General features: G+C 41.6%; 5 protein-coding genes across 6 annotated transcripts; 3 read left to right on the top strand and 2 right to left on the bottom strand.

Moving 5' to 3' along the window:
- The first annotated feature begins 2,549 nt into the window (after positions 1-2,549).
- efcab14 (EF-hand calcium binding domain 14) lies at positions 2,550-10,222 on the top strand. Its single transcript, XM_079529821.1, has 9 exons — positions 2,550-3,326; positions 3,768-3,916; positions 4,049-4,194; positions 4,589-4,687; positions 4,942-5,052; positions 7,791-7,955; positions 8,057-8,159; positions 8,244-8,378; positions 8,506-10,222. Exons 1-9 carry the CDS (start codon positions 3,151-3,153, stop codon positions 8,523-8,525), a joined length of 1,104 nt encoding a protein of 367 aa, XP_079385947.1. The 5' UTR covers positions 2,550-3,150; the 3' UTR covers positions 8,526-10,222.
- znf830 (zinc finger protein 830) lies at positions 9,742-11,727 on the bottom strand. Its single transcript, XM_079529822.1, has one exon. It carries the CDS (start codon positions 11,613-11,615, stop codon positions 10,554-10,556), a length of 1,062 nt encoding a protein of 353 aa, XP_079385948.1. The 5' UTR covers positions 11,616-11,727; the 3' UTR covers positions 9,742-10,553.
- Positions 11,728-13,175: 1,448 nt separating this feature from the next.
- Positions 13,176-32,091, top strand: LOC306943656 (ankyrin repeat domain-containing protein 13C-like). Its single transcript, XM_079530154.1, has 13 exons — positions 13,176-13,969; positions 14,172-14,213; positions 15,908-16,012; positions 21,776-21,861; positions 22,308-22,353; positions 22,566-22,632; positions 23,281-23,425; positions 24,209-24,340; positions 24,838-24,999; positions 27,425-27,504; positions 27,617-27,715; positions 29,731-29,831; positions 29,943-32,091. The coding sequence occupies exons 1-13, from the start codon at positions 13,588-13,590 to the stop codon at positions 30,071-30,073; spliced, it is 1,578 nt and encodes a 525-aa protein (XP_079386280.1). The 5' UTR covers positions 13,176-13,587; the 3' UTR covers positions 30,074-32,091.
- Positions 32,092-32,162: 71 nt separating this feature from the next.
- On the bottom strand, positions 32,163-45,299 carry LOC306943657 (uncharacterized protein). Of its 2 annotated transcripts, XM_079530155.1 has the most exons (12): positions 44,985-45,299; positions 42,657-42,790; positions 40,300-40,412; positions 37,319-37,411; positions 37,188-37,225; positions 36,314-36,444; positions 36,140-36,224; positions 35,645-35,764; positions 34,759-34,821; positions 34,529-34,615; positions 33,202-33,373; positions 32,163-32,833 (listed from the first exon to the last, which is right to left on the bottom strand). In XM_079530155.1, exons 1-12 carry the CDS (start codon positions 45,104-45,106, stop codon positions 32,642-32,644), a joined length of 1,350 nt encoding a protein of 449 aa, XP_079386281.1. In that variant the 5' UTR covers positions 45,107-45,299; the 3' UTR covers positions 32,163-32,641. The 2 variants fall into 2 exon arrangements, with proteins under 2 accessions (XP_079386281.1, XP_079386282.1); XM_079530156.1 differs by lacking the exons at positions 42,657-42,790; positions 44,985-45,299 and adding an exon at positions 40,681-41,969.
- Positions 45,300-50,381: 5,082 nt separating this feature from the next.
- rpe65a (retinoid isomerohydrolase RPE65 a) lies at positions 50,382-56,417 on the top strand (the record flags this gene model as incomplete). The annotated part of the gene is made up of 14 exons (XM_079530306.1): positions 50,382-50,417; positions 50,565-50,667; positions 50,907-51,057; positions 51,196-51,303; positions 51,627-51,768; positions 52,436-52,583; positions 53,203-53,284; positions 53,418-53,550; positions 53,649-53,788; positions 54,204-54,333; positions 54,513-54,627; positions 54,788-54,882; positions 54,976-55,087; positions 55,922-56,417. The coding sequence occupies 14 exons, from the start codon at positions 50,382-50,384 to the stop codon at positions 56,065-56,067; spliced, it is 1,641 nt and encodes a 546-aa protein (XP_079386432.1). The 3' UTR covers positions 56,068-56,417.
- Between the last annotated feature and the right edge of the window lie 15,436 nt (positions 56,418-71,853).

Here is a 71,853-nt window from a genome sequence, read left to right as displayed (position 1 = left end):
CAAAGGTCAAGTGTGTGGTGGTGGTTGCCTAATGAATGCATTGCTTCATTGCTTGTGTGTGTGTGTGTGTGTGTGTGTGTGTGTGTGTGTGTGTGTGTGTGTGTGTGTGTGTGTGTGTGTGTGTGTGTGTGTGCGTGGTAGTGAAAAAAGCACACAAAAAGTACAGCAGCAGGTGTGCTCACAGTCAAGTGTCAACAGAGAATAGTCACTACAAATCTATCAATAATAGTTTACACTGATTTGTAGATCAGCAAATTTGTAGATCAGCAAATACATAACCCTAATTAGGCTACACGTACAGCATGAATAATGAATAAAGATAACTCTGTCTGCATGGTAGCCTACTTAAAGAACAACTTTAGGTTTTTTTTCCAACCAAGGTTCATGTGTTATGTAAAAGGTGATTGTTAATTATTTTATTTTATTTTGTCATTTGCTGCTTTCTTTCTTTTTAGCGTTTTTAGCTATTTTAGACAATGGGGGCGGGGGCATTCGAACAAGTAGCTAAATATGTAATTTTCTTTAGAAACATTTAGGCGATTTCTTTATTATTATTTTACTGTAGTCCTACTAGACCCCAGGAAATGACACCTGGCTATAGCAGTTTTTTTCTGTGCCTGAACGAACACCTGGAACCTATGGGGCTGCCATACTGTGTGTCGTAGGCTCAATCGTCAGTTTGTCACCTCCTCCTTTTATTTTATTATTATTATTATTTTTATACATTTTTTATCCCACGATTTTGCAACCCATTTTTTCACCCAGTGTCAATTATCTAATGTAATCCTGGGCGCTACATTTCCTCTGCCAACCTGGGGAGGCAGCGGACTGACCTCATGCTTCCTACTATGCATGAGGAGTCCAAGCTGCCTGACAGGGGAGAGTTTCCCCGGCAGAACGTAGCGTGTGGAAGGAACACGTTATTCCAACCAGTTCCTTTCCCCTCCATCAGGCGCCCCGGCTGGCCAGGCGGAGGTAGTTTAGAGACCAGACTTACTGCATGTTTTTTGTGAGGTATGCCCTACGCACCCTAGGGGACACGGGGAGAACATGCAAACTCCACACAGAAAGGCCCTTTTATATAGGCACTGCCTGATGACGCAGAGGAGAGAACACGCCCACAGCGCCCACAGCGTCCCCAAGTCCTTATATTATTGTACTTTGATCTGTTTTAGTTACACCGAGGAAAGAAATGTGCTCATTAACTGCGAGACCTGCATCTGAACTCTGTTGGCAGAGTTGTGCAGAGCTGTCAGGAGATCAAAGCGAGAGAGCTCAGTGTATGACTTATTATTAACACCTACTTAATGAAGTAGTCTATACCTAACCTGGCAGTCTTTTTTTCTGTTTATTAGTAGTAACACCATCTACATCTCTCTATGCCAATAACAAATCTGTATAAGAAGTAAATACATAAATAGGTATAATCAATTCATGAATATATATTAAAAAATCACACCCGTGTGCACTGTGAACTGAGTGGTGTAAGGTATTATATAGCCTGATCAGCTGTGGTCTGACGTAATGAAATCACACCCGTGTGAATTGGGTGACCATAGCAACCGTGCTCATTTTTTGAGCACAGACAGACAGACAGACAGACTAACAAAGCCAGTTGTAGGAGTGGTTTACACCACTCAAAAACACACATTCAACAATGGATAACCATAGAAGTTAGAACATGGCTTAGAGTTGACGACAGAGTACAGCATCTTGCAATGGGTTTGGTCCACAAGATTCACAACACCACCAAGATACCCATGATGTATGTATCTGTCTAAATACTTCACTAATGTCAATGAAGTCCACACCCACAACACCAGAGGGAGCTCAACAAAACATGTGCAACCCAGATTCGGCACAAACAAGGGACTAAATTAATTTCGCTCCTATGCCACAAAAATGTGGAACGCCCTACCAACAGTCATTATAAGACATGTGAATCCCTTGACTCCTTCAAAACCGCTCTCAAAGGGCACCTACGGACGGCTGCAATTCGAAACTGGCCCCGTAAAATCTGAATCCCCCACCACTGTATATGCTTTTCCCCCCTTTTTACCTCCTTTATGATTTCCTGTTTTTGGCTATATAGAAGTCAAGTGTCTATTTGTACGTCTCTAAATGTTATGATGAATTGAAAACGGTGGACCCTTGTAAACAAGTGTAATGCTTTATGGTGTCGTCCACTCACAGTCATTCTGCAAACTGTTAATAAATACTTCAATCAATCAATCAATCAATCAATCAATCAATCAATCAATCAATCAATACTGAGCAGTGTGGGCACCATCTTTTAAAATGTTAAAATCATGTATATATATATATTTACATTATTTCCGACCATCTTCCAAAGCAACGCCTCTCGATGACCCCGGGGGTAGGTAGGGTAGGGTAGGGGTACCCCATCCCGGCCCGACCCCACAAGCACTGCCAGAAGGGTTGGCTTCTTCTCGCCATCGTGTTCCTTTTGGCCAAGAAAAGATTTATTGGCTTAAAGCGCAGTCAGTCAAAATGTTGTCTGTCGCCGCGTCCAATCGGCGATGGCGTCTCAGGTCCCACCAGGGAAACGTAGGCTCGTAAATCCACCATTCACATGTAAGGTTACTTGGACTTGCTGTCAAAACAACGAGGAAGGCAACACCATAGCTTAAATCTTTACCGCAAGAGACGATATACATTTATGTTAGATCATAGATGCGGCCGTTTAGATATTTATTTTTAAGTTATTTGCCAATCGTCGTCACCGATCTTCGGCATGCTGACTTTCCATTGAGTACATGGACGGAGTGGCAGACTGGCAGTTATATAACTGCATTGTGTAGCGCTTAGTTAGCTGCTTTAGCACGGCGGCGCTGGGCCCTGGTGTCAGTCAGATGAGGTAGCTAATGCTAACGTAACCAGTTGGCGTTTATTATATCACCTCGGCTCGAATGTTACACAATCCTACGGTTCGGGCAGGTTTAGGTTATATAGGTCTGATCGAAGAGCATTGATAGAAGAAGCGATAGACACGCGGCAGATGAGTCGTTTAGCACGACGAGGTTAATAGACACTATCCATACACTATCAGTATCAACCAAACTGGACAAAACGTTGGATCTGGTCGGGTTTAAGACGGGTTCAGCGGGATCGCTGACCCCTCAGAAGAAGATGAAGAAGAGGAAGGAGCTGAATGCCCTGATCGGACTTGGGGACAGTAAAAGGAAGAAGACCAAGAAAGGGTCCGGTCACCGGCTCCTCAGAACCGAGCCTCCGGACTCCGAATCCGACTCCAGCTCCGACGACGATGAGTTCAGCAACATGGGCACCGTTGCAGCCTTTGGAAAGTAAGTCATTTATACGGTAAACCACAGAGATTAATCAATGAGTCAAGTGTTTCCTATGGCAGTGGTTCTCAATCTTTTGCTGACCCCTAATTAAAACGTTTTGTGCCAGGGACCCCCACGCCTACCCCCATACAACTTTTGTGATTGTTATTTTTTTGAAAATCGCAGATCTACAAGCTTCAAACATTGTAGCTATTGTAATAATAGCCTCAGCTTGAATTTAATATAAGTAAGTAGTAAGTACTTACTTAATTTATATAGCGTCTGTCATGATCTGCTATTCTATAGGGTTAAAGTGGATATACTGTACTGATTTTGATGATGTACTTTTGATACACGCTGTAACTGGGGGAGGGACTCAGTTCGAGACCTATGGCACCATCAATGTTGCATGAGTATGTGAAATATTAATGTCATCTCTGTGCTTGGCATTCTTTTCAGGAGAAGTTACACAAAGTGTTGCACTGTGTGCTACCCCTTGTTGCTGTTCATCATACTAGCTGCCTGTGTCATGGCATGTGCTGGTCTCATATGGATGCAGATTGCATTGAAAGAAGACCTGGACTCCATGAAGGAAAAGATGCGCACGAGTAAGGCAAAGCTCACACAGATTGCCTATCTGAAATGACATAAACAACAGACTGAGCTTTGGAATGTATAATGTATGGCTCAGTTATCCGCTTTCCTGTTGTTAACAACGTCTCTATGTTGTGTCCTGACAGTGGAATCGAGCCAAAAAGCATCGGCACACGAAATACCAAAACTAAGCGAGGAGCTGAAAACAAAGCAAAGAAAGCTTGAGGAAATTGAAAGTGGGGACAAGGGTTTGAGCAAACTATGGTCTAACCTGACGGAGATGAACAGGAAGGTAAGTTGTCATTGCAGCCTTATTGTTAACCCATTTTGACCTGAGATCAGATTCTAAAAATGTCTTCTACATCCTGACAGTTTTCTGAAAAAGCTATGTTTCTATGTCAGTCGTTCTTCGATTTTTCAAAAATAGCAGACCTACAAGCTCGTAGCGCGCCACTCTGTGGCGAGCTATGAGCTTGTAGATCTGCTATTTTGCAATAGCTAAAGCATAACATAATGCTAACACCAAAAGGGGTTCATAAATGGAGAATATGGCCGGTTTAACTATTTCTGCATAGCATCAAATAACATACATTTACACATACAAGAGCATTTCTATAATTGTAGACCAGTGGTTTCAAGGTCATTGTGCTGCAGTGAAATATAATTAGTTTGTTTTACTCCTATAGATCAGTTTACTGGACTCAGCAGTCAACCATCTAAAGGCCAACATCAAATCTGCCTCAGACTTGATCAACCTTCCAAATACAGTTGAAGAACTTCAAAAGGTAAAGCCAAAGTAAAAAGTAACGGAAAAATCTAATTTTGAAACACTTTTTGATTGATTACATATTTCCTACCAATGACATAGAAGAGACTTTAAAAAACTGCATCATTTTAATATAGTTTTTGCTAAGAACCACATTTGAGAATGGATAATACTAATAATACATACAAATGTGGCTTATACTGGTTCATATTCTGTTTCTTAATCTGACATGACCTACAGTACAGTATGACTATTTATAATTCTCTCTTCCAGAGTGTGGCTACAATTGGCAGCACACTAACAAGCGTGCAGCATGACGTAAAGACTATGCAGTCTGCTCTTGAAAATCAGAAGACAGATACTGATGGTTTGAAAAAGACTATGGTAAATAAATCGGCCTCCTACTTTGCTCAATGTTTATTTTGAAACTGTTTGTACATGGATGGACACACAGTTTTATAATATGTGACATGCTCTTCCTAAATCATTGGGATGCTGCAGCTAAAATTAGTTATTTTGAACAAAAGTGCTTCATAAGATCAACGCTTGCATAACTAACGTCGCAGTCACACCAGGATGCTTTACTGGGATTAAAACGAATCCTGCTGCGTATCGTCGGAAAGTGTGCTTCGTTTGGCAGGCGTGAACTGAAGGCTCATTCAAAGTCTGATGCGGATCAAACAATTGCATTCTAGCTTCAAAGCACACGTGACTTCGATTCACTGCAGGTGTGAATGCAATCCGCATCAAATAAAGGGAATCAAACGTGAGGAGTAAACACTATTGGGGAGAGGGCATATTTCACGCAGAGCAAAGATGTTGCGTTACCGTGGATATACGTGGTTAAATGAGGATAAACGTCAGATAATTCATTTTGCTCTCCCGTCTCCGCTGTGCCTCCGCAATGTGCCCAAAAGAACAGTGCGTGCGTGTGTGCGCGCACACACACGTCCTGTCCCCGTCTCCCCGACGATACACTGCATCAATTTACAATTTAGGCATTTAGCAGACGCTCTTAATCCAGATTTATATTAAGCAAGAACAAAAAAGCATGGCAATACATCCCATTCATAAAAAGTAGTTATCATGAAACATGTGTAAGCTAAGAACGTAACAGTGGAATATCTATATAATGAAACTATACATGTATATTATAAAGGGCTATGTCTACATAAAATTATATCTAAGTCTACATAAAGTACTATCTAAGTTACATAGGTTGAGGCATCCACGTACGTTACCCTCACTTTACGTCCTAACTGTTACTCGAAGTATAATTTGAACACGATAGATTTCACTGTAGTCTTATGAATTGAACACATTGCTAAAGTTCCCTGCTGCGGTTCCTTGCTGCGGTTATACATTACATTACATTACAGTCATTTAGCAGACGCTTTTATCCAAAGCGACTTACAATAAGTGTATTCAACATAGGTAGGGAACAAAAACTACTAATCACCAGAAGTCTTTAGTGCATTTTCTGCAAAAACAAGCAACCAAGAGTATACCTAGCGCTAAGGTAAAAGTGCAATATATCAGCTACCTATTTCCTTAAACAGATGAGACAGAATAGCTAAATCAAATGAGCATGAGCTAAAACAATTAAGTGTATCGACTAAACAAGATCCAATAAACAATACAACAATAGAAAACAAGCGCAGTGTGAGCGCAAACGCAGAAAATTAAAAATGCAAGAATGATGCAACGTCTCCACCCATCCGCATTGAGTCTGCCAAAGTAGAGGTGAGAAGAGATTAGCTGAAATCTTAACATTTAAAATAATGTCTCTTTATGACTTTCACTCTTGCTTCCTTGACACAAGGTCACCTCAATGCAATAGTTGCTGTTCTGATTCACAGAAAAATATTTAATATATTTTAACATGCAACTTTCATGAGTTGGTATTTCCAGTGATTTGTGGAAAAACAAAATCTGCTTTGTCCCAAATACATAATACGATTTTATAGTCCCCAGGACGACAGGACTTCAACTCCAGTTAAACTTTATTATCACAAGTTTACAGGTGTGAAGGAGGGGTTGAAAGAAGAAAAAAAGGTTGGTGTTAGGCTCAAGCCTTGATCCAAAGCCTTTTATTTAGTATAGTGTACATTACACACTATTACACATTACACACCGATGTCGAGGCAACCATGCCTGCTTATCGGAAGCAGTTAGTTCAATGTCTTGCTCAAGGACACTTCGACACAAAGCCAGGAGGAGCTGGGAATCAAACCTTCCTGTTCCCAGGTCGCTGCTCCTGAGCCACTGTCGCCTTGTGGTTTTGGATTTTCATTCATAATACATGAAACAAGTACCAATCTCTATTTTGGGAGCTCAGACATTTTACTCTGCTCAGCAAAACTGGGTCAGATCGGATATCCATGACAACTTGAGACATTTCTCTCTACTTTATTCTTTGTATGTAACATGGGATGTCAGATGGGAATAAAGATTCAGTAGCTATTTCTGAGATAAAGTCTCATCCATTATTAAACGAGCACCTGTTCTATATCATCCTTTTCTACGTCTTTTTTATCTTTACATGGAAGTTACTGTTATTTTCAATCGCTTTGATGATTTTCCTGAAACTAAGTTCATCCTCAACTCTTGTGCAATCCTCAAAAATTGTAAAATATATAACACTATACCATGATAGAAGAACTGATTGGAACCGTTTTCTATGTTACTATTCCATAGTGTGATGGGAAAATTACTCCAGTAACCCGTCATGCTGGCTTTATCTTTAGTACAAACACAATGGTCATTGTACACCGTATTTTGCATGCAGTGATTTATCCAATGAATAACTGTCAATGCAAATAGGAAATGTACATATTACCAAATGAGGGGGGGAAAGTGGAATGGAAATTGCATCTACGTATACTATGACAACTGCATCTTAGTGTTTTGCATTCTGCTTGAACACAATGAGAAGTGAAATAGTGTGTGGTGTTTCTGAGACACTATTAAGAGAGTGAGCTTAGTTTCAATAAATCCGTCCTAGCATCAATGTAGTCAATCTTGTTTTGCTTGTTGAGCAAACTAAGTGCAACCTACAGTATGTGACTCCATGACTTTCTACCAATCTGACAGCACACTTTGGTTTTCCCTTGCTCTTCTAGGCCATAACTGACCTGAAAGAAGCTGTAAGCGAGGCTAACAAGACCCAGGAACTGTATGAGTCCGAAGTTGGTCACCAGATCCACTCTCTCATCTCTACAGTCTCCAACCTTTCTCAGAGGCTATACTCTTTAGAGCATGGGCCTGAACAAGAAACAAATACAAATGTGAGTTAAGATATTCAGTTCCACACAAAAAATACAAGCAGTTTACTTTTTAGGCCACATGATCAGTGAGCACCTTCTTTTCTATTGCATCATAACTAAAGGACTCGATGGGTGAGACTGCACATGAGCCCAGCATTGGCAGCCAAGCAGCTGAAGTTGTTAATGATGCTACTACAGCAGAAGCATCACCTAGTACTGCAAATGGTACTGTATAGAATTTATTATTACATTGGTGTACTCTTTGTTTACCTCAAACCTAGTCTGAATGTTTTATTGTATTCTTTGCAGAGCAATTCACACCAGTATCGGATTCTAAGCAAAAGAGACGACGGAGATTCTTGACTCCAAAACACTCCAAGAGGAATGTTGTGCCACGAAGCCTAAAGCCGGTGTCCTCGCCCAGTAGCGTCAGTCCTCAGAAAGGTCAACACACTGCTACTGTTTAATAGTACAAAGCAATTCAGATCTACAGCTTCCGAAGCAGAGCTTTGATGTAATTAGCATATTTTCCCCCCCATTTATTAAACATTTTGAAAATGTGTTTATACAGATCCGGAGGACCTCTTCTAGCAGACGCATTTTGGGCTTATTCTGTCAGAATGTCCTGCCAAGCCCTGAGGAACCTATTGGGAGCTTCGATATCCTGACATACTTATCATGGAGGACTATGAAAAAAGATGGGGACCAAATTGGTACTTACAGACTGAACTGAAAGCTGCAGCAGGTTTGTGAGCACAGCATTGATGGCAATGAACAGTATTGAGAACACAGAAGGGTCCCTATGGGGTGCGTGCCGTGCACACCCTTCCTGTGACTGCTGCACTTTTCTGAACTGAATATTTATCGTGCCGATTGTTGAACAATGGCACTGGCACGCGGCACGCCCCCCCTACTTCCGCACCTGGTTCGCCACTGCAACGGTGTCCACGCCGGACCGAACTTTTTTGATTTTAGACATGATTGTGCACACACTTTCTTAGTGTTCTATACAAACCTTGTAATAAAGTGTCATGAACCATTTGGTTTATTTTACAGGTGAAATATTGTAGACTTGCTCTTGCAGGTGTCGTTTGTTTACCTCACATCTTCATGGAATCTTTCTAATGTGCAATTAGCTGTGCAAAAACTGGAAAACTGTTTGAAGGCAGATGTCCCTCACGTCACTCACTACCTAATAACGGGGACTCACTGCGCATTAGTCTGACATCCCGTTAGTCCGACTACGTGGCCGGTTAAGACTCACCCCCCCATGGCTTCCGTGTACGGTTATGGATAGGGTGAGTAATGGTCGGACTAATGAGCGGTCGGAACAATGACATGTCACTCCTAATAACTCACCTGGTTTCACATACTTTACAACCCAAGTTAAAATCTCAAGAATGTTTACAAATGCCTACTAGAAGCAGAATGTTGTTTTTAGCCAAACTTTAATCAAATATTATTGGACCTAAACATATTTTATGCAGTTCAAAGCTCATTTTACATGACTAGACTTGTTTTTCACAATTTGATTGTGGCTTCCTTGTCCCAACAAATGTATTTAATTCCTGCATTTTAATTTGGGTTATGAGTTTGTTAATTGTCTGTAGTGAGGTTATTTGGTTCTCTTTATTTTTACAGTTTTAAAGTGTACATTATTTGAAGGGCTATAACCTCTTATTGAATATTTCAACAATACTTTTGAAGTGGGTAATCTCAAGGTGAAATGTAGCAATAACTCATGGAAGAAATGACTTGCAGTTGCAGATATTATATAGTGCTTGCGTTGAATTTGTTTTAAACGGTAAAACCAGTCATTTTACAGTAGGTAGGAGGCTGCACGTGCACCCCGCTCACATTGTGCAACAGGTAGTATGAGAGCACTGACCTCACTCCATTTTTATTTCATTTGTGTAGGCCTTGGAGCCATTTACTAAATACATTTTGTCAGTTTACTCAATATTGTTGCATTTGGTAATAAAAATAAATTGTAATGTGGCATCCACGAAAATATATCTTGTATAGGTAGGGAGTGGTTTGTCAGGTTTGCTTTGAGGTCTTAATTTGTGTTCTTAAATTCTATTAATTTGTGCTTTGCATGTTGCTCATAATGTAACATGGGCAAATATTTAATTTATCTTTTTAACTGTTTGCACAGGACAATGAATAGGCCTAATTAAGCTATATACAATTGACAGCTTCTGATATTACGTGATATTTCCATGCTAAGTTGTTTTTTTTGTGTGTGTGGGAACAGAACTTATGAATAAATATAGTATTCAAATCAACCTGTGTTGTGGCATTTGTTAAGATTGTCAGACTTCTTTGAATTCACAATTACCTGTGGTAACTCATTTACAACAAATCCAATGTTTTACTGGGGTAATACAAGCTCTTAACACAAATCCATCACCTGGACAACAATGGTACAAACCTGGATATCAATTTTACAAAGACAAGGTTTATTAGCCTGGCTAAGCACTGCCTCTTGGGGAATGGTCAACCAGGCTACAGGTTTATATATAGCATACAAAAGGCTTATTTTCTCTCTTGTTTCTTAACAATTAAGCAAACATTTCATTGACCAATGTTTGTAAATCACAATTGTAGGGATCTATTTTAGGCAAGCGCCCCTTTAGCTCTCCAGTCGCGGGACAACAGGTGAAGTAGTTCCTCTTCATCCTCCTCATCAATGCCTTGGTCGGACAGTTCCTGAGTAGTCACTTGCACAGACTTGCTCTTTACCACATCCCTCTTGTCCCTCAGTACTTCAACCCTCCTGTAGCATTCAATCTGCTCATCGATTTCATCAATCTGACGTTCAAGACGACCCTCCTCGTCGTCCTCGGCCACAATAGCCTCTGACTTTGTGTTCACCTGGCGCATTTCCTTCTGAAACTCGTCCCATTCCTTGTCCATCAGGTCTTTGGGTGCCTCCACATTTCGCACTTTGGCGTCTCTAACTGGATCATCAAAGAATCCCTCTGGAAGCGCTTCGGCGGTGTTTTCTTTCTTCGACGTGCTTTTCTCTTGCTGCTCATCCGCTTTATGAATTGATCCAGAATGAGAGACGGAGGGGACGGTTGGTATTGAACTGTCAAAGAAATCAGCAGGGAGTCCCTCTGGGGCACTTTCACCCGACACACTTATGGTTCCTTTCCCTTTGTGGTTAGTGTCTGTGTCATCTTCCTCCTCGTCACTTTCTTCGTCCTTGTCATATGTTCCAGCCAAAAGGCTGAGCCCAGCAGATGTCGTACTCGTAGTAGACTTTGGTGCCCTTTCGCATGGCTTCTTGAACTCAAAGAAATCCCCGGGTAGCCCTGATGTTGACTGGCCTGCGCTTTTCTCCCTCTTCCCATCGGTGCCTTCGGAATCCGGTGCTTTCCTCTTCGCTGGTTGTTGCTGCTGGGGTGTCTGACTGGCACCGGAACCGCTCGGTTTCGAACCTTTGAGCTCAGAAAGCTTCTCCTTGTGCTGTTTGCCCAGAACGTGAGCTTGCCACAGTATATCTGTCTTCACCTGCACGTTGCACAGGACGCAGCTCAAGTGGCCCAGGCTGTTGTACTTGGCGAAGGGAGACTCCACGCGCTTCTTCTCTGTCGTCTGCCTCTGTTTCTCTCGCATTAAACGCCTCAGCTCATCCTGGTTTATGACCTTCTTCCCCTTTTTCAGGGCAGCCATTCTCACAAAAACAACGTCGCTTGTTTTTACTTTTTTTGTTAGCGACTCGGCCTGCTGCGACTCAGCCAATATAGAATCTCTTTGACTCAGCTTCGCAAGGAAGAGAGGAAAACACAGCACTGGTCTCATAAAGATGACGTACATCCTCTATTGCGCTTCATCGCACGACGGTGTCGCGCGCCGAAGACTGCAGATCTACAAGTTCACAACACGGTGCGGGTGCGACGCGTTGTGAGCTTGTAGATCTGCCGTCTTCGGCAAGACACTGCAAGTGTTGCTACAAAGTATCTTTCGGACATGTATTCTAAAATAAATGCAATCATTATAATATTATAGGATATAAACGTCTCCAAAGCACAGTAAAATCAGCTCAGAGTAAAATGTTTATTTCTAGACTGTTGGTGATTGAAATGAAATGAAATGAAATGAGGGCATATTTACCCAGGGTATCTGGGCTAAGCTCAAGAACTTGTTTCCAGCCAGGCCCTGCTCATAGAACACATTTCATCGTAGTGGTTGATGCCTTGTTCAAGGGCATTTCAGCGGTGGTAATTTTTAACGTGTCGGACGGCTGGTTCGAACTGGGAGCCTTCCGGTATCTAGACCGCGCCGCTATCCGTTCGGCCACCGCTGCCACTGATGGTTATCATCATGGTTTGATTGATTGATTGATTGAAGAATGTATTAACAGTTTGCAGAATTACAGTACATTTCAACTCAATACAAAGGCTGTTAACTGTGAGTGGACGACCCAATTAAGCATTACACTTGTTTCCAATAGGGTCCACCATGTTCAAATCATCAAAACATTTAGAGACGTACAAATAGACACTTCTATAGACAGAACAGGAATTCATCATAAAGGAGGTAAAAAGGGTAAAAAGGGAAAAGAAACATATACAGTGAGGGGAAAAAAAGGGGTGGGCGGTGGTTGTTGCGAAGGCTCTCAAATGGATCTTCACATATGGGGATAAAGGCCGTCACTTGGATCTCCACATATGAGGATAATTTATAGCCCACATGTGGAGATAATGGAAATATCCAATGCTGACATCAGATTAATATGGAAACCCCATATAGGGATATACACGTGTGTCATCGTCATATGCGATTGGATAGCATTGTCATTATGACACGCATATAACTAAAAGTATAAAAGGATTACAATCAGAGACTTAAGGTGGCAGAATATCTTCTAATATCTTTGGCCTGAGTCGGTTGGATAGGACGGAATATCTGGCCAAGCAAATTATAGAGTTTTGCATTGGGGGTTTCCATATCCCGGTTAAGTTCGTATCGAACACCACTGTAGTGGGTCCTAACTAATAACCAGCACTGGTCGAGCTATTTTACAATGGTTGTTTGATTTCAAATTGGTAAGCACTTTAACATTGTTTAAAAAGGTGCTATATAAATAAAGTTTATTATTATTATTATTTATATTATTTATATTATTATCATTATTAATATAATTATTGTTATTATTATTATTATTACTAGGAACGGAAGTGAGATTTCTCGGATTTTGTCATACTGAAATCTCGCGAGACGAGCATAGCAACAAAACTAGCATTTTAGCTAGCCTTCACCGTCCTGCTGTGTTTCCCCGCAAAGAAAAGCAAATGGGAATCTTTTTAAAAACCTACACTTGAGGATTGGGTGCCGCCAACAATGTAGTCGTGGGCTGTTTGTCTCCATTTTTAGTTGAATGTTAATTTAATTCGTGATTTGGTTGTTGTTTAGTGTGTGTTTTTTTTGTCTCTGTTGTCAACACCGCGCCCACCACCACATTCATTTTGTATTCATGGTTGCTAGCAGCTAACAGCAGGTGCATTACCAGATTATTACATTATCACACACGAGAACATCTGCAAATAGATCTGCTGCGTGTTCGCTTGATCTCGTTTTTTTTGTATGTTGCATTGGTTTGCCTGCTTATCGTAGTTAGGTTACCCGAATTTGCTTATTAGACATGACAGGGGAAAAGATTCGCACCCTGCGCAAGGACCACCACAAGACAAACAAAAATGATGAGGCTGATGATGATGGTGATGAGATGATGGACACTTATGATGAATCTTCAAGCATCCCGAACGGTACCAATCACACTTTCAGGTCGAACAAGGCTTTTCACAAAGCAACGAATCCTTCGGCACTGCAGCAACAACAGCTGTCAAACATAAACGCAAATAACATTAATGCCAATAATGTCGTCGACGATAACAACAAGAACCCAATCATTCTGACCAATGAGGACCTGGAATTCCCTGTTCACGAATGTGTGTTCAAGGGAGATGTGCGTCGGCTGTCCTCTCTCATCAGGACCCATAGCATCTCTCACAAGGATGTGCACGGTGAGTTATCACGGATTTTCTTTATGGAATAACATAAATAATAGTAATTGCATGACGGATTAGTGCAATTATTATATATAAATGTATAATTACAAATATAGCAGCAATTTCAAAAGAGGGCATGATATATGCCCTCTCTTTGAAATTAATGCTATATTGTTATATCCATGTTCTTAATTTCCTGTCTTGTCTCCCCTTTCAGGAAATACTCCACTCCACATAGCTGTGATGATGGGCCACAAAGGTAAAATCAATCAATATGTGTATTGGAAATGTTTGAACATGTGCTCTTCTCTTGCCACATTTTAAAATTAAACCAATAGATAACTTTGATAATGGGAAAACGCACAAGTGTTCATTTATTGGTTTGTGCCAATAAATGTATACTAGATACTAGATTGCTACTATAATGAGAAAACCCAGTGTTGACGCGCAGCCTCTATTTCTTAGGTAGAGAACTTGGTGTCACAGAATGCAAGACTAACGAATGGTTGCTCTTTGGCAGAATGTGCACTCGGATAAAAAAAAAGAAAGAAAAGAAGCTAATCTCTGTCATAATAAAAAAAAGAATCCTGCCATCTGTCACAATCTCACTCTATCCCAAATTTTGGCATCCACATGCTGCATGTTTTTACCGTTTCATTATATTTAGTCTATTTACTTTTGTGTGTACTCAGCCCTGCGCTGAACTCCGTTAATCTCATCTGTCCTCTGTCGTTGTTTTTAATATTTTTTTTATACTATGATGTCAGCAGTTTGGCAGGGCTGATGGGGAAAGTCCACCTAATCTGACCAGAATGGACAGACAATTAGGCAGGGGTGGAAAATAGTTTAACTATACATTTACTCAAGTACTGTACTTAAGTAAAACTTTGAGGTATTTGTACTTGAGTATTTCCAATTTCCAATACTTTTTTTTTTGTTACTGATTATGTTGCTGACGCTGAGCTCAATGAATAGCTCAGCCTATGTAAAATACAAACGTATACAATAAATCACTTCACATTAAACTTCACTCCACAGCACTCTCTTTGCATCTGTACTCGCTGCCCATTTAGATTACATTTCAGATGTATGTTTACACTTTGTAAAAGAATGATAGCATTTTCTCATTGCATATATTGTCAATTGTAATTGAACTAGTCAGTGAACATAATAAAGCATGGCAAAAATAGCCTATATATATATATATATATATATATATATATATATATATATATATATATATATATATACTAATAATACATACAGAAATACAAAGTAATATTAAAGCCAAAATGTTCATTAATACACAAAGTAAGCACTCGACCGCGGTCGAAAAAATGATGATGATGAATACACAAAAAGACTAGAATGTCTTGGCAAACTCTTCAGGGTCATATTACGGATTGTTAGTACATACTGTACATCCAGGGTGCCCACACTTTTTTGACTTGCGAGCTACTTTCAAAATGACGAGCTCAACAAGATCTACCCAGTACCCACCAAAGAACAGTATTATCCCATGGATGAAAATTGTTTAAAATTGTACCTAGTGGCGCACTTGGAGGAATAGAGGGGAGGAAATTGAACTGGTATGGTTTTAAAAAAATATATATAACTGTACAATGCTACTGATGACTGTGTGCAACTGCAACACTCTTGAAAACAAAGTCTAACAGGCACTTTTTTAATGTCAATCAAGTCACCTTAATTCAAGTGGCAGGTGGCAAAAAAAAATACATATTTATATTTAAAATAAATTATATATATATTTTAGGGGCATGTCATGTGATCTACATGCACAGCCTTTGTGATCTACAGGTAGATCACAATCTACCTTTTGGGCACCCCTGCCAGTGTACATGATGACATGATTCGTCTTTCATGAGTTAACCCCATATGCCTCTTTTATGAGAAACCTTTCTTAAATGTGTATTTGTATTTGTTTATTTCCAGAGTGTGCCCTTTTACTTCTGGCCCATAATGCCCCAGTAAAGATAAAAAATGCTCAAGGATGGAGCCCTCTAGCAGAAGCCATCAGCTACGGAGACAGGCAAATGAGTAAGTTATTTTTTATTTTGAGTATTGAAAATCAGTGTCTCTTGGGCATGGCTAATATTGTTCAGTCCATCTGTTGTTGAACTTGTCAATCATGAGAACATAGGTTGACGTGTCCAAGTTCATAGATGTTGTCCTACAGCCCAGTACCATTACACTACAGTAATCGTTGCTATTGATTGGTCACCTCTATCTCTCCAGCTCACGAGTAAACAGAAAATACATTTCCAGCTGGGTTACAAATTTCATCCAATCAGGAGAGAGAACCGTGCAAAGATCATCTATGGATGAGCTTGTGTTCCAGTTGAAATGTTGTCTGCTCATGTATTTGTTTCATGATTCCACATGTTTATCTTGTATCCTGTATTGAGTTCTCATTCTTCTGATTGGATGAAATTGTCATCCCAAATTCCCAACCTGAAAAAGTATTTTCTGTTTACTGATGAGCTCTGCTGCAGAGATGGGGAGACCCCTGTTATTGAACAAATACTAAATGGCAATGATTACTATTAGATTATAGAGGTATTTAACCCTTATCACTTACACAGCACCTTTAACCAGCCTTATTTTACTTTACTGTTGTCTCACTAGATCTTTTAGCTATTTTTGAAATAAAGAAATTCCTTTGAAACTCTTTGCCTATAATGACAAGCCCACATAAGGACACCAGGTTGAAAGTTAACCAACTACTCCATATAACATGTAGGTAATTAATCATTATGAATTGAATAATCACTTATCCTTAACAGATTGAATTGAATCTATAGCACTCTGCCATATTTAATCAGTCATTAGCATATTCAGATTGATTCTTTTAAATAATACCAAACGTTCTAAATTATTTATGTTGAGGAAGGAATATATTTAGCTCATTGCCACATTAGAACTTGGATTAACGCATTTAGGGCGGGAACCCCTTTTGGTGTTTTAAAGCATTGTTATACTTTAGCTATTGAAAAATTGTAGATCTACAAGCTCATAGCACGGCACCGAGTGCCGCGCTAAGAGCTTGTAGGTCTGCTATTTTTTTAAATCGTGAAAGTGTGCCTCAAATCTTTGAATATATATTATTACAGAGTGAACATTTTATAAGGGGTCCTTGACATGAAATATTGAGCACCACTGATATAGAAACACAGGTATTTCAGAAAACTGTCAGGATTTTGAAGACATTTTTTAAATTTCGACGTCGGGCCTAAATGGTCTAGGATAGAGTCTGATACTGCAGATAGTTGGATGGGTGAGATGAAAAATAAGTGGAGCATGAAGAAGTAAAAAAAAAAGGGGCTATGATCTGCAGGAATCTGTAGAAGTGAGAACGAGGGATCACGCTGACAATTTGTTTTATATTTGTGTTAACCCATTTTGGGCGGGAACCCCTTTTTTGTGTTTTAAACATTATGTTATAATTTAGCTATTGAAAAATAGCAGATCTACAAGCTCATAGCGCGCCACCGAGTGGCGCGCTACGAGCTTGTAGGTCTGCTATTTTTGAAAAATCGTGAAAATATTTATTTCGGAAAATTGGAGGATTTAGAAGTTTTTTTTTTAAATTTCGAGGTCAGGCCTAAATGGGTTAAGTCATACATTCAGGCCATGCCATCATGCCCTAAACGGTTTGAAGGGCTTTCTAACGCGTAACTGAACGGTGTGGACCGCAGTGTTGTTTTTGGCAGCACATTTCTGTTTTAGTTTAGTCATAGTCTTTGGAATTAAACTTCGTTTTAGTCACCTGGAATGTTTTAGTTTTAGTCTAACTAAAATGTATTTTGTCAAACTCGATGCCGTCGTAATGGCTGATTTTACACTTGCTGAAAATGGCAGATCTACAAGCTCACAACGCGCCGTGCTGCGAAGCGTTCTGAGCTTGTAGATCGGCTATTTTCAGCATGCAACCAAGTGTAAAATGACTTCTACTGGATCTCTTGTCCACTAGTCCCTTCCTAACATTTTAGTCTAGTTTTTATTTGTTGACGGAATTGTCAATATATTTAGTCTCAGTTTTAGTCATCGTGGCCTAGTTTTCATTTTAGTTTCCATTTAGTTTTCGTCAGTGAAAAAAGGGTAGTCGACGAACATCTTTCGTCTTAGTTTTAGTCGACGGAGACAACACTGGACCGGAGCCACTTGTGATCGTTCTCGGTGGCAAGGTTGAACCGGTTAAAAAGAGACATGGGGATTTTCTCAAAGCTCCCTGGATCCAGATGGTCTGGAACATAGCCTGAAGCGTGGTTACTGGTGGGAAGCCCTGAGCTCACCACTCTCTCTCTCTCTCTCTCTCTCTCTCTCACTCTCTGCTCTGATTAATGATGCCACTGCTTTTAGATCCATATGACAGCTAATGAAACGTGTCAAATTGCCTGTGAAGGGCAGTGGCTAATGGCTTGACTCATTGGAATTCCATGTTTTTATTTGTTTAGAATGTGATGTCCGGTGCAGACTCACTTTGTATTATTAGATTGAATACTGTGGTATGTTCTCTTTGCCTTAATCAACAAAGTGCCTCGGTTGATTTTCACGTTTTGATAAGCGAAGATAAAACGCTAGCGTAATTGTTTAAGTTGACTGACTCTCTGCATAAATGTGAGTGGGTTGAGCTGTTGGTTTTATTGGAACACTTAGCGAGTTAGATTAACATGCCTGGTCCACTCTATGAATTACCGGTGTCCTCCCATAATACTTCCATGGTGTATGTTCTAATATCTAGCATCTGCTAAATGGCAAAGTTGTAAAAAAATAAAAATAAAAGTATCCAACAGTAAAATAAATGACCCTCCTCAACCGGTCCGTGTTAAGGTGGCCTTACACTAGCCGATTTTTTTCAATCTGAAATCTGATAGCGCCACACACTACAGGATAATCGGAGCGGGGCAGAGCAAATATCAAACATTCTTGATGTTGATCGGGCCGATCCCGATCGCGCTTTGAGCGGCCCCGAGCAGATCGATTGAGTCGGGCACCCCCCGAGCGTCAAAAAATGCCCGATTAACGGCTAGTGTAAGGCCACCTTTAGAATGCGTTTCAACTATTCCCCTGCTGTGGCAGGCTGGCAGACTGGGGACTGGGAGCAGGAGCTAAGCTGTGGGAAGGTCATGTCACAGTGAGAGGTATACCGGGGAGACAGAAACGAGAGGGAGGGAGGGAGGGAGGGGTGCTTGGACACATTTCCCCGCTGTACAGCAAGGACAGGCAAAGACGGGGCAAAACTCCCAGCGACAAAGCATGGCTTTGGATAACAATATGGCACATGCAGCATCCCGTTTAAGCCATTCTGGGGCGGCGGGAACCCCTTTTGGTGTTTTAGAGCATTTTGTTATACTTTAGCTATTGAAAAATAGCAGATCTACAAGCTCATAGAACTATGAACTTGCTTTTTTTTTGGAAAAATCGTGAAAATGTGGCGCGAATCTTTGAATATATATTCTTTCAGAGTGAACGTTTTTTAACTCGTCTTTGCTTCTGGGGGGGTCCCTTGGAACAACATATTTTCAGATAATTCTGGGGGTCCTTAACATGAAAAAGGTTGAGTACCACTGACATAGAAACATAGGTTTTTCAGAAAACCTACCATTTTTTTGTAGAATCGTCCTCTGGTCTAAATGGGTTAAAGGAAGCCTAAAGTGCACCTGAGCTACATGTGTTTTAGCATAGGATAGAGTTCACACACACACACACACACACACACACACACACACACACACACACACACACACACACACACACACACACACACACATAGGAGGATAGAGTTCACACACACACACACACACACACACACACACACACATAGGAGGATAGAGTTCACACACACACACACACACATAGGAGGATAGAGTTCACACACACACACACATAGGAGGATAGAGTTCACACACACACACACACACACACACACACATAGGAGGATAGAGTTCACACACACACACACACACACACACACACACACACACACACACACACACACACATGTGTTTAGCATAGGAGATAGAGTTCACACTTCACACACACACACACACACACACACACACACACACACACACACACACACACACACACACACACACACACACACACGTGTTTAGCATAGGAGATAGAGTTCACACACACACACACACACACACACACACACACACACACACACACACACACACACACACACACACACACATGTGTTTAGCATAGGAGATAGAGTTCACACACACACACACACACACACACACACACACACACGTGTTTAGCATAGGAGATAGAGTTCACACACACACACACACACACACACATGTGTTTAGCATAGGAGGATAGAGTTCACACAGACACACACACATAGGAGGATAGAGTTCACACAGACACACACACATAGGAGGATAGAGTTCACACAGACACACACACATCGGAGGATAGAGTTCACACAGACACACACACATAGGAGGATAGAGTTCACACAGACACACACACATCGGAGGATAGAGTTCACACAGACACACACACACATAGGAGGATAGAGTTCACACAGACACACACACATAGGAGGATAGAGTTCACACAGACACACACACATCGGAGGATAGAGTTCACACAGACACACACACACATAGGAGGATAGAGTTCACACAGACACACACACACATAGGAGGATAGAGTTCACACAGACACACACACATAGGAGGATAGAGTTCACACAGACACACACACACATAGGAGGATAGAGTTCACACAGACACACACATAGGAGGATAGAGTTCACACAGACACACACACACACACTCATAGGAGGATAGAGTTCACACACACACACACACACACACATAGGAGGATAGAGTTCACACAGACACACACACATCGGAGGATAGAGTTCACACAGACACACACACATAGGAGGATAGAGTTCACACAGACACACACACATAGGAGGATAGAGTTCACACAGACACACACACATAGGAGCCTCCTATGTGTGTGTGTCTGTGTGAACTCTATCCTCCTATGTGTCTGTGTGAACTCTATCCTCCTATGCTAAAACACATGTGTGTGTGTGTGTGTGTGTGTGAACTCTATCCTCCTATGTGTCTGTGTGAACTCTATCCTCCTATTAGGAGGATAGAGTTCACACAGACACATGTGTTTTAGCATAGGAGGATAGAGTTCACACAGACACATGTGTTTTAGCATAGGAGGATAGAGTTCACACAGACACATGTGTTTTAGCATAGGAGGATAGAGTTCACACACACACACACACACACACACACACACACATGTGCAGTCTGTGCACACTGCGACAGAAGCTCACTCGAGGTGTCCCTGTGCATTGTGCAGTGCTGCACCACCACCACTGCAGCAAAATCCTCTGTCAGCGCTTCTCCTACTCCCTTCTCCTACTCCCTTCTCCTACTCCCTTCTCCTACTCCCTTCTCCTACTCCCTTCTCCTACTCCTCTTCTCCTACTCCCTTCTCCTACTCCCTTCTCAGTCCAATATCCCCTGTGGTCAACATACATGAAGTGTGTTCTAGTCCAGATAGATTGTACAAGACCTCCATTTGTCAGTCATAATGGTGATCACGTATAGCCCATCCACCTGGTAGAATAATGAATGCGTTGAAAGTGGCTATTCCTGTTCAGCTCGTGGAAGAGAGAGTTGTACAGCATAAAACATCCATTTTCTTTCGAGTGGTGCTTGTGAGATGTACTATAAGCTCCCTTGAGCACGCAGGCCCATGCCGTGGAAGGTGAACGGCCATTTAAATTCTACCCCTCTCTCTCCTCAGTTACAGCTATACTGCGTAAGCTAAAGCAGCAGTCCAGAGATAGTGTGGAGGACAAGAGGCCGAAACTACTCCAAGCTCTCAGGGAGGTGAGACATATTTACGGTCACTCACATAACGGTATCGGTTACTTGTATATATACTGCAACTGCATTTTCTGCCCTTTGTACAAACTTTCCGCAAGGCTCTGATTTGCATAAATAACCATATTCTGTTCAGACTACTGTGTACTTTGAACAGAAGGAAAAAAAACCTTTTGCAAAGTATTCAAAATATACAAAAATATAATAGTTGGTTCAATGTGTTGTCTTGAATGTCTTCATCCATAATACAACACATAATAGACGATGTTCTCATATAAATGCCATACTGCACTGACACCAAAAGTCAAGTCGTACTATATGATACTGTGATACTATGTTCAATAGAGACATACTCTACAAATCACTAAATCATACCGTTTTCAAAAATGTCCTACTATTGCAATGTTGCCAAAAAACACAGCAATAACACAACGCTTGCCTTTTCTCCATAGCTCGGCGATTTCTATTTGGAACTGCATTGGGATTTTCAGAGTTGGGGTGAGTGTTATTGTGTTGTTTGAGAGCAGCGAGTGTGAAAAGAATTACGGCATGTGACGCTCTAAGCTGATTGCGTGGATCAGTTTTACTCTTTAACTTGTTTGTTTTCAACTTGCCCTGAGGATTGCTGACGACAGTTCAGCTCCTTCACGCAATTGTAAGTGCATAACAATTCCCAAAGTCCTTAATCCAGTGTTCCCTCTTTATTACAGTGCCTCTGTTGTCCCGGATGTTGCCATCCGATGCTTGTAAGATCTACAAGCAGGGGATTAATATCAGGTAAGGCTTTAGTTCATGTACTCCCCCCCCCCATGCTGCTGCATGTCTTTAGAGACCCGGTTCCCGCTTGAACCCATTTAGGCCTGGCCTCGAATATTTAAACAAATTCTTCTAAATCCTCCAGTTTTCTGAAATAAAGATTTTCACGATTTTTTTCAAAAATAGCAGACCTACAAGCTCGTAGCGCGCCACTCGGTGGCGCGCTATGAGCTTGTAGATCTGCTATTTTTCAATAGCTAAATTATAACATAATGTTTAAAACACCAAAAGGGGTTCCCGCCCCAAAATGGGTTAACCCATTTTGACCTGAGATCAGATTCTAAAAATGTCTTCTATACATCCTGTTTTCTGAATGTAGAAGTTTTCTGAAAAAGCCATGTCTCTATGTCAGTGGTTCTTCGAATTTTCAAAAATGGCAGACCTACAAGCTCGTAGCGCGCCACTCGGTGGCGCGCTATGAGCTTGTACATCTGCTATTTTTCAATAGCTAAAGCATAACATAATGCTGACACCAAAAGGGGTTCCCAGCCCAAAATGGGTTAACCTGGCGCTGAGACAACTTTCTAGGTCTGTGTGGTATGTATGTGCAGTTTTTACATGATTCAATGCTAAGAACCCCCCCCCCCCCCCCCCCCCATCTGAATCTAGACTAGACACCACCCTCATTGACTTCACTGATATGAAGTGTCAACGCGGAGACCTAAGTTTCATCTTCAACGGAGACGCCGCACCGCCCAAGTCCTTTGTGGTCCTGGATAATGAGGCTAAAGTGTACCAAAGAATACATCACGAGGTGAGGGAACAGAACGGCACCTACAGGCCAGTCAATCTAAGCTAAAAAAAAAAAGGGGACACAAAAGAAATTGCCTAAGGAGCAATCGTTCAAGGTTTCTTTTTATGATCCTTTAGGTTCATCCAAATAACATATTAAAAAATAGAGTATTATATAAATTGTGGATCATGGTCAATTCAGGGGTTGAAAGTTGGAGTGCCGTTCAAAACCTATAAGGCGGCCCAGGCGGTGGCGTAACCGTCTGGGCACCCGACTGGTAATCCAGTCGCAGTGTGCCGCGGGTTCGACTCCCGAGCCCGACACGGCCTTTTACTGCATGTCTTCCCCCAGCTCTCTCCCGTTTCCTGTCAGCCTACTGTCTGTCCCTTCAAAAACCAATAAAAGGCGTAAGCCGCAAAAAAAAAATCTTAAAAAAAACAACAACCTATAAGGCAAATCAAATCGAAATTTAATTATGCTTTAAGAAGCATGTAATGTGTCAAACTAGGGTTTTGTTATGATTCTGAATCCATTCCAAGCTTTAAAAAAAAAAAACACTCGTTGGGCTAAATTAGGCCATAGCCGCTTGCCCAAATGTCCCCAAATCTGCTGACCTCATCACGTTTGGGCAAGTGGCTATGGCCGTTTTTAGCCCAAGGAGTGTCGGTTACTTTTGCAATTTGTTTTGGGTCAAATCTTAGATTGACTGGCCTACTAGTTCCTAGTTGTGTTGCTTCCGTGCGTCATGCTTTGGCATTGACGCATGAGCAAATAATGACCTTAATGTCCCCTACCGCCTCAAAGGAGTCCGAGATGGAGACCGAGGAGGAGGTGGACATTCTGATGAGCAGCGATGTCTATTCGGCCACTCTGTCCACCAAGTCTATCTCTTTCTCCCGCAGTCAGATTGGCTGGGTCTTCAGAGAGGACAAGACGGTAAGCCCAACACCTCTCTCGTGCACATACTCCTTAACCCATTTTGACCTGAGATCAGATTCTAAAAATGTCTCCTACATCCTGACAGTTTTCTGAAAAAGCTATGTTTCTATGTCAGTCGTTCTTCGATTTTTCAAAAATAGCAGACCTACAAGCTTGTAGATCGAGAATGAGCTTGTAGATCTGCTATTTTTCAATAGCTAAAGCATAACATAATGCTAACACCAAAGGGGTTTCCTGCCCAAAATGGGTCAAGAAAGACATGTAAATGTTGGATGGATAGCCCTGCATGTAGAATTCTTCCAATGAAGGCCATATCACATACTTAGCAGAAAGTCTACATATGCCGCAATCACTCGCATACCATGATATTTGTGTGTATAATAGGAGAGGGTCGGGAACTTCAATCACTCGCATACCATGATATTTGTGTGTATAATAGGAGAGGGTCGGGAACTTCAATCACTCACATACCATGATATTTGTGTGTATAATAGGAGAGGGTCGGGAACTTCCTGGCTGACTTCTATGCAGTGAACGGCCTTATGCTGGAGTCTAGGAAACGGCGAGAGCACCTCAGCGAGGAGGACATCCTGAGGAACAAAGCCATCATGGAGAGCCTAAGTAAAGGAGGCAGCATCAGCGAGCAGAACTTTGAGGTGAGTGGAAGATGCGGAAGACTGAATTTAATTTTATTTAACCAGTAAAAAGCTCAAAGGAAGAACAGCAGTGTCTAATAATGCAACCAATAAAGGCTAATGTATAAAAACTACGCAACGAAATTATCTAATAAACTAAAAAGCAAGAGAACCAACATTTGCTATACGTCAAAGCAGGAGAATGAATTGCATTTTTTTAATGAATTGCATTTTTATAGCGCTTTTCCAAGTGCTCAAAGCGCTTTACAATGGTTCATTCATTCATACATTGGGAGGTGAAGCGGTGAACAGTCGACGCCAGCGTCCTCACTTCCCACATTCACACACCAATGGTGGCGAGCTCACACCGACCGACTCATTGGTGGCAATGTGGGGTTCAGTGTCTTGCCCAAGGACACTTCCACATGTGGACAAGAGGAGCCGGGATTCGAACCGCCGACCCAGGGATCATTGGACAACCTGCTCTACCTCCTGAGCCACAGCCGCACTTTCATGCTGCATTGAGTTTGAGGTTCATAACCTCCCCCAGAAATGTCCCCCAGACATTTCTGGGGGAGGTTATGAACCTCAAACTCAATGCAGCATGAAAGTTTGCTCAGAGTTGAGGAACTATAGCAAAACGGTAGACGGTATTAAGGTTGGGCGGTTTTGCTAAATTTAAAACCCCGGTTTACTATGACCAAAACACCGGTTTTACAGTCTAATTAATTTTAACGTGGCCATGTTGTTCGCATTATTTGAATTTATTTCATTTTGTTAATCAGAGGCTGCTATTACAGTCTATCGCCACAAGATGGCCCCTTTTGCTATTGTAATGCATCGTCAGTCATGTTAGGCACAGGCAAGCAGCATTGTCTGCTCTGACAGTCATCTACTCGTAGATCTCAGTGATTTTATTTGAACCATTACATTAGTATCTCATGATGTGACAGAAACGATTCATGAACAAACTTAAAATGAACGCATCCATAAACAATGCGTGACGACCTTAGAGTATACTGTATATTAATAATATAATTGGCCATGAAGCACCATTTGTAAAGATTTAGTGCCAGAGAAGATTTGTTAAAATTAATTATAAATATATATATATATATTGTAAAAATCTACATTTTTAAATCTACAACTCACAATGCATTTTTTAACCCATTTAGACCTGAGGACGCATCTGTGTCATATTATAGCTTTTAACCCATTTTGGGCGGGAACCCCTTTTGGTGTTTTAGCTAAGCATTATGTTATACTTTAGCTATTGAAAAATAGCAGATCTACAAGCTCATAGCGCGCCACCGAGTGGCGCGCTATGAACTTGTAGGTCTGCTATTTTTGGAAAATCGTAAAAATGCGGCACAAATCTTTGAATATATATTCTTTCAGAGCGAACGTTTTTTTTATTTCGACGTCAGGCCTGAATGGGTTAATAGCTGAAGTATAACATATGGTTAAACTCATTTTGATGCTATATTAACTAATTTGGCTGTGGACCCCAGAGAACCCCCCTCAGACACCACATTAAAGCCACACCAAAGGGTGGAGAATGGTTTTAGCGTTGTCCCAGCGGTGTGATATGTCCTGTTGGGGACCCCAGAGAACCCCCCTCAGACACCACATTAAAGCCACACCAAAGGGTGGAGAATGGTTTTAGCGTTGTCCCAGCGGTGTGATATGTCCTGTTGGGGACCCCAGAGAACCCCCCTCAGACACCACATTAAAGCCACACCAAAGGGTGGAGAATGGTTTTAGCGTTGTCCCAGCGGTGTGATATGTCCTGTTGGGGACCCCAGAGAACCCCCCTCAGACACCACATTAAAGCCACACCAAAGGGTGGAGAATGGTTTTAGCGTTGTCCCAGCGGTGTGATATGTCCTGTTGCACGTTGACGCACGTACCGCACGTCGTCCCAAGTGATTTCAACGCATGGAATTCAATGTCCCAAACAAACCACACCAAAAGGGTCACCATGTAACTCCTTGCAACCGTTTGGACCCACGGAGTTGCATGGCGACCCTTTGGTGTGGTTAGGGCTTGTTATACTTTTAGCTATTGAAAAATAGCAGACCTACAAGCTCATAGCGCGGCACCGAGTGCCGCGCTAGGAGCTTGTAGGTCTGCTATTTTTGAAAAATGGTGAAAATGTGGCGCAAATCTTTGAATGTATATTCAACGTTTTTAACTCAAATCTTTGCTTCTGGTGGGGGTCCCTGGAACTACATATTTTGAGATGGGGGTCAGTGGCCAAATACAGATACTTCTGGAGGTCCTTGACATGGAAAACGTTGAGCACCACTGACATAGAAACAGGTTTTTAGAAAACGTAGGCTTCAGAAACCATTGAATCGTTCTCAGGTCTGAATGGGTTAAGAACCACTGTGGTATCTGTGTTGATGACGATGATAACAGTGACACTGCCATTTCCTCTCCTCAGCCTGTAAGAAGGCAGTCCCTCGTAGCCCCAGCACCCAACACAATTTCCTGGGAAGAGTACATCACCGCAGAACATGGAAAGTAAGGTCTTCTTTCACTCCTCCTTTTGTGTCCGCACAAATCTCAGGAATGTGGAAAAAACAAACCTAAAAACAAAAAAAACTTGTTTGTCTGCCTTTGCTCACTCCTCCAGGCCACCTCATCTCGGGAGAGAGCTCGTGTGCAAGGAGAGCAAGAAGAACTTCAAAGCTACTGTAGCCATGAGCCAAGATTTCCCTCTAGGCATCGAATCGTAAGCACACCCGAGTTTCCTTTAGATCTCCTTACTGGCGTTTATACGCGAGTTACTGAACGCTGGGGAGACACTTTGGGTCTCCCAACGGCAGCATGAATTTGGCGTGGCAGACATTTATTAGATTACCATCGGTTGCAGAGCAGATAATTAGAGGATTGGTCAGTTTGCTCTTCCACGCAGCAATTCAGTCTGTTGTCCATTTAAAAGTCCATAGACTTGACTGCCACATGACTTCATGTTAAGTTCTCTAAACATCTGTGACCACCGCGCTCTGACTTAACCCCTTTTGGTGTTTTAAACATTATGTTATAATTTAGCTATAGAGAGTATGCGCATGCTTAAAGTGAATGGCACATCGAGTGGCAAAGCAACAGGCAAAGTTGAGTTTAACATTGTTTAATGTTGTTTAATGCAATCAGATAGGACTTTTCTGTGTGGACGTATGGGCTGTCAAGGCCAGAAAGTAGTTTTTTGCCACTCAGTAGGCGTTCCTGCATAACTTCCTGGTTTGATGATGATGTCACGCGCATACCCTCTATTGAAAAATAGCAGATCTACAAGCTCATAGGTCTGCTATTTTTGAAAAATCGTGAAAATATTTATATATATTTATAATATATATATAATAGTTTATTTCAGAAAACTGGAGGAATTTGAAGATTTTTTATTTATTTTGAGGTCAGGCCTAAATGGGTTAAGGTGCGTTTATAAATAACGCTAATGAGTCGCACACACCAAGACTGCATTTCAGTCATTTATTCACATTCAAAAGTGTGTAGACGTGGCTTATCGGTGTAATTCCGAGTTGATCTGGGGTAGTCTTCAATCAAGCTATAAGCAATATTGCTGCTTAATCTGACCTTATAGTGAGGGATGGGCTATAGTAACCTGACTCTGCCAGATTGCGGCAGTATTGTTCCCTCCTCCTGCCTGCTTCTGGGATCTCTCAGTATTGTTCCCTCCTCCTGCCTGCTTCTGGGATCTCTCAGTATTGTTCCCTCCTCCTGCCTGCTTCTGGGATCTCTCAGTATTGTTCCCTCCTCCTGCCTGCTTCTGGGATCTCTCAGTATTGTTCCCTCCTCCTGCCTGCTTCTGGGATCTCTCAGTATTGTTCCCTCCTCCTGCCTGCTTCTGGGATCTCTCAGTATTGTTCCCTCCTCCTGCCTGCTTCTGGGATCTCTCAGTATTGTTCCCTCCTCCTGCCTGCTTCTGGGATCTCTCAGTATTGTTCCCTCCTCCTGCTTCTGGGATCTCTCAAGCAGAAACGATGAACAGCGGGACAAAAATCTGATATAAAATTAAAAAAACGTTCGCTCTGAAAGAATATATATTCAAAGATTTGTGCCGCATTTTTACGATTTTCCAAAAATAGCAGACCTACAAGTTCATAGCGCGCCACTCGGTGGCGCGCTATGAGCTTGTAGATCTGCTATTTTTCAATAGCTAAAGTATAACATAATGCGTAGTTAAAACACCAAAAGGGGTTCCCGCCCAAAATGGGTTTAAAGCTATAATATGACACACATGCGTCCTCAGGTCCACAATAATTTGGAGTTGTAGTAGTCTTGTTAGGTTGTGTTTACATTTGCGCTGTGGCACAGCTTCAATATGTCATAAGTCTCGCGTTGATCCCGCCTCTAGCGGCCCCACACAGCCGCATATCGCTCTGGCAGGGCTTAAAGTTCTCAGTCCTGGGGACGGATTTCAGTCCTGAGGATTTCATAGGGGTCATTTAATGAGATCAGTGCAGATTTGCAAAAAATCATTTTCAGTCTTGGGATTTTTTTTTTGCTTTAAGCCCTGCGCTCTGGCCACAATTGAGTACATTGTCTCTGCCTGAGACTAGAGATACCAGACTCACCCTTCTGGTAGAATGCAAATGTTGTCCAGCAGGGGGAGCGGTTCCACCAGGCTAGGGCTATAGTGGATCGAACTTAAATATAATGAAAGATGCCATGTGTATGAGTATGAAAATCAATTAACAGACATACTGTTTCTTCTTGTGCTTTCAGGTTATTGAATGTGTTGGAGGTTGTAGCTCCTTTCAAGCATTTTAACAAGCTTAGGGAGTTTGTCCAGATGAAACTTCCTCCAGGGTTTCCAGTCAAACTAGGTACAGTATGTCTGGATTTTTGGGGAATTCTGGGAATCTGTGTGTGTTAGTTCAATAAGCATAATATACTGTAGATATTATTTTTTTTATGTTTACTTTCTTACTTTTCAGACATCCCCGTCTTTCCCACCATCACAGCAACTGTCACCTTTCAGGAATTCCGCTATGATGAGTTTGAAGGGTCCATTTTTGCCATCCCTGCTGAATACAAAGAGGACCCCAGTCGCTTCCCAGATCTCTGATTCAGCGGGGTTACTGTAAGCAGTCAATTGTGGCAGCTGCATAAAACTGAAAGAGATGGGACTCTTCACAAAATTAAATGAACAGCTAATGGAAGCTGAGGGGGAAAAAAAGAGGAATACAGTGTTGCTGTTTTGTTTTTATTTATGTGTTTTACTAAAAAGGGAATTGATCTGTTGGAACTTTTTATTTCTTCATTTTATAGATAGATCCTCAGCAATCCAATGCAAACAGAAGTCATAGTGCCATAACATTTAAAACTATAACAGCATCTGAAACGATCGTTTTTATTTCAGTGTTTACTAGAGCCCAACCGATGCCAGATTACGTTTTTAGAGCATTACAACAACCAACGGCTGCTCCTAAACCTAACCTTAACGCACTCCTCACCAACCTTAATCCGGTCGTTTTTACACACATCTATAAACTCCAAATCTGTCTGTCATCCAATCGACCTCACACTTGGCAGGTGCATTGCCGAGGGCCCAGTGCAGAAGTCCATTGGATCAGCAGTTCTCCAGAGACCGGGCATGCATATCTAGTGCATCACTCATCCGATCGATTTTCACACATGGCAGGTGTACTGTTGAGGAGGTACAGGGTTGAGTGACGTCTATCCGATGGATACTGCACTCGTATTGCAAATAGCAGAAAAAAAAATAATTATGAAACCCATTTAGACCTGAGGACGATTCTACAAATGTCTTCTAAATCCTGACAGTTTTCTTGAAAAACCCTATGTTTCTGTCAGTGGTTCTCAAACATTTTCATGTCAAGGACCCCCAAAAATATCTGGATTTGGCCACCGACCCCCCCCCCCCCCCCCCCCCCCCCCCCCCCCTCCCTCCATCTGAAAATATGGTGTTCCCGTTCAGAATGGGTTAACTACACCACTTCTGAGATAGATAAAATCCAAGGAACATACAATTTGTGCGAGAGATTGGTTTAAATATAAATGCTCAGTTGGTGAAAAACTATTTACGAAGACAGTTTGGTCGCATTGGTCAAGCAAGCCACTAGGCTATCAGTCGGGCTCTATTGTTAAACGAGTAGTTCATCTATCGCACTCAGCTGGTGTCCTCTCCTGTGAAAGTTGTCAGAGACCCAGTTTGGAAGCGTTGGTGTAGTTTTATGTGGATAACGTAGTCTATTTTATGCTCTTTGAATACAGATCAATGCTTTCTCGTGGCATTTTAGTTCTCTCGAAAGTGCACTGACATCTGTAAATAATTCACTATAAATGACTAAAGTAATGATTAAAAAGTACTAGAAATGTAGACGTCATTAAACTGAGCTTAACTTTTTCATGTATAAATGTATAATATATATATATACAGTATATACTCAAAGGAACAACACTGTGTAGCAATACATTTCCAATATTTAAGAATGTTTTTAACCAGCTGGGAGAAAGCTCGGCATAAAACTGCATTCTTGCAGTTAAATACCCAAGCCTTTTTTCTTCAGTGCAGGATACAATCTCCTGTATTTTCAGGTTAGCTCGTTACCTCCTGGCGGTCTCCATTTGTTTCAAGTGTTTGTATGAATTCTATCCGTTCTGTGAGTGAATAATTGTAGTCATCATGGGTTGTTTGTATGTGTGCAAACTCCAATGGGATATCAGGAAACCTGTTCTAGTTTTAATACTGCACTGAATATATTTAATGCATGCTATGGCCGGTATCCTATTGGACCACTAATACATATTTGAGCTGTTTCCTATAAGTTTGTTACATTATACCTGTAGAAATCCTTATGTAAACTAAAAGAACATTCTAACACTAGCATTTTTAAACACATGTTCCTTTGAGACTTCTATCATAGCCCACTTAGAATTTGATTTCCGTGTGACAAATAGTATTCATCTTTTTCCAAGAAGTCAACTGTGAAATCTATTGCAGGATATCCAAAAATTGTCAACATGGGAGATAGCTATGTCTCTGGTTTTAGCTACTGTACCATGTTTTGCAGCTTTACCTACTTGACATCCCTTTAAATAAAGCACCAGCACCACTTTCAACACATCGGGGCTTCCATTCCACTGATCCATCTGTAAGACACTCACCCATGCAGTATAATAAAAGGCAAAAGTGTCATTTCTAGATTTTATTGTACAAAAGGAAATCACAGAACATTCCAGGTTCATTTAGCATATCTAGCAACTATGTTGTGAGTAAGTAGGGGGAAAAGTGGTTGCCGCGCCACAATACTCAAGACGAAAACTTAAGTAACAAGCTCTAGTAATAAAAGCAAAGCAAATGACAAACTTACATCAAAAGTAGATTAAAGTGAATTTGCAAAGCAATAAAAATGACTACTGCTTTAAAGCAATGTACAGAACTATACGCTTAAGTGTCAACATCCGGTGAACTGAAGATTCGGCCTTCCACAAATACAAAAAGGACAGTCAAGGCTACGTGGAAAAAGCATATCTTTTAAACACTTCACATTTGAGAGTTCAAATGACGAAAAGAAAAAGAAAAAACCCAATTACATAATGTTCACAATCAAAATGGAGGGATCTGTGTGGAGGCTATACAGTGTGGCAGAGGAAAACACAGCTATGCACTTTAGTCGCTGACATCCATGTCATCCTGATGGTCGTCGTCTCCATTGACCTTCGCCCGCCGCTCTGTGCCATTACTGTCACCCTCTACCGAATGAGGAGACGCGGCGGCAGAATCATCGGAATCCTTCCTGTCCACCAAACGTTCCTTGTCGCTATCGTAGCCTTGCTCTTCCTCATCGTAGTCTCTTGTGACCTGTTGAGACACCAGTGCAGAATGTACGTTTCCCCAGGGGTACATATAGTGGTGTTCAGTGTTGTTTTCGTCGACTAAAACTATGACAACATTTTCGTCGACTACCTTTTTTTCACTGACGAAAACTACATGAAAACTAAGCTACGATGACTAAAACTATGACTAAATATAGTGACAATTTTGTCAATACAAACTAGACTAAAATGTTAGGAGGGGACTAGTGGACAAGAGATCCACTATAAGTCATTTTACACTTTGTTGCATGCTGAAAATAGCCGATCTACAATATTTTCAGCAAGTGTAAAATCAGTCATGACGGCATCAAGGCCCGAGAAAATACATTTTAGTCGACTAAATCAGGCGCCTACCTTTACATCTCCTTTCTCTCCATCAGATTTCCTGTCCTGCTCCTGCTCGTGGTCCTTGTCTTTGCTTTTCTTCTTTTTGCTGACGGAGCGTTCACGCTCCTCACGGATGCGGCCTTTGTCACTCCGGCGGTCTCTGTCCCTTTCCTTGTCCCTCTTCTTGTCCTTCTTATGTCTGGATGTGTGATGAGGAGAGAAACATTCATTAAAAAAGGGACACACAAATATATATATGTTAAAGGAGAATTCCATGCTAGAAGGCTTTCTTACCTTTATTTGTAGTCGTTACGTCCCCACCAAAGAGGTCCAGGTGTTATTTTGTGCAAAAGTGCATTATTGGCCATTTCCCCTAATATAAGCCCTCAATGGGGGTTGGGTTTTTGTGCCAATTCGCGTATTTCCATCGAAATAAGTAGTAAAGTGTGCCGCTTGGGATACTATTTAGATTATGAAGAGAGGATATATACAAAAAAAGCAACGGAAATAAGCGAATTACACCCCAATGCCCCATTCAATTCAATGCAATTCAATTCAATTCATTGAGGGCTTATGGTAGGGGAAATAGCCAATAATGCGCTTTTGCACAAAATAACACCTGGACCTCTTTGGTGGGGACGTAACTACAAATAAAGGTAAGAAAGCCTTCTAGCATGGAATTCTCCTTTAATGACGTTTAGAAGATTTAGAACACTTTCCTGGGGGTCTTTATGTGTGTAATATGTGGTTTTAGATTTTTGTAGCAGTGAGCCCAGTGTCTCTGATGTTATGGACACTGGGCTCACTTCCTTCCTGGTCTACAATTCCCATAATGCTTTGGTGCACTTCTCCTCCTTGTGGCTAGGGGGAGAGCCATAGATATTTAAAAAAAAAAAAAAAAATAGGTGCCTCATTGGCCTCTTTTCCGGAACTTACAGACCCGAGCTCTCTGTGACGCACGGTCATACTTCCGCGGGGCTTCGCAAGTCATCTCGGGAATGTTTTGCCCTCCCTTGAGCACATACGCTCCAGAGCCGGAAAGGGTGTCTACGTTTATATGTCTATGGGGAGAGCTGTCTTACTGAGACAACATGTAGTCCAGGAAGTAAGTGAGCCCAGTGTCCATGACATCAGAGACACTGGGCTCACTGCTAAAATATCAAAAACCACATATTACACGCATAATGACCCCCATTGAGGAAAGTGTTCTAAATCTTCTAACACCATTAACTTTTTTTGAAGTGTCCATTTAACTTTAAATTGCCTTTGCTTTAACTAAAGTTACACTGACATTTTGTCATGTTGTGAATGATGAAGCCAACGTGGAGACTGAATAGAATAGTATAAAACCAACCTCCGTGGAGAAGGAGACCTGGAGACTTTCCTCTTGGGGGACCTCTTAGGGGAGCGGCTGGCACTGCGACTTGGTTTGCGTCTTCCTCTATTTAATGGCAGCATAGAACACAGTATAAAGTTATAAACCATAGTAGTACTATCAGTGAAGTTCCAGGACAAATAAAGCCGGCATTTCAAGAAACTGTATTTTTTCAGACTGTACACAAGCTTAATAATACTTGTACTCACCGACTCACACTCCGGGACCTCCTGGTTGTGCTGTAGCTTTTAGGTGGCGTTTTAGATCTCTTTCTGTGAACAATTAAGCTAATTTAGTATTTTTCATGAAAATGTCTGCATGTAGACTAGCCCTAGCCTGGCTAATAAGCCAGACTAATATCACACAACACTGTCGCGGTATATTAGTCTGGGCTGGCTCCACTTGGATTTCATTTCCCGGGGGGCGGGTTCAAACATTTTCTCTTTGACGCAATTGGTCAGAGCTACTGTCAGTCAAAATTCTCAAGCATTGAACGTCACTGTACCAAAGCCCGCCCATATTGCATACCGTGTCCCGATTGGTCCGACCTGTTCTCGGTTGTAGGAAAGAGGCGTGCTACTGAGCCTCGCCAGACCGTAATCCGCTGGTAGGCAATTTTTTTTGCCAACGGCTGATTCGGTCTGGTTTATTAACCAGGCTAGACTAGCCCATGCTTCCCCCCTCCACAGTATTTTTTGTTTTTTTTGTTTAACCCATTTAGACCTAAATTCTAAAAGAGTTTTCTGAAAAACCCATGTTTCTATATCAGTGGTTCTCAAACTATTTCATGTCAAGGACCCCCAGAATTGTCTGTATTTGGCCGCCGACCCCATCCCCCCCAGAAGCAACGATACGAGTAAAAAAACGTTCGCTGTGAAAGAACATATATTCAAAGATTTGAGGCCACATTTTCAAAAATAGCAGATCTACAAGCTCATAGCGCGGCACCGAGTGCTGCGCTATGAGCTTGTAGATCTGCTATCTTTCAAAGGCTAAAGTATAACATAATGCTTAAAAACACCAAAAGGGGTTCCCCGCCCAAAATGGGGTTAAGTGGTAAAAAAGCAGTACATTGAAATAACGCCGTTTCCAAACCTGGTCCTGCTTTGAGACTTCCAGCCTCGGTCTTTGGAAGGGGACCTCCTCCTCCGAGGGCTGGTGGTGTGCCGCCTGCTCCTGGAGGTCGAGCGGCGCTTCGACCTGCTCCTGGATCGCCTGGAATTCACACAAACGTAACATGATCCAGTTAGTAGACACTTTCATCCTGCCAGCCCTATTCAAAAGGATGTCATTAAGAGGTAACCGTCATCTCAAAATCAAGGCAAAGATTTCTTTCGAAAATGGCAAAATCTACATGCAATTCCTTGTGAGATGATGCAGTAGATGTTCTATTCACGTGTTCTATTTAAGTATAGCTTAAATAATAGCTAACATGGTATTTTCAGAGTATATAATTTCCATATCTTGACTCATTGTACAACAAGAGCTGTGTGAGCCAGAGAGAGGTATTAGCCTCGAACACCTCTGCTACACTCGAGATGAAAAATACGCAATTGTAAACCTTTTTTTTTTAACAGTAGAGATGGTTACCTGTGTTTTGAACGGGACCTCCTCCTTCTAGACCTTGACCTGGATCGGGAGTGCTTCTTTTTCTTATCCTTCTCCTCCTTCTCATCTGGAATCCCCATCAAAAAAAAAGTGAAATAAATACATGTTAACTAAAAATGTGGAGAAAAAATAATTGTCAAAACACTGGACACTCACTTGATGTATCGATGGCAGCCGAGATCAGAGACTGGGCCTCCCGGACTCTTTTCATGGCCTCTTCAATCTCTTTACTGGAGTCAGGCTTCATGCCTTGGTTCATGCTCATGCCCATCGCCATCTGATTCAGTCTGAAGGAGAAGACATTCATCACAAATCCCATCATGGAAGGATGACTATCCTTCACCAGTGTCGTCTTTACAATTAGCCCTGCGCTAGATCGCCCCCAAAAAGCGATTGTCCAATGCCAATCCAAATAGTTTAGCTACTGTTGCCAATGCAGGTCAAGATTTCGCCACCGCATAGCCGTCAATGTTATTTTGCATGGCTGTGTTGTTGAACACAGACGCGGCTTAACGTCGGGAAAGTTACACGCCTGACCCACCCAGGTGATGGCAATAATACTAATGACCGTAGTCTTACCGGGCAACATGAAAACTCGGGCGGTCGTTAAAAGTTTGATTTCTCCCTCTGTCATTTCCTCAGTATTTCTAGTTTATTTAAATAATGTAATGCACATTTGCCCAGTCAGTGCATAGCCTACTGCAGGCCTGGTTGACTAGATTTAGAAGACATTTTGAAGGTTTTGCTTCTGAAATGATCCATTATTTATATGGAGAAATCCCGTCATTTAACATGCATCTCAATGGGTGAGAAGGACAGCTGGACAAAGACGGGTTGAGACTTAGCGACGGGCTAATTACCAATGGTATGTCATACAAATATACAACGGTAGGAGTAACACATTTTGCCTGTGTTATATATATATAGGACAAACCTCTTATACAGGCACAATCTTAAAGGGTATATCTGCCAAAAATAGCACATAAACTATTGCTGATCAGTATTCAACCACACGTTTACAGCTACTCACTTTGGATCTGTCATGAACTTAAAAAACTGATCAGCTGCCTGCAAGGAAATTGAGAATTAGTTTAGATAAAGAATGCATCCAACTGTGAAGATTCTGCAAGACTTAATATTACGCCAAACAATGTCGCCTACCTGCTGATTCATATTTGGTCCCATTCCTGGGAATCCAAATGCAGCCATAGCTTGAGCTTCCATACTAGGACCAGCAAAAGGATTTCCTCCCATCTGAAATGTGTCACAGTGTGGTGTCAACCAGTGTTGTTTTCGTCGACTAAAACTAAGACGAAAAATGTTCGTCGACTACCTTTTTTCACTGGCGAAAACTGAATAAAAACGAAATGATAACTAAGCTATGACGACTAAAACTATGACTATGGACAATTTCGTCAACAAATAAAAACTAGACTAAAATGTTAGGAAGGGACTAGTGGACAAGAGATCCAGTTGTGAGCTTGTAGATCGGCTATTTTCAGCAAGTGTAAAAATCAGTCATTACGACGGCACCAACGCCCGCCAAAATACTGTACATTTTAGTAGACTAAATCAACTGTAGATTTAGTAGACTAAAATCTTATGATATTTAGACTAAAACTTTTATTCCAAAGACTATGACTAATTAAAATAGAAACTTTCTGCCAAAAACAACACTGGTGTCAACACTACCATGCCTAGTAGCAGTTTTACACTTCCATAGTAAGTGTGAGTAGCACAGTTTTACACTTCCATAGTAAGTGTGAGTAGCACAGTTTTACACTTCCATAGTAAGTGAGTAGCACAGTTTTACACTTCCATAGTAAGTGTGAGTAGCACAGTTTTACACTTCCATAGTAAGTGTGAGTAGCACAGTTTTACACTTCCATAGTAAGTGTGAGTAGCACAGTTTTACACTTCCATAGTAAGTGTGAGTAGCACAGTTTTACACTTCCATAGTAAGTGTGAGTAGCACAGTTTTACACTTCCATAGTAAGTGTGAGTAGCAGTTTTACACTTCCATAGTAAGTGTGAGTAGCACAGTTTTACACTTCCATAGTAAGTGTGAGTAGCACAGTTTTACACTTCCATAGTAAGTGTGAGTAGCACAGTTTTACACTTCCATAGTAAGTGTGAGTAGCACAGTTTTACACTTCCATAGTAAGTGTGAGTAGCAGTTTTACACTTCCATAGTAAGTGTGAGTAGCACAGTTTTACACTTCCATAGTAAGTGTGAGTAGCAGTTTTACACTTCCATAGTAAGTGTGAGTAGCACAGTTTTACACTTCCATAGTAAGTGTGAGTAGCACAGTTTTACACTTCCATAGTAAGTGTGAGTAGCACAGTTTTACACTTCCATAGTAAGTGTGAGTAGCAGTTTTACACTTCCATAGTAAGTGTGAGTAGCACAGTTTTACACTTCCATAGTAAGTGTGAGTAGCACAGTTTTACACTTCCATAGTAAGTGTGAGTAGCACAGTTTTACACTTCCATAGTAAGTGTGAGTAGCACAGTTTTACACTTCCATAGTAAGTGTGAGTAGCAGTTTTACACTTCCATAGTAAGTGTGAGTAGCAGTTTTACACTTCCATAGTAAGTGTGAGTAGCACAGTTTTACACTTCCATAGTAAGTGTGAGTAGCACAGTTTTACACTTCCATAGTAAGTGTGAGTAGCACAGTTTTACACTTCCATAGTAAGTGTGAGTAGCACAGTTTTACACTTCCATAGTAAGTGTGAGTAGCACATGTTATGCTCGCCGCCCACATTCAACATTTGTTCTATTCAAACAAGTTATAATAATTCATTAGTTTCTCAAACATGGCATACTTCATTAGCACCAGGACACCACGCAACATTAATTTATGCCAAGTAGAAATCCAAACATTTGCAGAGAGGAAAGCTAGAGAAGGAGGGAGACCCGCACACTTTCTGGTTCAAGAGCTTTTTATTGTCCAAAATGCAACGTGGCATGATTCAGAGTAGGCGGCCATGTCACTAAATACATTTCACAGGTATAGACAACCAATCAGAAACGCATGTAATCATCAAAACAGGTGGCAGCTGCATAGTCCAGTCATGTGACTCTTAGGGGCAATTCACACTATGGTCCCGGGTGCGAACTCGGGATCAATGTGAATGATGCGTACCGTTCCCGGGAGCGGATCGCCCAACCGTCCCCGAGACCGCATGGGGGGCGGGTCTCTGGACCGTTGAGGTGTATTCAGATACGGATCGTTCCAATGTGAATGCATGCGTACCTAAAGAAGGAAGTGGACTATTTTTTTTAAGAACGTGACATGATCTCTAGTCGACGAGCCAAGCGTCAACAAAAAAAAACACAGACGCTGCACGACGCGTAACACCAGCTCATTTCTCAACGCCGCCCGTCGCCGCTGCGACGCGTTGTGAGCTTGCAGATCTGCTATGTTGAATCTGCTATACACGCTGATCTTGGACTACATGTGGCTCTTGGGCTTTGCTTGGCATAGTTTCCAAAGTAAAACAAAATAATAATAATGCTAAAGTAGAATCCATTAAACTAATATCAAACACGACACTGGAGCACAGAACTTACTGACACAGTGAATAGCAGGCAGGCTGACAGTGAAGTAAATAACGGCAAAGAGCCAAAAGAGGCAATGCAATGCAGTGTGTCTGGATTTATTGGAGACAATGTCGCAGAGTTGATGGTCAGTGTCCGTGCGCACCAGCCATCAAGCACACCACCATCTGGAGGATCAAAGTGTGTTATGCAAGTGTACCCGGTTGCGCTGTTGAATCTCGGGCAATGTGAATCATGGCCATCGGGGACCAGGCAACCGTATTCGGAAACGGTTCCAATGAAACGGATTCAGTCCCTCTCAGTGTGAATTGCCTATTAAAGTTACAGTGCCTCTGTGACTTTCCTCAGATACTATTGAAAATAACAAATTACAATAAGAATTGAATCATGCCCGAGGAAGGTCGAAGGACCGAAACGTTGCATTTTGGACAATAAAAAAAGCTCTTGAACCAGCAAGTGACAGTCTGCTCCTTCTCTACGTGTCTGCAGTCTGCTGCTTTGTCGCCGACGCACCTGTTGTTATTAGTAAGTCGAGTGTGCGGAGGTCTTCCCTTCAGAGAGGAAAGCTGAACTCATACCTGATTTTGCATTGGGTTGGGTGTTGGAAGTAGTCCCCCTCCTGGCATAGCTCCTGCAACAGCATTTGCTGGCGCCAACAGTGACAAAGCTTTAGCCTCATCTGGAATAGAGCCTATGGGAAAACAAACGGGCTATATTAGGCCAAGAAGACAATGTTGACTTTAAACTACAGAGAGGAGAGACATTGTAAAAGAAAAGAAGAAAAAAAAAGCAACTTCACATGGCACCATTTTTTTTTTCTTAATTAATGTATCATCTCAACATGGTTATTACCTTTTAGATCTGAGAATTCCCTTAATTCATTTTAATCATTGCAGTGGCATAACTATTTGCTGGAAAATATCACACTACTCCAATGAACACTGCCAAGAATATATCACCTGAACATGTTTTTTAAGTCATGAACCAAACGTTAGCAAGCACAGCGGCTTCTCCAGTGGGGTGTGCCCTCAATTTTCATATAGATGTTTACTGAAACAAGCGACTCACGTTGGCGGCTTCGCTACTAAAAGCACACAGAGAAAAATCGGAGATACACAACACAAGAGAGAATTTCAGGGATTTGGCAAGAATACTTTACAGGCTGTCAGTTTTACTAACCCATAAAACAAATAGCATAGGATATAGTGATAATTAGACCAAACGATAAATAGAAAGAAATCTGGGTTAAGAATCTTGTGTTCTGTGCAATAACCTATTACTCTTACCTGTCACTGCATCAATTAACCTATCCTATGCAGGAACTGGCCAATTTGATAAATTGTTCAATTACCTTAATTTGCACTGCATTTCATATACAAAAAGTCCCAAATGCAATACAAATATAACACCTCAAAGATAATTCTTTAAAAAAAAAATATTATCTTTCATAGAACACACATACAGCCTAAATACAGACACATTCACAACAATGACAACATTTCTTTTCTTTTTCAAAAGGGCACACTGGAGAGAGAATTTGGCTGCAGGAGACAAAACTGTTGGGTGGCATTTTCAGCAGGGCTGGTATACAGGAGTGGCTGAGCCATGAAAAAGAACTGTAAAACACAACAACAACAAAAAGACCACTGTTAAAGAGAGAGTATTGCACCAACATTGTGTCATGTCGGTTGGGCATGTAACACAACTGACGACAAGATGCAGAAAAAAATCAACGCCGAAGAATGTACGACAAGCAGGAGGGAGTTAAGTCATTACTTTTAGCAGGGTTCTAATAAATGCTAGATCGTCACGCGTGCTTACCCACCCACTACCTTTCTCTTTTTTTTGGGAGCAGCTATAACAGCTGAGCACTCACTGTATACTTCTCTTACCAGTTCAGTTGAACCTGATCAATATGACATGCCTCCGCTCAGTATATCAGCACTCAGTTTGCTGAAGTGCTGTACATCATGCCGTTTGCTCACAATTTAAATAATTGGTTCTCAGGGAACAACATTTGGCCATCAATAAAGCATGTAGGGATGGTGCAGGCTGACCCCTAATTAATTAGACTATGCCTTTGATGCTCAAGCTATTTCATACAGTCAAACTACAGTACCTAGAAAAGGGAAAATGAGAGAGAAAGACAAGGCAGAGAAAAGAATAGATGACAAAAGAGAGAGGGATGGGGCTTGAATGCTTGCTGGCCTTTGCAAATGTCTACAATCCCCTGTTGGCAGGCAGAGGACCACTTTCAGCCATCAACGAGGGTGGCTGCTTTTTGCCTTCTCCACTACAAAAATCACACACACACGCGCACACACAGACACACAAATAACAGAGAGAAGTTTAACAGAGAACAGTGTGATACGGGGGGAGAAAATAAAAAGCATGGTTAAAGTGTTTACACAACTTTATTCCTTCTTTTTTTTTTTGTGAAGTGTCTCTGCGGTGCCCACAGCGTCCTACACCTCTGAAGCAGATGTTGGTATACTGTGCCTCTTACATGCCTCACAAACAGAGAGGTCAGGTGGCATCTAATGGCTTGTTTTCTTATATTCCCGCTGGAGTCAATACGTTTATGGGTGGTGCTACCCAACCACAGTATACCAAGAATCTGATTTGGAAGATCTGCTTTAAATGCCTCGTCCATGATCTTGGGATTCATAATAATGGATATACTATGGACAAAAAATAAAACAGAAGAAAAAAAGGGGGGGGGGGGGGGGGTTCCTTTGATGGCATTTATAAGAGTATCTAAATAACCTCATACTGCAAGTTCACAAGTGAACCCCAGTCATCCATTCAAACCACAGGTGGACTATTCCAATTATTTTTTTTTTAAAACGTCTTTTGCCTCACCATCCCAGAAGGGTGGCATTGTTTTTGATCTGAAAAATGGGCACTCATATATGAAGATAACTAGAACACAAACCTTCAGCAAACGGCACAACAATCAGTGCTCGGTCCACAAAGACAGTGTTGGTCAAATGTTGAGACACGCCCACGGACTCTGGCTGGTGGAACTTCACGAAGCAGACCCGTGAGGTCACTGGCATCTGTGAATCACTGTCGAGGGAAAAGGGAACGTTAGAAATAAGCTTAAGCCATTCTAGACGGGAACCCCCTTTTGGTGTTTGAAGCATTATGGTATGCTTTAGCTATATTGAAAAATAGCAGATCTACAAGCTTGTAGATCTGCTATTTTTGAAAAAAAACCTTTAAAATGTGCAGCAAATTTTTCAATATATATTCTTTCAGAGCGAACGTTTTTTTTAAACTCAAATCTTTGCTTGAGTGGGGGGGGGGGGGGGGCGTCCCTGGAACAACATATTTTCAGATTGGGGTCGGCGGCCAAATACATATGATTTTTGGGGTCCTTGACATGAAATAGTTTGAGAACCACTGACATAGAAACATAGGGTTTTCAGGATTTCAGGATTTAGAAGACATTTGTAGAATCTGGTGTCAGGTCTAAATGGGTTAATATCAAAATCACACCCATGTGAAGTGAGGGGCGCTCTTATCATCGTACATCATCATACATCATCTGATTCCGGCCAATCACAATTTGCGTCCTCACCTTCGCCATCAATGTTTCTGTTACGCAATGTTTGTGTTTACACAAAAACTCAAAATGTGTCCATTCATCGTCGATGGCATTTAATGTTTGTGTGTTGGGACAAAAATTGGGTTATATACACACCAAAAGCTGGACATAGGAAGGGCTATCGCCCCTCAAAAACATAGACATGTATTTTTGAGGGGCGCTAGCTCCTCCTACATCCAGCTTTTGGTTACCGTCCACAAACTTCGTCTTAAACAAACATTTAATTCCCATTGACAATGACTGGAGAATTTTACATCATAGTGTCTGAGCAAATAGTGTCTATTTTTACGTCATGATGAGATGCACGATGATAAGAGCGCCCCTCATTTCACACAGGTGTGATTTTATTATACGACTCAGCGACAGACAAATTAAATATCACTGTATATTTACTTTGTTTTAATGCGCTGCATTGTGAGTTTGTACTAGAGCAGCTAATTTTGCATTAACCAAAATGTGTTCATTTCATAAGCCTTTAATTTGCTACAGAGATTTGATCAGTCTTGATCAAAGAAAGACCACCATAAATATATTTTCTCAAGTCTGACTTTAACTTTCGTATCCATGATATGCAGATTATGTCAGAATCGATGACATACATCTATCTATCTATCTATCATGGTCTTGCCAAGGCTACAGAGATGCTAAGGGGAATTTTAAAAGAGCTTGTTAAAAATAAAAACTAACGTGCAAGTGCAAGTCAAAGCTGCAATCCGGAAGCAAACGTTATTCTAACCTAACCAATCTAGTACAATATAATGACAAGCATATCTGCAATGGTTGGAGCTCGTCTCTCTCTCTCTACTCTTCCATTGAGAAATGTAGGCATTGGTGTCCGGTAGGACACCTACTACAGGTTGACAAGTAGTTCTGCCAGAAGCCAATATCAGGAGCAAGATTTGTGAACTGTTGCGACAAAAGGTTAGCCAGTGGAATACAACCACCCTAAGGAGTCGGACTACTATCTGTATTCTGTACCAAGTACAGAATACTATAATATTAGATAGATGGAGTGACCTACTGCACATGTAAACACATCTTAAATCGGAGGGGTTGTATACTATTTAAATAGTATTGAGAAAAAAAGCTATTTGTCCCAAAGTGACAGTGAAAAAAAATGCTATTTCTTTCAAAAAAGCTTTATACCCTGCATCACATATATAACGATGCAATGTGCTCCGTTTACAAAATGCTGTACCTCCTCCAACTCTACATACTTTCCCCCATTTTCAACTGTTTTTATCGTATTTTGACACGTGCTTTGGCAATGTAAACGTATCTTTTCTCATGCCAATGAAGCTCCTTTGAATTGAATTGAATGAATTATCAGTCTTGGCGGAGCGGTAGAAGAAGTCTGGTCTCCCGTGCGGGAGAACAGAGATCAAATCCAAGGGCGGACATGAAACACATTGTAGATGTAGAGTAAAGTTCGCCTGAGTCCAGACACTCCACAAAAGCCACTCTGTCAGTCAAGGCGGGCCTTGCTGACAGCAATGTTAGCCGTTTAGCAGCCTTTTTAGCTGGCATTCTGGCTAGCCTAGCCTGCTGCAGGATTAGAGTCTAGAGACTTCCCTTGCATTGGAGAGACGGCTAAACATTAAAGAGTCATATCATAGATGGAAAATGCAAGCCACCGATAAAGCATCCACTTACTCTGGAGGAAACAACTTGAGCTCTTCGATGTTTCCGAGGAATCCGAAAAGCGTTCTCATCTGCTCCGATGTTGTGCTCGGGGACACGTTTGTTACTTGGACTACCTTCGTAGAGTAACTCATTTTCCCCGACTCGGAATAACCAAAACGGTACAACTACTCACAATAACCTCTACCTACACTGAGCAGCCAACACTATAGGCCAGATGGATAGCAAATTGACCCGAGTAAAGACTCAATAGTTTGCTGCTTTTTGGCTAGAGGATGTTGCGTCCCGCCGCCATGTTGTGAGTCTCTGTCGTCAACCAAGCGCGTGCACTTTCAACTCTGCAGAGGAGGTAGAGCCTAGACCCCATAGTCGGCGGGGACGCTCGCACTGTGATTTGTTGGAAAAATCCAACCAGCCTATCACAGAACGGTCCATCCCGTCGAGCATTGGGATCTAGATGGTTCGTCTTCCTACTCCTCGGAGCATAATGTTGCGTTCACACGGGCAGACGCAAAGACGCAGTGTACCATTCATTGTCAATGGAAGCCAGCGACCGTGCGTTGCAAAGACGCAATGCATATAGCTGCTCCAAATGTTTTTTTTAATGATACTCATCATACTCCCATTCGTCTTTGTGTCTTTGCGTCTGCCCGTGTGAACGCAGTAATACATGCTCTGGTGCTCACACAGGTCATGACCAGGAGAGGTCGCTTGTGGAGAACAGGCGCAACACAACAAGTCTCAATCCCTTTACCTGGGTCAAAATAGATGTCAATTTTTTGATTTGGTGGCCGGTATCTAACCTGACTCCGCCAGATGGTGACAGTTACAGTAGAGAATACAGGTTCTACTGTTACCAGCTGGCGCCTGGCGGAGTCAGGTTAGCCAGAATCCAGATTGGTGGTTTTACCAATTTGCATGATAAAAACAATGAGCAAATTGGAAAATGAGATTAGGCTACAGTGTGTAATCTCATGACATTGTCTGTCTAATAGGTAGGTAGATAGATAGACAGACAGACAGACAGACAGACAGACAGACAGACAGACAGACAGACAGGCAGGCAGACAGATAGACAGACAGCGCACGCGTGTGTGTGTGTGTGTGTGTGTGTGTGTGTGTGTGTGTGTGTGTGTGCCTGCCTGTGTGTGTGTATGTGTGTGGCCTGGCTGGCATTCTGAATTTGCACTGTTGCTGGAATTATTTTCTTTTGTTGCTCTCCTTTCCTTTTAACACAATCGTAAAGGGAGCTAAGTTCACATCATTATTACACGCCTGCTGCCTGCATAACTTTCACGTCATTATTACGTGTCATAGATCTATTTTGGTTTGGCTCAGAAGCTGGCTTCACCAGAGAAAGTGGGTAAGTGATGGATTTATTCCAATCCCTGTTTTGAGTAGTATTTCATCTCTTTCGTTTTTAGTCCAATGGATTGCAAGTTCAGGAATGCTGATTTGAGAGTCACGTGGAGCATTACATTCTCAAGAATGTATTCAGTTAATCAGTGTAGCCTGTGGTGGGGGGGGGGGGGGGGTTGGGGGGGGGGGGGGGGGGGTGTTATACCCTATTGCCACATTAGATATGGTTGTAATAATTATGTAGAGTTCTGCATTTGTGTGCCTGTTTGGAGGCACACAATCCATTAGATTTGACTCTTGTCAACTTGTGTTGTCAAAAGGTATAAACCCAAGGTTCTAAGGATAGGTTGAAAGGGCAAGATCAACTAGATTAAGATGCTCAAAACTTTGAGAACCAGTGTGTGGATTTTATTTGTTTTACTTCTAATGTTGTTCATATTCAAACTACTTGTTATGATTACTATATGCATCATTTTTGTTTGGCTTGTGTGCCTTTATTGATAGTTACAGTGAAGACAGACAGGAAAGAGGGAGAGAGAGAGAAGGGGAGAGACATGCAGCAAAGGTCGTCATGAACGGGACTCGAACACATGACACGCTGTCAGGCCAGAGCCTATATGTGGCATGCACCTGGACCACTATAGGCCCTACTATATGCATCATTCATGGAAGCTTAGTAGCTTATGAAAGGATATCGGAAGCAATTATTGTTCTTCTAAGATGCACTAGTATACAGCAAAACATGTCTGATATGTTTAAGAGTATAGGCCTATTATCATTAATTGGATGAGGGATGAGACAGTCAACGTTTTGACAATCCAACATGTGTTTTTAGGACTGGCTACTAGCCCATCACAGTGACCTCCCTACTAATGATGCTTTTTCCCAAGAGACCAAGAGACTAAAAACAACAACATGGCCTTTGTTCAGCCCACTCCATGCTGAGTATTATCCCTATACCTGGATTATAGCTGAATTGAGAGAAGCCACTGAAGTTCATCTAGGTTTCAGACCATAGAAAAACAGGCACATTTCACCCAATCACTGCCACCCAAAACAGCTACAGAAAGCATAAAAAAAAGTCTTATAGAACGTGAAGGCCAGTGCTTTCCCCACAAAATAACAACACAATTATTTCCAGGTTTCTAATACAGAATGTAAGCATTTTACATACAAACTGTTTATCTCTATACTTTTGAGGGTAGGACCTACATCTCGTGGATAACAGTTTAACCTGTAACCCTTGGTTGTCCATCAGGGCTCTAGTCTATAGTCTACTATAGTGACTTTTATAAACCGGCTATTTTCAGCTAAATATTTCTCCAGACCAGAATACAGATGCTGGGGGTTTAAGTGGTTAATGTAAGCCCAGACATCATGTAAGTACTATTCGGTACCTCTGCACATGTAAGGCACGTTAAGCATATAGTTTGCTGGGCTAAACGCAAACAATTGAAGCTATTGAAAAATCACATGTACTATTGCAACACATTGTAACACTACCAGACGTAGTTCTAATTGTGTGAAATATTCACTGCCACAAATCCGGGTTCAAAAGGGAAGCCAGTGAGTCAGCTGGCAAATGGTGGTAATGGGATTTCTTGTCCACTGTGCAACATGATTGGCCAGTTGAGAATGGCGTAGGACAAGGAATGTAGTTGCTGGGAGAGGGGCAGCATGTATAAAAACCCTAAATCCACCGGGAGACCCAAAACTTCCATTTCAGTAGTGACCAGAGGATACCATAGTGTGTATCTGTTTTCACAGCAAGAAGGAACCATGGTCAGCCGGTGAGTTAACAATTAATATCACCTATTCCTGATTGAATTACATACAGCTGTAGGCCCTTTGTATAATTAATGTTTTAAATAGCCTATGCTACATTTATTCGAGGGAGTGCAAAAGTAAACAGTGCTCGAAATTGCGAGTTTGTGACCTGTTTTGTTCGCAAATGCGCCTGAATTTTAATCTGTGCTATCTAAAAAATAAAATATAATTGGGAGTGAGCACCAGTGCAGTGCCACCGAAACCGGTCGCGGGCCGGTTCCGTCCAGCGAGATGATTTAATCCGATTTAGAGCATACATTTCTAAGCATGTGGGGGGGAATGTCTCCTTGAAATGTCTCCTTGTTCTGCTCTCAATTCAATTCAATTCAATTCAATTCAATTCAATTCAATTCAATTCAATTCAATTCAATTCAATTCAATTCAATTCAATTCAATTCAATTCAATTCAATTCAAAGGAGCTTTATTGGCATGAGAAAACATACGTTTACATTGCCAAAGCAAAAGTGGAACAAAACAATCAAGATTAAACAATACAATAAACATGTAAACAGAGCTGTGTTATATTAACACTTTGAGCAATACTATCTTGTGAGACTATAAAAGATTGTGCATTTTCTGTCAGAGATAGTTATACATCCATATAGGAGACGCTTTATACTTTTGAAAGTTGACAGCAGTATTTCAATGTTTTAAACCTGTTATAAACATGTGGTGGTTTTCAAACTCTCCTTGGGTGATTGTAATCCGTGGGAAGTACATGTCTATGTTTATGATGAATTCCTGTTCTGTTCTTTGACTATATAGAAGTGTCTATTTGTAAGTCTCTAAATGTTTTGATGAATTGAACACGGTGGATCCTCTTGTAAACAAGTGTAATGCTTAATTGGGTCATCCACTCACAGTTAACAGTCTTTGTATTGAGTTTGTGCTTGAAATGTACTGTAATTCTGCAAACTGTTAATAAATATTTCAATCAATCAATCAAAAAGTCTCTGGTGTCTTGGTACAGTGGACAGACGGTTAGGAAGTGTAGCTCAGTCTCTACCTCGTTCTCGTTCTCGTTCTCGTTCTCTCTCTCTCTCTCTCTCTCTCTCTCTCTCTCTCTCTCTCTCTCTCTGAAACTGAAACTGAGCAGTACCTCGCTAACTGCTTGGCTCTCCTTTTGGAAAGGCCGGCCATTTGTAAGCCCCTCACAACCAACATATGCACATGCCCTAGGCTGTCAAAGATAAAAACTAAAAGTTTACATCTGTAGCCTAGCTGTGAGATGGTCTGCAGACTCTGCAGTCTGCACTAGCTGCTGATACTTCAGCACTTTGGTTAGAAAGGCTTCTTCCAGGCTGTAGTCAAAGGTACAGCCGACCTCGAGAATGAACACATCTATGGTTTTCATTTACAACAATGACATCAGGGGTGTTAGCTGAAATGTTAGAGAACACAGAATCATCATTACACAGGTTAAACATCCTCGGCTTCACAGTAGACTTGTCTTTCGGTGTGTGCAGATTGCAGAATGCCAGCCAGGCATGCATGCATGCATGCACGCACGCACGCACGCACGCACGCACGCACGCACGCACGCACGACGACGCACACACGCACACACACACACACACACACACACACACACACACACACACACACACAGTGACAGCATCTTTTTCCTACCACTGCAGATTACACATGTAATGTTAGACATGCAAATTAATGATGTTATGAAAAGAACCCTGATCTGGAAGCAGCAAGTGAAAACAAGACAGATGAAATATCGTAGCCATTTACAAATCATAGCAGAGACAGCATTTGGAATTGAATTATTCTATTTTCAAATGGTTTATTGGCGCTTGTGCAATAATGAATGTAAAAAAGCATTACATATTGATGCTCCTTCAATTTTGATGGGTGCTCCTAATGTTTTTCTGGTACTCTACCAAGTAAAAAAGTTAATTCCGAGCCCTGATAAACAATGTAGGCCTTTTCTAACACACTTTCTTTTGCACTTTGTACATGCCTGCTACTGTATCACTAAGGCATTGACTCAACTCATCTTCAACTTTATTGGTCACAGGTTTATAGGCGTAAAAAATGTCGTCTTTGTCATGCAATCTCTCCCATTATTTCTATATTGTCAGATTAAACGGCACATAATAAAGTTGACTTATTAAAACATCTTCATTAGACACCTTCATAATTTTGTATTTAGATATTTGTTGAGCTGAAGTGACGTTATCCTGCTGCTTCCAGACTGACAGGAATGCCTAATGTACATGCAGCTGAAATTTAAGGAATACTTTGAGGTATTGAACTTTTAGACCCACTAGTTAGTTGTGCTGAGAGACTTTGAACCTACACTAGTTAATTTAACTAGTGCAAGTAAAATTGAACCATAACGTTCTCCGGATACCCAAATGAACACTGAGGATAATACTGTTTGATTGATAAAGGTATTCTTTGTCTCTTACAGATTTGAACACCCAGCTGGTAATTACAAAAAGATCTTTGAGACCTGCGAGGAGTTGTCTGAGCCAATACCAGCAACAATCATAGGTTTGTGTGCATCTCTCAGCCTTCAATGTCACTTCAGGCCATGTTTACACAGTTTTAACCAACTCGACCCCAATCCAAGTAACTCTGCCTAAGATATTTCTTTACCATAATCCAAGTGAGCATCTCAAGCAGAAAATCTTTTTTTTAAAATTCATGTTATATTATATATTTACTGTGTTTTTTTTGTTTGTTGGTTTTAAACCGTTGTATCTGTTGGTATTTATATTGGTGTTCTACAGGTAGGATCCCTTCCTTTCTGAAAGGAAGTCTTCTCCGCTTAGGACCTGGCCTCTTTGAGGTCGGCGATGAGCCTTTCTACCACCTCTTTGATGGCCAAGCCCTGATGCACAAATTTGATTTCAAGGATGGGCAGGTCACCTACTTCCGAAAGTAAGAATATATGCTTATTCAGTGCATTAGGAGCAAGTGAGACATATGTATTTTTATGATTCTGTCTGAGAGTATATGGAACGTAAATTGTGAATTGAATTGTAAATGCACAATTTGACCCCTTTCCGCTACGTTTAGGTTTGTCAAAACGGATGCGTACGTGAGAGCCATCACAGAGAACCGTGTTGTCATCACTGAGTTTGGCACCTTTGCCTACCCTGATCCCTGCAAAAACATTTTCTCCAGGTTTGTTGCTAATGAACTATGTGCTTAAAAATGGTGACCTTCTGTTGTATCCACCGGGTAATACAATTTAACTCCCATCATGAATTCCGCCAGTGATGGAAAGTAACTAGGTGTGACAGAGTTTACTAGTACACAGCATTTACTCAAGAACTGTACTTGTGTACAATTTTTAGACACTTTTATTTTACTTGAGTATTTCCATTAATTGATACTTCTAATTCTACAATTATTAATTTTACAACTTTACTCTGTCTCTTCTTCATTTGCATGCTAAATATTTCTTTGTTGTAACTACTACCTGGCATATTCTTCTCCATGTGCAGGTTTTTCTCTTACTTCAAGGGTGTTGAAGTGACAGACAATTGCCTGGTGAATGTGTATCCAATTGGCGAGGACTACTATGCCGTGACAGAAACCAATTTTATCACCAAAGTCAACACTGATACATTGGCAACACTGAAAAAGGTACATCAATATAATTACTTCATACAGCCACATACTGGTGTCAACTAGTAAACTTTCCATTATTTATGACACTCAGTCACCCTGCATATTAAAGGGATATTTCACTTTCAAAAAATCTTTAGGTCATTTTATCGTCTGGCTTATATAAACACCCCAAACAGTTACTTTATTCAGTAATTAGATATTTGATATTCATTTTAGCTGCCCCACCCCCTTCCTATACAAACCCATTATAACTTCAAACACATAATAATAATAATTCTTTTTGATGTTTTAGTCTCCTCCGGCCTCCTGGAGGAGGTTCTTTTCCAAAATAATTAATACAAATTCAAAAAGAAAAGAAAAACGGCCCCCTCACGTATTAGGACAATATGAGTCACCAGAAAAAAAGTTTCAGATGAATCTATCATGGTTAAAAAGGTAGTTTGCAGTTATAATGGGTTTGTATAGGAAGTTATTTTGAAAGTGAAATATCCCTTTAAACAAACTGCTTTTCCAAGTGAAATGTACATGGATTGTTACAGGTCTACCCCCCCCCCCCAACACAGGGTGGTCATGGTCAGGTCGTTATGCTCCTAATGAGTTTTAATGAAACTCTGAGATTGCAAATATGCATCAGATACTGGGTGAAAAGTAAAACCATACACTCCCTTTCATGTCTGTGCAGGTTGATTTGATGAACTATGTCAACGTCAATGGAGTGACTGCCCACCCTCACATTGAGAAAGATGGAACTGTGTACAACATTGGAAACTGCATGGGGAAAGGAGCAACACTGGCCTACAACGTTGTCAGGACCCCAGGCACCCAGAAAGGTGGAGATTGAGATACCATTAATCCAATCCAATCCAATCCAACTTTATTTATAGAGCACATTTAAAAACAACAGAGTTGACCAAAGTGCTTTACATAACAAATAAAAGTGCACAAAATCGTCAAAAACATATTATAGAGATACAAATATACAACAGGGTGGAGAAAAACAAAACAAACAATAAAACAAAAGATAAAAATAAAATAAAATAAAAAATAAATAAAAAATAACTCACTCTGGGGTAAAAGCTTGGGAATAAAAAAGTGTTTTAAGACAGGATTTAAAAATATGGATAGAGGGGGACAGTTTTACTAAGAGGGGGAGTTCATTAAAGGGAAATTATAACAGGCCAATGGTGAAAGTGGAGAGCTGTGATGAAGAGCTTTAAAAGAACCTAATCATGTAGGAAGCCGATTAAAATATATTAACCACAGAAGAATTGAACTTAATCTGGTGTCGGGTTGAAAGTGGTTAAATATTTCTACAAGTTTTTCTTGTCTGATGATGAATCTTGCTGGTTGTTTTCTTTTCTTTTCTAGATCCTTTTATTGGAGTTTAACAAATACTCCCAGTCAAATTGCTAGTTGTTTTGAATAACTCTTCTGTGTGTCCACATGCAGACAAGTCTGACTGTGTTCCAAAGACCAAGGTGGTGGTGCAGTTCCCCAGCCATGAGCGGTTTAAGCCTTCCTATGTGCACAGGTACAAGGTTTTCTCAAAAACAGTTTGAGTTTTGACGTACTGCACGCATTTATGCATACATTGTTATCGTCTTTGATGAGCTAATTGTGGAGGTGGTGGATGTTTTTTTTTATATTCTCTTTATCGATCTCAGCTTTGGCATGTCAGAGAATTACCTTGTCTTTGTGGAGACCCCAGTCAAAATCAACCTGCTGAAGTTTCTGAGTGCCTGGAGTATCCGGGGCTCCAACTACATGGATTGCTTTGAGTCCAATGAGGCCCAGGGGGTAAATACTTGTGTTTTATATATACAGTAATGTTCAGAGTTGGCTTCTTTTGCATCATTCGTAATGTATCTCTATCTGTTTTACCCTGCATTGTACAGACACTCTTCCACATAGCCAGAAAGGACCCTGGAGAGTACATTGATCACAGGTTCAAGGGAGCACCCATAGGCATGTTCCATCACATCAACACGTATGAGGACAACGGCTTCATTGTTGTTGACCTCTGCGGATGGAAAGGGTAGTTATCTAACCACCTTTTACATATTTAAACTGTTTTCAGCAATGGTATAAGGTTTTTTTGTGGGTATAGATGTTGTTGAGGTGGTCATTTTGAAAGTAGCTCTCAAGTCAAAGTGTGGGCACCCAAAGTCACTCTCCTAGCCATGGCAGGTTCCCTTGAAGGGGAATACCACTCATTTTCAATATTTTACTATGTCATTAATATACCTTAGAGGTATAAAAAAGTCCCCCCATACTGTGTTGCCTAGAACTGGAGGTCTGAAAAAAATCAGTAACATTATGAAGTACATCTCAGTGACATCACAAAGATGTACTTCTAACTAACTAATGTTACTGATTTCCTTTGGTATATCCCTTTGAGAAAGTTATGTGGGAATGCCCATTTGTTGTTGTTTTTCTATTTTCTGTTTTAGTTTTGAGTTTGTATACAACTACCTCTGGCTGGCTAACCTGAGAGCCAACTGGGAGGAAGTAAAGAAGGCGGCAATGATGGCACCTCAGCCAGAGGTGCGCAGATACGTCATTCCCCTGGACATCCACAAGGTGAGTCGCCTTCTCAAATCATCTGAGTGACCTCAAATTGCCCACCTTTTCTATTACATTTTAGTTGTTTATGCCCCCCCCCCCCCCCCCCCCCCCCATGTGGTTTGTTGTCAAACCTGATAATGTATTGATCAATGTTAGAATGTTCTTTTCCTTTGCTATGCTTTGATGTCATGCAGGAGGAGCAGGGGAAGAACTTGGTCAGCCTGCCGTACACTACAGCCACAGCCGTGATGCATTCTGATGGACACATCTTCCTGGAACCAGAGGTGCTTTTCTCTGCCCCTCGACAAGGTAATGTTGTTTACCAATCCTTTTCATTTGAAAGGTGTTACGTAAAAACATTATTATTCATGATTGATTTTAAGCATGGCCTACTGTATATCATAATGGTGTACTAGTGGTTTGTAATGGATCAAATAATCTGTTATGGCTGTTTGTGTGTGTCTTTCAGCCTTTGAGTTCCCTCAGATCAACTATCCGATGTGTGCAGGGAAAAACTACACGTATGCCTATGGCCTGGGTCTCAACCATTTCATCCCTGACAGGGTCAGTGAATGAAAAAGTTGTCAGTCGGTGGTCAGTGGGGCAGCCTGCAGCTCATACAACAAACTAATCTTTTTGTCACTCACCTGTGTGCAGATCGTCAAGCTGAATGTGAAGACCAAGGAGACGTGGGTATGGCAGGAGCCAGACTCGTACCCCTCAGAACCCCTGTTTGTGCAGAATCCTGGGACTACCGATGAGGACGACGGTATGTCAGTCACAACGGAGATCAAACGGAACGATTGATAAACATACAGTAGGCCTGCATAACCGCCTGAACATTAGGCGTTGATATTCTAGGCATATCACAATAGATGAACATTCTGCGACAATAGCTGATTTTGTTCTTCGTGAAGTATAGGTGTAGAATGTAAATGGATAAAGGGGAGGGTAAAGTACAGACCCCTAGGGGATTCCGGCCAAGGATAGGGTTTAAGTAGATGATGATAATAATAATCTTTATTTATATAGCACCTTTCATACATAAATGCAGCTCAAAGTGCTCTACAGAGCACAACATAAAAATAGCAATAAAACACAAGCAAGCCATTAAAACGGTAAAACAATGGCAAAGAACATAAGAAATAAAAGCGTGAAAACAACACGCAGCAAATCAGTCAGAGCAGAGAGTAGAGACACAGATATTAAAAACTCAACTATAAGCAAGGTGAGGTGAGTCTTGAGTTTAAAAATGTCTACAGAGGCTGTGGGCAGTATTATGCGTGTCTTAAGTACCAGGTCTTATTACTTAACTTAAGACCTGGAGGTGTGATCAATGCCATTTGGCTATTCTGAGTGGCCAAACAGCATTGACCACGCCTCCAGGTCTTAAGTTAAGTAATAAGACCTGGTACTTAAGACACGCATAATACTGTGTGTCTGAGCTGAAATGGGAGTTTATTCCAGGCCGTCTGCCCGTAGAAGCAGCGAAGGCTGCCTCCCCATATTTGTTTGTAGACAATGTTTTCATTTTTTTTAGTAGTATTATGATGTGCAAATTGCAATATTTATTCTAATACGTTTGTTGGTACTGTACCTACAGGTGTGCTCCTGACCTGCGTTGTGGCCCCTGGCGCCCAGAGACCAGGATATATGCTTATCCTCAATGCCAGGGATCTGACCGAAATTGCCAGGGCGGAGGTGGAGTCAAGCATGCCCGTGACCTTCCATGGGATGTACAAAGCATAGACACGACGTTAGTCAGCCACACAAACGACAGTCCACCATTCCATGGTATCAACTAACTCTGCATTAAAACAAGAATAAGCACTAAAACAAGAATAAGCACTATCATGATCAACAAAAAAACATTTAATTTCCCCTGGTGTCAAATTGATTCAGGAAGGTTGAATATCTGTGAAAAATCGGACGTTGGGCGATGGCTTTTTGTAGGCCTTTTTATGATCACTGTATGAGACATTTATAAGTTTTTAAAATCTTAAACAAGTGTCAATGCAACCATAATGTTGTGCCAATAATGGAAATCAGTGGATTTGTTTTTTTCCTTGTCACTTGAATACCTCCTTGTTTGAATAAAATAAAACTGCTGGTTATTTTCTTAGCTAAAACTGTGGATGTGTTTGTAATTTAAGCCACAACTTCCTATTGTTCCAATTGCATAGTAGTCCGGCAGGAAATTTGGTATAGTCTTTTTTTTCTAAAATATTGTCTATATACAAACTTGCTGACCGGCTGTCAGTATTGAGCCATTTTTTTTAATAGGGTTTCTTGTGACCCTACCATTAACATCCTATGGCAGGCAAAAATGTCAAACCTCCCTTATGCTTTAAGCATCATGTGACGTGTCAAACTAGGGGATTTTCATGATTCTGAATACATTCCAAGCATTAGTTTTGCACAATACACTCATAGCCACTTGCCCAAATGTGCCCAAAATGTGCTGACCTCATCACATTTGTGCTGACATTTGTCATGACGTCTATGGCCGTTTTTAGCCCAAGGAGTGTTTTTTGTGTGCAAAACTAATGCTTGGAATGGATTCAGAATCACAACCCCCCCCCTAGTTTGACATGTCACATGCTACTTAAAGCATAAGGAAAGTTTGACAATTTTGCCTGCCATAATATTATATATATATATATATATATATATATATATATATATATATATATATATATATATATATATATATAAAGACAATATTTTAGGCCAATAAAAAAGACCAAATGTCCCACCCGTCCACCTCGGCTGCCAGACTATAGCATAAAGGTTAAACAACCAGTAAAGTGCTCTATTCTTCAGGTAGAACTCATGCAACTGTATGTGTTTGTGCCACACAAAATCAGATTAGGGATACATGTGAAACAGTCACGCTTACAGCGTCACATTGCTATACACAACTAGGCCGATATACATTGCCTGGTATATTTCCACAAAAAACCTTTTGTTTCTGTCAGTGTTGCCTCATCAGTGTGTTGTTCACCAAAAGCATGTGGCACACAGTAAAGCCGATTAACTGTCACATGTTAATCTCAGAGGTATGTAGTAACTAATCACTCTAACGCCAGGGCTCCACCGGACGCGTTGCGTTGCGTCTGCGTCGCGTCAAAAAACGCACCGGTTCAATTTTAATGCACGCGTCGCGTCTCCGTCAACGCGGGCAGTGGAGCCACCCTTCATTGATTAAAAAGGGAACATTCCCTGACGGTGACGGAGACGCGACGCTGACGCGCCCGGTGGAGCCCGGCCGTAATGCAGTGGTTTTCAACCCTTTTCATATCAAGGCCCATTATTTATTGTGGCATTTGAGCCACGGACCACCGTTTTATGAGATTTAGCCTCTCTAAGACCCAAAACTAAGGAATATTTTATTGTTCGGTTCTGGACTCTTGGATCTCTAACTCTTGACAGTGTAAAATGAAACCAAATGGACCCGTACAGGTCCATTTGGTTTAATTGTACACTGTCAAGAGTTAGAGATCCAAGAGTCCATTAGACTTTCCATCATTTAGCTGATGGGGACCACCCATGGACCACCTGTGATCTGCAACAATCCCCATTCATTCCCCATACCTTCTCTTTAAATAGATACTTTGTTGCCACCTACTGGACATGTGCTGTTACTGCAGCATGAAACCAGTCTTCAGTTCATACTTCACTACTTCAGTTCATAGTCATGATAGCGATGCTTGGTCTTTGGAGTTGGAACTTACTTGACCTGCATTTTTGCAGCTCTATCTTCTGTGGGTGAAAGTAACTCACCGATGTTCTGTTGTAATCTTAGATGCATGATGTATTATTAGCCTATACATGCATATTACATGTATCACTCCCAAACAGAGTTGGACATCATTTCTGTTTTAGTTTAGGCCTACTAAAGAGCTGGAGAATACTCATTCCTTTGTCAATGTGAACTTCAAACACTATGTAGGGTCTGAATCATGCCCGGTATGATCTGTTGTTCTTGGATCTGGAAACCTTCTCCTTTACAACTTGAGCAATTCTCCAGTGAATCTTTTTTTAACCACCATAACCTTCGCACTTTTCTCAAATGACATGTTTCTAGATCCCAACTTTTGGTGGTTCCATTGTACATCTCTTCCAGGGTGACTCCAAACTGATAAACTACATTCTTACCTTGTCTCTGCGTTCTCTGCATTCTTCCACCAAAGAACATATGGGGGACCAATATTGAAGGAATGGAAAGTAGTAAAAAAGTGCTTTGGACAAAACCACTTAACTCCATTGGACCCTCAAAATGTCTGCTAAAGCAACTAACTCCACCAACTCTCCCCCTCTCATGGAGGTCATTGACAATATATAAAGTCACACCACCAACTTTGATGAGGCAGTATTAGCCTGGCTAATAAGCCAGACTCAAATCACATGCCGGCAGGCAATTTTATTTTGCCAACGGCTGATTCGATCTGGCTTAATAGCCAGGCTAAGGCAGTATTGCGTTGTTTTCAAAATGAAGGTTCTTAATTTCCTGAAAAATGAACATTTTGGAGTTTCCTCCCGACAGCAGAGATATAGTCCATATAGATTACACCATCAGTGGCTGGCGACATGAAGTCTCAGATGCACATTGGAGCCACACTGTTCCCATGTTGATCCACATGATTAGAATCCTTTTGGCACCCTGGTTTTTGAGGTGTGCTATTCCCTCCGACATCTGGCTTTGTTAACTTATTACATCATGTGGCAGCCAAGTCTATGGACTTTCAACATTAAAAGGTTTGAGAAACAAGTTAACTACAGTATAGGGTTGAATAGAATTGACACTGTGACCATGGGCCCAAGTGTCTGAGCAATTACTGCTCCCCCACATTCTGTATCATGAAAGATGCCTCCTGCTCCTATACAGTGGTGGAGAAAGTACTCACATGTTTTACTACCAAGTAAAAGTACCAACCAGATTGTAGAAATACTCTGTTAAAGTAAGAGTCCAGTCATCAAAATTTAATGGAATAAAAATTGCATCAAAATATACTTCAAGTACCAAAAGTAAAAAAGTACTCATTATGCAGGTCCCATTTCACAGGTTTTCAAATGTATAAGTTATTTTAAAATGTCAGAGCTACAAGCTCACTTTGGCAATTTGAAAATAGCCGAAGTGAGATTGAAGATCTGATCAGAGCTAATAATCAAAATCTACAAAGTAGCTATAACTAAAGTTTTCAAATAATTAAGATCATTTGTATCACTCCCTCAGCTCTTGTCCAAAAATGAATCAGTTGTTCTGCATACTTCTGGATTTATTGAAACCAACGTTGAAGGTTGAACTGGTAACAAACACAAAAATAAACATGCATAAACATAATACAGCACAATCATAAATTAAAGAAAATACATACAAAACATTTGTCAAGTGACAGGTATGCACCTATGTCTACCCGACACCAGACGGCCATATAAAGGGTTCCACATTAGCCAAAACAATGGCACTTCCGGCCCAACTTTGACATGCATTGAATAAGCATATATGAGCAATAACTGAAATTAAATACAAAACAAGCAGTACAGCAGTTACAATTTGCCTCCGAGATGTAGTGGCTGTGGAGTAGAAGTAAAATACTCAGTAAAGTAGAAATAAATTGTGCCCAGTTAGTACAAATTAAATTAAATGTGCCTAGTTACATTCCACCACTGGCACCTGAATTGATCGCAATAGAATTTAATAACAAAACACTAATAAGTGTAAAACGTTATGGTATCCTCCCGACAGCTACGATGTAGACGAGCAAATCGGCTAACCAATCACATATTCAGTTCAATTAAAGGAGAAATTAGGTCATATGTGCCTCAAATATGACATAAGTTTGTGGCAACAAACATTAAATGCCATTGACAATGAAGGGAAAATTTACGTCATATGTAGACTAGCAAATCGGCTAACCAATCACATAAATTCAGTTCATACGTGTGATTTTTGAGTGGTGCAAACCACTCCAACAACCAGCTTTGTTTGTATCCGTGTTTGTGTGTACCTGTACGTGGGGCCCAAAAGAATGAGCATGGTTACTATGGTCACTGACATTACATCAGACCACAGCTGATCAGGCTATATAAGACCTTGCACCACTCAGTTCACACGGGTGTGATTCTTTTTTAATGATTTAGTTTAGGTACCCAATGAATAGACCCTTATGTCTGTGCCTCAGTGTACAGTGTACACTCTTGAAGAAAGTTCCCATTAACCCATTTTGGACGGGAACCCCTTTTGGTGTTTTAAGCATCATGTTACTTTAGCTATTGAAAAATAGCAGATCTGCCGCAATACGAGCTTGTAGATCTGCCATTTTTGAAAAACCGTGAAAATGTGGCGCAAATCTTTGACTATATGTTCTTTCAGAGCAAACGTTTTTAATTCAAACCTTTGCTTCTGGGGGTGTCCCTGGAACTACATAATTTTATGATGGGGTCGGCAGCCAAATACAGATAATTCTGGAGGTCCTTGACATGAAATAGTTTGAGAACCACTGACATAGAAACATGGGTTTTTCAGAAAACGGTCAGGATTTAGAAGGAATTTGTAGAATCATCCTCAGGTCTAAATATGACTTTTAAGTCAAGTCATTAAGCTATAACGAGACTAAGTTTGAACTTAGTGTGAGGTGGTGATACAATCGAATTCTCTCAGAAGTTCAAGTGCTTAAACTTTACGCAAACTGTAATCCTCTCATGAAAGTACTAATAAAAGCATTCTGTATGTTAATTCTATATGTGTAAGGTATGAAATAAAAATGTCTGTCCTGATTCCACGCCTCCCCAGCGATGGTCATGTTGTCATGGACGTCTCCAAACACGGTGGGCTGGATGGCCACGCCTCCTCCACACATCAGCTTGGCTCCCTCCTTCTTCCCATTGCTGATGTAGTAAACTGCTCCTCATCCACCTGCACAGATGTTGTGGTTCATATACTGGCTCAATACAGTTCACCATTGTCATGCCTCAAATCATTCAGTGTATAATCAATACTAGTAGTTCGACCTGACATTTAATTTAGAACAGCGATTCTCAACCTTTTAATTTTCCAGTTTGATGAGCATTCAGCCACGGACCCCCATTTTATAAATGTTTTATTGATCAGTTCCCAATCTACACTGACATTTTTACTAATTTAGTGTGACCGTCTTTTCATTAACCCAATAGCGCCCGATTCTACAAATCCCTTCTAAATCAGTAGTTCTCAAATTGATATGCATTTGGCTGCAGACCACAAATCTTCAAGATTTGTCAAAAATGTTCACAAATAGCAGATATGAGCTTGTATATCTGCTGATATCCAATGCAATAATCTAAAATGACACTTTTAATAGTGCCAGATTTACCTGGGGTCTCTGCTCAGTGTGTTGTAGAGATCTCCCACCGCCACCACACCTCCTAGCATGCTCCACGGTGGCATCTCGGAAACCCTTGTGGTGATTTCTGTAACACAGGTTTGTTCCATCTACGGATTGTCCTTAGTTGATCTCTTACCGTTTAAGCTGTCCGGCATGCAACTGCCATGACCTGCTCTCTGGGTAAGAAATACCCAATTTAGTCATCGCCAATTCCCAATTGCCCCAAGTGTCCTTGAGTCCCTGTTGCTGGCACCACCACCCCCACAGCTGGGGAGGTATAAACTACTGTGTGCATCCTCCCATACACACTTGCAAGTAGCTTCTGCAGTGCAGCAAAAGGGACGGTCACTTGATCCATCGCCAGATTAAGTTCCCACCCGTAAACACGGCCAATTGTGTTTGATGGAGCGCCAGGCCAAGTTGGAGGCACCGCAGTTAATGCTGCAGTGGTGGGGAGAGTACTTTACCTCTTACCACACCCAGACGCCCCATAGACAGACGTTGCTAAACGCTCATGCGCAAGACGCAACCTAGAGCCTGGGCCAAGGCCAGTGACCATCACAGGGTTGAAGGGCACCTCAAGCTAGCCCGCCAGACGCAAGGCCAACTGACTGGTGACGATGATCAGCATGCAGGACTCCGTCAGTAGAAACCTGTGGACAAACTAGACATAGTTAGGGCAGAAAACCGACAGGCAAACGGACAGACATTACTTTTTTTTGTTGATGCAATACTGGTCAGAATACTGCTCCATTCTGCTGCTCTGTGGAGAGAGAGGGGGTTTTATTTGTTTGTTTTCTTTGCGACTATTATTACTTGATGTTAAAAGTTAAACCCTATAGAGTAGAGAGACAGTGTCAAGTTTCTCTGTGAGGCCTAGCACATGTGGAGGAACAAGATCTATGCCTCCAAGATCCACTTCCTGCTGAAAAGGCACAAAACCAACCTGTACCAGAGGTCCTTAAGAGCTGCTTGTCGTCTAGGAAAGGTCACTTACCTGGTCGATACTCTCATCAAAGTACTACGAAAAGCATTCCGTATTAATTCCACACAATTCTATGTGTAAGGTATGAAATAAAAATGTCTGGCCCTCAACTTACCTGCACGTCCAGAGATAGACAGCTCCTTGTTCAACTTGATGCACCCCCGTTGTTGAGGAAAAACCCTGTGCATGCAGCTGCTACAATGAACACCGCACCCCAGGTCTGTCTGAGTTACAGTCTTAGACCTGTCTTGCTTCGAGGAGGGCCTCTGTCGATGGTCACATCGGCATCGGTCTTCCTCTTCAGCGATGGAGAAGGGGAAGGCGCCCCGTCACTAAAGACGAAACGCCTCCGTACCTTTTCTCCAGGGAAGCTACAGAACACGGACAGCTGCATCTGTCCGTCTGACCTATAGACAGTCACCCTCCACTGGCGCTGGACTGGCCTTCCGCCCAGCTCCCATGTGGCGGAGACACCTGAGATAACTCTGGCCAGCTGCTGACCGTTCACCTCCACGAGGTCATAACGGTTGCCACAGCGGGCTTTCCAACACCCGAAGGGGGGCGTTAGGGTATCAGGGTGTGGTGGAGTCACGAGGCACCCAGAGAACTCATGGAACAGGCTGTTGCTCTGGGTAGTCACCACCCTGGCTGGTGGCGTGGGCTGTCGCACCGGAACCCACGTCTTACTACTGTGGACGTAGCGAGTACAGAGACACCGCACGACCGTTGGAATAAAAGCAGGTCTCCACTGCTTTCTACGCCAGTCATAGCTTGCACGCACCGGCCTCCACTCTTTAGTGAGGTGGTCATAGTAGCATGCACAGGGTTTCTCCTCAACAACGGGTGTGACATCCTTCGGGGGTCTGAGCAGCTGCTTCTCAACTACTACTAGTGAGGAAACGTCACATACCTGGTCGAACTGGCGGTACAGTTCAGGGACACACGCTGTGATGACGGCCAGGTCGTCATCGGTCAGGGGGCGGTTCCTCAGGTTGTCCACGCGGACGTCTACCTGCCTTCTGGAACGAGCCCTCAACTTACCTGCACGTCCAGAGACAGCCGGCTCGTTGATCAACCTGAGTCTATACTGCTCCATTCTGTGGAGAGAGAGAGAGAACTGAGAGAGAGAGAGAGAGGTGCTGCTCTGTGGAGAGAGAGAGAGAGAGAGAGAGAGAGAGAGGTGCTGCTGTGCCTGTGGGGGGGAGAGAGAGAGAGAGGAGCTGCTATGTGCCTGTGGAGAGAGAACTGAGAATGAGAGAGAGAGAGAGTACTGAGAGAGCTGAGAGTTGTACAAGGCTGATACACCCGTGAAAGAGAAAAGTTTAAAAAAAAAATAGATCTAACAATGAGTATTATTTATGCTACAAGTGGTTAGCTTAAGTCTGGTCAGCTATGTTGTTATAGTTTGATTCAAAATGTAATGGCCGAGCCACAATTTGAGTTAACTTTTAAATGTAGGCCGCCTAACTAACTTAAAAGTTTTAAGCCCAGTACAATGGCAATAATTAAGACGGGAACCTGACGGTGCAAAAAACAATTGCCCTCTGTGATAGTAGTTGTGGCCAAGCTAAGCTACAACGGCTACCGACAGCCTAAATGCCTTCAAACGTTTATGAAAATCACAACTACAGACGTTATCGACGCAGCGACGATACCGACAGCCCAAATGCTTACAAACTTATTTGAAAAAAAACTACAGACGTTATCGACGCAACGACGATACCGACTGCCCAAATGCTTACAAACTTATTTGAAAAAAAAAACTACAGACGTTATCAACGCAACGACAGCCCAATGCTTACAAACTTATTTGAAAAACACAACTACAGACGTTATCAACGCAACGATACCGACAGGCGGCAACGGTAACAGACCGTTCCCCGGCCCTTACCCCAAGGCCCAAGCCCAACGTACGAGTAATTCGAAAATAAAACTCACTGTTGAAAATGAAAAGCAACAATATTAGCACTGGTGCAAGATAAACACTAGTTCCTTTCGTGGTTGTCGATGTATCCTTTTCTGTAACTGTGTGTAATGGTGGTTGGTTAGTGATGTCTGTGGCTGTTGAGCAGGTGGTGGTAATGATGCTGTTAAGCGGGTAGGTAGATGCGACTGTCTCTGTTTAAGATTCAATGCATCTGAGTTTGAAACCGTGCAACTCTGCTTTTTATCTGCAGCTCCGCCCCCTACGCGTGCACGTGCCCGCGGCGGCGCGGCCCGCCCCTCGTCCGTCATTGATTGGTTGACTGTTGGGCTGTCGCTGCTCGTTGATTGGTCGGTTTAAATGTCAACTAACTTTTCAGTTCAAGTGTAACCTCGCCTCACCGACCTGGCTTCGGGGGGCTTTTCACCAAGTGACGATGACGTCGTCGCTGAACGCGCCCGAAGTAACAAATTGGTTTCATGTGTTTATTTTTGGATTTTTGCTATTGTTATTATTTTTGTTTTAATTCAAGTGACACATATGTTACGTTTAGAGGAGAAAATTTGAGTCGTTGATTGTTGAACTTGAACCACCACTGCATGCCACTGCAGATCAATGCAATTATTTATTTACATCAGCCTCGTAGCTTAGTGTAGTGTGTGTGTGTGTGTGTGTGTGTGTGTGTGTGTGCGCGCGCGCGTGCGTGTACACGTACGCGACAATCACGATATGGCAGTGTTACGGTGAAATTGGTGACCTGACGAAATATGTGATCATCTTGTGGACTTCAAATAACTGACGTTATATGATGTGTTATATGACCTATTTCAGCAGGTCACCAATTTCACGGTAACATCGCCATGCTGGAGTGACCGAGACTCGGCCGAGATTTTGGGTATTGTAATTCACGTTCGAGACATTTAGCAACCGTTCTGTAACTTCTGTAGTTACATTCATGTCGGCCACTGTTACTGATTTACATAATGAACCGAATACCCCATTAGATATGTAAATGTGGCCCACATGACAGCACTCTATTGATAGTAAACTCATCTGTTCAATACACAGTAACACCCCCTGTTGTTGTGTATTGAATAGATTGAATAGAGCAGTTAACCTTTCGACTTTTGTCGAAAGGTCTTGAACTAAAGTTCAAGGCCTTCTGTCTTGAACTTGACAATATACCTGAGGGGGGTTCAGGGGAGTCCCTGCAAAATGTGTTTAGCCTACTAATACTACAGTTATAAAAATCAGTACTTTAACCACTTTAACCCTACTCACGTCTATTTGAAAATAACAGATCAATAAGTTCACAGGATGGGTAAAATGCAGAGGACGAATTTCACCTATGTACTGTAGCCCAGAGCCTTAGATATAGCCAGAGTTATGCAAACTGCGTTCACTTCATGGGGCCAGTCCAATGGCGGCTCTTCTACATAGACTTCTATTGAGCATGGGGACATTGGGACAACCAACTGGGACAAGTCCTGCGGACTGGAAGTAGGCAGAAAATACATTGGACTCACGCAACAGCCCAGCTTTAATGATCTTAAATCCCTTTATTTTAGATTGTTTTGTAGTAATAGTACAACATAAACATTAAAGAGACTTTAGTTGTTACTGTACAATACTTTAAGACAGTTGTCATGTTGCACACATGCTTAAAATAGCTCTTATTTGCGCCGCCCTCGTTGAAAACAATGTATTTCCAACTCCAGCTTGTCTCAGTTCAGGCTGCATGAACAGCGCTCGAGCGCTCGGTTTCTGCCCCCTCAATATCGTAACTCTTATATTAGATGGCTCTGCTGTAGCCTATATAAATGGTAAATGGTGCAATATAGAACCTATATCCAAGGCGCTTTACATAGATTACATTCACCCATTCACACACACATTCATACACTGATGGCGGATAAAAACATGCAAGGCACCAACCTGCTCATTGGGAGCAATTAGGGGTTCGAGTCTTGCTCAAGGACACTTCGACACTAACTCTGGGGGAGCCCGGGATCGAACTGGGAACCATTTCGGTTCCCAACCGGAAACTCTAGTACCCCTGAGCCACTAAAATCCTTACATTGGCTACCAGTATCCCAGAGAATTAAAATGTTGTTACTATAAATCTATAAATCTGTTTGTGGCTCTGGGCCCAGCTACATCTCGACATGCTGAAGCCATATGAACCATCTAGAACCCTCAGGTCATCTGGGGCTGGCCTACTAATTGTTCACCCCATAGTTGGAACAAAACATGGGGAAGCAGCATTTCACTATGCACCACAAACCTGGAATAATATTCCAGGATACATTAGGAAATCCCCAACCATAGCCGTTTTTAAGTCTAATTTAAAAACATATATTTGTTCAAATTCATATGCTCCTTTATCTTACAGTATTTAATTTTGTCTATTGTAATCTTTGTTTTTGTCTCCACCAGGCCGAAGGCATGGGGAGAGAGTATGTTTTGCACTCCGTCCGTGTGTGTGTGTGTCCTTCCGTCCGTCCTTCTGTCCGTCCGTTATCAGCTAATCTCCGGCACCGTTGGCCCGATCAATGCCAAACTTTGCACACACACTCCCTGGATGCCAACGATGAACCTCTGCCCCACATTTTCCAGAACGGCCTGTTATAGCGCCACCATGAGGCAGCTTTTCACATTGTTTACCTAAAACTGCACCGATCTGCGTGATACGTTGCATGCACACTCCCTAGAGGCCAAGGACAAACCTTTGACCTGCATTTTCTGCATCTGCCTTTTATAGCGCCACCAGGAGCTAGGCCGACTTTTGTAAAACACATTTTTTGATATTACTCCTCCAGATTCGGTCCAAAAATCTCACAAATCGTTACACAGTATCTCTATGGTCATGTGCTCAAGTCGGATCTGTCCGATATTTCATATTCCATCCTAATTGGCTATAATTGGCTTTCACAGTTTGCAAGATTGCCCCGTTTTGAACAAAAGCCTCAAATCATGAACGCAGCATGCAATTTACGTGAAATCTTTCACACATTTTCTTACTAGGCTGAGGAATATATCCCACCCTTTTCACATTGGCCTGTTATAGCGCCACCAACAGGTAGATTTTTTCAAAACACATTTTTGGAACAAAATGCTTAAAAAACATGTTTATATTAATCCTAAACATTTTGCCAAACATCTCACACAGTCCTATCCTCCTGGTGGAGACCTGTGCCCAGAAGGGCACTTTTTCTAGTTTATTCTGTAAAGCACTTTGAATTGCCTTGTGTATGAAAGGTGCTATATAAATACAATTGCCTTATCTTGCCTATATAGGCTACATGTACAGTTTGTACACGTCTCACACACACACGCACACACACACACACACACACACACACACACACACACACACACACACACACACACACACACACGCACACTTACTTGCTTATGGCAGTCCGTCGATGTCGACGATGACGTTGCTCCAAATAGGATTTGTGATTATTGTTGTGTGTGTCGTCTGTGCATAGCCAGGTGGCTGTTCAGACCGACGCGCGATCCGCATACTTTGTCACAGGAGGGGCAGGGGAAGGCAGCAGTGGTGGACCTTTGGCACGTTGGTGCCTCTGTGCACGCCGCTGTAGTAGGTAGGCCTACATAATGTATGTGTACTTATGCTCACACAGACAGACAGACACACACACACACACATGCACGCACGCACGCACGCACGCACACACACACACACACACACACACACACACACACACACACACACACACACGTCACACACACACACACACACACACACACACACACACACACACACACACACACACAGTACACCCTTCAAACCATATAACAATATGAATGTACATCTGAGATTCACGAGCTTGCATATCTATGCCATCAGATGCCAAGAATATGCCCGCTTCCCCCAATATTAATCTTCATCATTCAACCTCTGTTATTTGTCCAAAGTCTGACATATTAATGGTATATACTACTCACATGCTTTATCCTCAGGATGGCGCTCCATGCGGCGATCCACTGAAGTGACATGAACTTGAAATAACTGGGCTGAGTGAGAACAGCAGTTGATACTGTACACTGCTTACAATGAATCAAAAATGTACCTTCTCATACTTCATATGCATATTTTATAGATACAAAGTCACAAAGGAGGGGCCCGGACAGGAGTCGACCCACAGAGCCTAGTCCTTCCACGTGCCAGACCTCCCAGTCCCGGCAGAGTAGTTCGGGAGCGGCGGACTGTGTGGCCCTGTCTTTCCCTAATGGGACTGGTGGTGGGTATAGCTACTGGGACTTATAAGGGTCATCTGAGTGAGGGGTGTTGCGAGACCCGAAACCCTGATGACCTTGGCATAGGCCTATACATGAGGATACGTCCCAGGTGCATCCATTTAGTTCAGATATTATATTATATTCCTATAGTATTTCTTCAACAGTGAACAGTGTGTCTCCATGTCATCTGTGACCACAGAAAATCACACTTGTTATTCTTGTCAAGAGGTGTGATAACTGTAACTTTGGTTTCTGGTCAGTAAAGCTGTCACCGAATTTGCTGCAAGTTTCTTAACCATAGACTAGCACTATCAGCACTTTCAGAGCTTCAGAAATCATGGTTGTACTGACAATTCACATTTCTGACTTATAGCACAAAGTCACATACCAGTGTTCACAATCTTAAGGCAGCCTAACTGAAAATGAATTAGTCTCCATTGATTGAACAACATTCAGTGTGCAAATTTGGCCTAAACACATATTTGGTGAAGTTTGTGTTAAAGATGACATGCTTTTAGGCAAAAGCTAGAGCATGGTTATTGGTTATATTTCACACGAAAGACCAAACTCTGAGCATCATCAGGCCAGATGAGAAGTCTGGATATCCTAAAAAAGAAATGCTTTGGAAAATAGTTTGAAATAACATTAACATCTAATTAAAGCCTAATATGGAAGTGTACATTTGTCTGATAATGTACCATGTATCCTCAAATCATTGAGCTGCACAGACTTCTCAGGTGCCCACTCTTCCAGGATCCCAGAAAACATTCCATGGACAAGGAAAAAAGAAAAACAACAAATTGGATTTCATGACTAAGATGAATGTAGGCTATCTATCATTTAATGTTGGCAGTAGAACGATTTGAAATGTCAAGACATATGAACTTCATTCATTTACACTGTACTGTATGAATTTGAGTAATACAAACATGATTTTCACCTAAAAACCAGAAGGTTGTGACACTTAATAAAATGCAATGCAATTTCATTCAAGGAAAAAAGAAAAGAAAAAGACAAAGAAAAATAGGAGAGAAAAGAACATGCAATGCAAAAACAAACAGAAGACGGCAACGCACAATGGATATATTCCAGCATATGAATCAGTGGGAAAGTATCACACATAAACACAATTATCCTGTGTCATGTCTTAGTGTATTATTTCCAAGCAGGGTAACAACCAAAGTACACAGTAACCGTTACATGCTTGTATATTGATCACACTAGTCTATTAGGAACACTTTAATTTATAATATATTACTGAGCACTGTCATACTGAATACAGGGCTTAAAGGCAGACGTTCTATGAGATTGTTACACAAAATGTCATTCTCCAGATGTGTTGGATCACGTGTGTGTTTGCTCTTTCCAGAGTGGATCACTTAGAATCGATGGATGAGTTTCATGTCGCAGTGGAGTCTCCTGATGCTGTCCATGTCCTCAGGAGAGAGCAAGAAATCAAAGACCTGTTGAAACACCAAGATTATTAACAACATAGCACCATCTCATGACTATGCCATCGATTCAATACTGTATACTGTAGTATGTCTATACAGAAATGCGTAGATATGTTATCTATTGTCCTTGGCTCCTGACATCATTTTCCATTGCTACTATGTTTTCTGACTATGAATTTCACATTAGAAGGACCTGCATCCATCTCCTTACAATTGAATTTTTAACTGCTGACTGGGACGGAGTCAGCAACCATATTAGTGTGGTTGAGATAGATCAAGTAAGTTATTCTGTGAGATGTGATGTAGGCAAAGTATGTTTAAATCGAGGTATAATGTGATAGTGCTGCACGATTCTTGCTCAAATGTGAATCTCGATTTTACTCCACAATAATCGCGATTCACATTTTTTCCCATGAAAATATTTATTTAAAAAAACCATAAGAGTAACTAAAATGAATTAGACAGCCAACTAGTGCTGCACGATTCTTCACAAAATGAGATTGCATAAGTGTCTGAATCTAGATCTTGATCTTTTATTTTGATTAATTGTGCAGCACTATAATGTGATATGTAGTGTAGAATAGATGAGTACCGGTAAGTGCAGGTTTGGTCAGAGGAGAGAAGTAATTCTAGCCTAGGACAACACAGATTACAATATCACAAGAAAATCTGATCCCATTCATAACAGATGAATGCAATGTGCAACACGGTGTACTCCGGCAACAAAGCAGAACAGCATGATGAAAAAAGGGAGAAGAATCACTTATGAATACAAAGATCATAAAGGCACCGTGAGGAAAACATGCAGAGAATCAACAGATAGGACGGCTTGTGTTGAGAAGAGAGTGCGATAGTGAAGCAACGTTAGAATGGAGATGTTGTTGGTAAAAACCTCAATAATGAATTCCATTTTTATAGCGCTTTTCCAAGTGCTCAAAGCACTTTACAATGGTTCATTCATTCATACATTTGGAGGTGAGGCGGCGAACAGTCGACGCCAGCGTCCTCACTTCCCACATTCACACACCAATGGTGGCGAGCTCACACCGACAGACTCATTGGAGGCAATGTAGGGTTCAGTGTCTTGCCCAAGGACACTTCCACATGTGGACAGGAGGAGCCGGGATTCGAACCGCCAACCCAGGGATCATTGGACGACCTGCTCTACCTCCTGAGCCACAGCCGCCCCGATAGTTAAACACATTAATACATATAATAATGCATGCATACTATATAGTTTAGGCAATAATAATTGAAAGAGTTGTTAACCTTGGGGATAATGTGCTTTTATGGCCTTTTATGGCCTAGTCTGGTCTGACATAATTAATACCTGTATGCTCCAGCGTATGCAGATTTGAGCAGGGGTGCGTTGGTACTTTTGTGCAAGCTGTAGAACAGTGGGATGGTTAAGGGCCTGTCCCTTGGCCAGGGGGCAGTACCCTTCAAACACTATGCCCTCCTGACGACAGTACTCCACCAGCTGTGAGGTCTTCACACTCAGGAACACACTGTAACATAAGCACAAGTTGGAACAAC

The sequence above is a fragment of the Electrona antarctica genome (assembly GCF_951216825.1).
Source record: "Electrona antarctica genome assembly, chromosome: 19".
Taxonomy (NCBI): Eukaryota; Metazoa; Chordata; class Actinopteri; order Myctophiformes; family Myctophidae; genus Electrona; species Electrona antarctica.
The sequence above is the reverse complement of the archived record's forward strand: the minus strand, read 5'-3'. Positions and strand labels throughout refer to the sequence as shown.

What these genes read in the sequence shown, in the direction of transcription:
- LOC306943657 (XM_079530155.1), bottom strand. Translation starts at nt 45,106, where the DNA reads ATGAGTTACTCTACGAAGGTAGTCCAAGTAACAAACGTGTCCCCGAGC. An exon ending in CTCAAGTTGTTTCCTCCAGA is followed by an intron (nt 42,791 to 44,984) that starts GTAAGTGGATGC and finishes TTCCCTCGACAG; the next exon opens with TGATTCACAGATGCCAGTGA. An exon ending in AGGTCTCCTTCTCCACGGAG is followed by an intron (nt 33,374 to 34,528) that starts GTTGGTTTTATA and finishes TCACACATCCAG; the next exon opens with ACATAAGAAGGACAAGAAGA.
- efcab14 (XM_079529821.1), top strand. Translation starts at nt 3,151, where the DNA reads ATGAAGAAGAGGAAGGAGCTGAATGCCCTGATCGGACTTGGGGACAGT. An exon ending in ACCGTTGCAGCCTTTGGAAA is followed by an intron (nt 3,327 to 3,767) that starts GTAAGTCATTTA and finishes CATTCTTTTCAG; the next exon opens with GAGAAGTTACACAAAGTGTT. An exon ending in ATCACCTAGTACTGCAAATG is followed by an intron (nt 8,160 to 8,243) that starts GTACTGTATAGA and finishes TATTCTTTGCAG; the next exon opens with AGCAATTCACACCAGTATCG.
- LOC306943656 (XM_079530154.1), top strand. Translation starts at nt 13,588, where the DNA reads ATGACAGGGGAAAAGATTCGCACCCTGCGCAAGGACCACCACAAGACA. An exon ending in TACTCCAAGCTCTCAGGGAG is followed by an intron (nt 21,862 to 22,307) that starts GTGAGACATATT and finishes TTTTCTCCATAG; the next exon opens with CTCGGCGATTTCTATTTGGA. An exon ending in TCAGCGAGCAGAACTTTGAG is followed by an intron (nt 25,000 to 27,424) that starts GTGAGTGGAAGA and finishes TCCTCTCCTCAG; the next exon opens with CCTGTAAGAAGGCAGTCCCT.
- znf830 (XM_079529822.1), bottom strand. Translation starts at nt 11,615, where the DNA reads ATGGCTGCCCTGAAAAAGGGGAAGAAGGTCATAAACCAGGATGAGCTG.